General features: G+C 38.9%; 1 protein-coding gene across 2 annotated transcripts; it reads right to left on the reverse strand.

Annotated features, from left to right (window-relative positions):
• Positions 1–12,887: 12,887 nt before the first annotated feature.
• LOC120772363 lies at positions 12,888–21,706 on the reverse strand. Of its 2 annotated transcripts, none has more exons than XM_040100929.1 (4): positions 21,219–21,706; positions 13,481–13,651; positions 13,151–13,421; positions 12,888–13,092 (listed from the first exon to the last, which is right to left on the reverse strand). In XM_040100929.1, exons 1-4 carry the CDS (start codon positions 21,301–21,303, stop codon positions 12,900–12,902), a joined length of 720 nt encoding a protein of 239 aa, XP_039956863.1. In that variant the 5' UTR covers positions 21,304–21,706; the 3' UTR covers positions 12,888–12,899. The 2 variants fall into 2 exon arrangements, with proteins under 2 accessions (XP_039956863.1, XP_039956862.1); XM_040100928.1 differs by having other exon boundaries at positions 13,481–13,684; positions 21,216–21,706.
• Positions 21,707–72,089: the final 50,383 nt, after the last annotated feature.

Here is a 72,089-nt window from a genome sequence, read left to right on the forward strand (position 1 = left end):
TATCATGTTTGTGGCAAGATAAGAAGAAGGTGTAAGCACTCATATTACATACATACATACATCTATGTATTTGCATATAAATAAATATACATTTTCCTCGTTATACATACATATATGTATGTTTCCAAATACATAAGGATCTATGCATGTAGACATATCGCGGACTATATCCTTGAAATATATTAAAGCAACATTGCCTGCTTTTAACATTCTAAGAAGACTGTTTGTACATATCTACTTATCTACACATATACACATACACTTATTTATGTACATGTATATACATATGTATTCAGCCAAATGCTTTTGTCTCGCCAGATATAAATGACTTCTGCTCCTGAAATTGATTAAAATTGATTAGACCGAATTTTCGTAAGAGTTAATTACAAAGTCATTATGCTTAGGTGGTAACATGAAACAGGGTGCTCTGGTTTGTTTGGACCGTATTTAACTTTTGCGTATGAAAAATTTGTTCATTACTTAATCTTAAGATAAATTTCATGTTTGAAAACTGCATTTCGAATTGTTTTGTAATTAGAAAGGTCCTTCAAGTCCGAGCTCTAGTGTGATTTCCATCTTCAACCATCAACTAATAGCGCATGAGAGCTGTCGACTTGAAATTTTCACACAATCTTTTTTATACTCTCGCAGCAATGTTGCTAACGAGAGTATTATAGTTTTGTTCACATAACGGTTGTTTGTAAGTCCTAAAACTAAAAGAGTCAGATATAGGGTTATATATACCAAAGTGATCAGGGCGACGAGTAGAGTCGAAATCCGGATGTCTGTCTGTCCGTCCGTCTGTCCGTCCGTCCGTCTGTCCGTCCGTCCGTCCGTGCAAGCCGTAACTTGAGTAAAAATTGAGATATCATGATGAAACTTGGTACACGTATTCCTTGGCTCCATGCAAGAAGGCTAAGTCGAAGATGGCAAAATCGGCCCACTGCCACGCCCACAAAATGGCGGAAACCGAAAACCAATAAAGTCTGTCATAACTAAGCCATATAATAAAGATATTAAAGTGAAATTTTGGTAAATGCAAAGGATCGCATTAGGGAAGGGCATATTTGGACGCAATTGTTTTGGAAAAGTGGGCATGGCCCCGCCCCCTACTAAGTTTTTTATACATATCTCGGAAACTACTATAGCTATGTCAACCAAAGTCTACAGAGTCGTTTTCTTCAGGTATTTCCATATACAGTTCAAAAATGGAAGAAATCGGATAATAACCACGCCCACCTCCCATACAAAGGTTATGTTGAAAATCACTAAAAGTGCGTTAACCGACTAATAAAAAACGTCAGAAACACTATCCAATTGGCGCCAGGTAGCGAAAAAGAGAAACGAGGCTTTTTTCTGGCGCGCTGTTGTTAACTCGGCTATAATCGCGTAAGCGGTGTCTACGCCAATTAAGAAGAAGAAGATATATATTTGTCGTCTGTCGTGCGAATGTAAGTGAACACTCCAGCTTTGAAGAAGAAAACACTCCAGCTCTGAACGTATTCGACGCAGTTCCCGCCGGTGGAAGCAGAGACAGAAGAAGGCCAGATGGAGTAGGACCTGGCTTCGCTTAGAATCTCCAATTGGCGCCACCTTCCGAAAAGAGGAAACGACTGGCGCGTTGTTGTTAACTCGGCTATAACCGCATAAGTGGTTTCCACACCAGTAAAGAAGAATAAGAAGATATTCAAATAAGCTCCCCGCTAGAATTTGTCAAAATTGCAATTATTTCTGACGTCGTGGCAACTGGACCGTTAAACTTTAACGTAAAATTTTAAACGTTAAACTATATCTAAAGTTCTAATAAGCCGATTTACTTATGTAGTTGCGCAGAGTTGGTAATTCCAGCAACTTTGGATCGGTTTGGCGGTTCATTCTAGTAGGTAATACGCCGTACAGAATGCAACGAACACGCAATTGCTGCTGTAGAGCAGAATATCAAAGTAGAACCGACTGAGGACATCCGCCGTCAGTCGCACCAATTAGAGCAGCGCCCTTCCACCTTATTTAAGATTTTGCGGGCATCGCACGTTCGGTGAATGAACCCAAAACGTGATGGTCACTGAGTCCGATTTTTGCAAGAAAATTTTGTTCAGCGATGAAGCTCACTTTTTGTTGAATCTGTATGCTAATAAACAAAATGATCTCATTTGGAATGATGATATTCCACAAGCTAGTGTTGAGACGCCGACCATAATATTACAGTCAATGGGGTATGCTGTAAAGCCATGACTTATACTTTTTTGCCTGAATTTTAGAATATTGATGTGGACGTTATCAATGGCGCTACATGCGATGCAGCCAACGAAACAATCAATTTATTGAATACAACTTTTGATGAGCGCATTACCTTGCGTCGTAGGTCTGTGGCTTGATCACTGAAATCGTGCGATTTCCAACCGCTGGACTTTTTTGTGAGGTTATATGAAGTCACTTTTCTAGCCCTCATATGACTATTATCAGAATTTCCGAACATCCGCCTGACTTTGCTCCATATGATTGGTAATTGTGTGTGAGGTACTTTAATAAAACCCAGGGAATATTTTTTTAGTATGGGTCAGGCGAAAAGGTTAATAGATAAAATCTGATCGACACTACCGCAACTCTCATATACTACGTATCCGTATAATGATTTTCGTTTTTCTAATTTTTCTGACAAATCTTTTGCTGAATTTGTCGCTCAGTGTATTATAACTCATACAGAGAGTAGTGTAGAGTAGTAGAGTAATAGAGTATAATGAAATAAAATTGCTTAGATTCCGTTCCTCTGGTTGACGTTTTACATTACGAGGTATTCAAGTTATTGACTCTCACTGCTTGAAGTGATTTCATTTAAAAGTCATGAGGTAAACCTCCTAGTAAACTGGCTGTCACCCGGTTCTATATATATTATAGTAAGTAAAGCAGGCACCGAGCCTGACCGCACCGAGCCTGACCGGCCCGATATGATGTGATGTGGAAGTCGCAGGGTGACTTTAGGGAAAGTTAGCTGCCAGCTTGCCTATATAAGAAAAGCAGCCACCGTGCCTGACCAGTGCTCAGGGGTCTCTTACGGTTCAATGTGATGTGACCTCAAGGGAAACTGGCTGTCAGCTGACTCTATATAAGTAAAACCGGCACTGAGCCTGACCAGTGCTTAGAGTAGTCCCATGCCTAGATACGATTTGATGTGGAAAGCACAAGGTGACTTCAGGGGAAGTTGGCTGCCAGCTGGCTCTATATAAGTAAAACCGGCACTGAGCCTGACCAGTGCTTAGAGTAGTCTCATGCCTAGATACGATTTGATGTGGAAAGCACAAGGTGACTTCAGCGGAAGTTGGTTGCCAGCTGACTCTATAATAGAAAAGCAGATTCCATTACTAGCCAGTGCTTAGGTGACTCTCAGGCCACAATGTGATGTAATTTGAATCAACGCAATTCCTTCGATAATTGCATTACTTCCTTAGAAAATACCGCCAAATGCCGTGAATATATCTAAGTAAATGAGTGACCTCTGTAAAATGTAAAAAAGGTCAATGACCTCATAATGTAAATAAAGGGGTCATTGATACCATAAGGTGTAAAAAAAGGGTCAGTGACCTCAAATGTAAATGAAAGTTGTTGACTTGGCTAAATGTAAACAAAGGTTGTGGACTTAGCTTAATGTAAACAATAGGGTCTTTGACCTCACATAATGTAAAAATGGGGTCATTAACCGCATAAAATGTAAAAAAGGTTGTTGACTTAACTAAATGTAAAGGACGGTTGTGGACTTGGCTAAATGTAAACAAGACATATATACATTTCTAGTGTTAATTTTCTCAGAAAATTGGTAGTAAGAGAATTATTGATCCGATTTAACTGATCTTAAACACAAGGATGTATTGTTCTCAGTTAATGATTCTATCTGAATTTCTTTTCTATATCTCATAGATTGGAAAGTGAAGAAATTAGACGGAATATAAAATTAGAGTTTGTTTTTTTTGTTTTTTTACTACGCCTAAGATAAGCCAGAGACGATCGACACTTTGAAAAAGAATACTAGTCGCCTAATTGCTGACTTATGGCCCCAATTGCTACAAAAAGTGGTCGAAAATCGGGACTCACGGTTGGAATTTTTAAAAGATAATGGCAAATTCTTATTTTTATAATATAGCTCGATTCTTAATCAAAGCATTAAATTGTAAAAAGTGGGTCGCTTTCTTTTTCCCAATATGCTACATACTCCTATCATCAGCTTATTTTCTCCTACGGGCATACTCGTAATTAGTTCTATTTACGGTTTCAAATAATTACATACAAACATTTAAATCCACATTAATGCCATAAACAGCTATGAATAGACAATCAACAATATTATTTCAAACCGCCACAGCTAATTTGAATTTTAAATTTGCTCTCAAATCACAAACAAATTAACTGGCTTACATAAGTACTTGTAAATAATAGGTAAACAAGCCCGACTGACCATTGTCCAGGCGCACCCTCGGCTACACAAACCAGCGCACGACAAGCATTAAGGCATTAGGGGTGGCGACGACCACCAAGGCTATCATCATTCAAGTGCTCATTCCACGAAGTCAAGTTCTGATTACTCAAACTCGATTGGCTGCCGAGGCTGTCACGGCTGGTCAGCGATTCGGTGCAACAACTGTAATGCAGCGCGACGACTTATTGTTATTATTGCATTAATGGCTTTACTTGTTGCACCTCATACATTGTTGCCAGCATGCGCGCGGTCCGTGTGCTGTCGTGCCTGAATAAAGATAGCTACCTAAAAGTCACTTAGTGGTCATTTGGTCATCGAATGAGTCAATTCAATTCGCATGGCCAGTTTATGCGCGACCCTTCAATTCACCGACGTTGTCCTCTCGTTGTGTTGCTGTCTTCCCCTGAGGTCAATTTCATTATTTCCGGTTTTCATGACAACCCCAACATTCGCCGTGCAAGGATAAGTGGTCACTTCCGTGCGAAAATACATTCAGGGCAATCAAATTGACCCTTGCATTCTGGTTATAAAGATACATACTTACATGAATGTGTTCTTATGGGAAATATACACCAAATAGGCGTGTAATTGCTCAAGGGTCAAGCGTGCCACAAACTAACGTTTGGTATTTTTTTGCTCGTTTCCTCGTTGATACCCTTGTAGTATCTGTTTAGAGGCGGACAAGCGTGACAATAAGCCGATTGAGGGTGATTGGGATTTTGATTTATGGTTACGTAGTTACATATGTTAACTGTATTGCTATAAAATTACAGTTATTTATGTTATGATTTTTTGTAGCATTTCGGGAGTTTTTTGTGTGCTCGTGGCATTTTTATATGAGCTTCTTTATGCCTAACACACTCATTTGAATAAGAAAAAGTATCTCAAATTAAGTCTCTCACATACTCAGCAATATATATACATACATATATGTATATTTGTCTAAAAAAACGGCTCATTGTGTATTATGTATCAACGAACCCGTGATTAGGCAGTAGAACACAATAATTGAAATTAAATGCGTGTTCTCTATACATTTCCCCGACATATTTATGTGCGTCAGTCTCCAGACAAGCGAAGATACATACATGCCAAAAAAGTAATTAAGCAAAATGTTGTTGTCTGTGAATTAAAAAAAAAATATATCACCCGAATGCTTAGAAGAATATGCTCATCAAAAGCGAGACAAATACAAACATCCTCGGGGGATAATTTCATCTTCGGAGTAGAGTAATGAAAAGTTAGTGAAAAAAATCAACTCCAGGCGAAATGAAAAGTGAGAGGAAAATATATTTACATCTACATACTTACATACATATATGATTCAGCCAACGGTAATTAAAATTAAAGTCAAATATATTAAAGTGCGTTCATTGACTTAGGTTCTTTAAGAGCGCTTCATTTTTTTTGTCAAAAATTTATGAAGGTTTTACTAAACCACAAATTAGGTTAGGTTAGCTTATTGGCTGGCTGGCTATCAAGTCTTATATAGGCCTACAGGTTTCTGGTAATGCCAGATGGAGCTTCACTTAATCGACCTGCACTTTACGTCCTGCAGTATATCAACGCTTTTTCCGAAGTATAAGAGAGACTTTCAAGCTAATTCTGATACTTCAGCTAATCCCTTGAACTGCTTAGGTCTTAGATATCTAAACCGAGTTCAAGATAAGACTAGACTATTCAGTAACTTGGGGACCTATGACTAGGCCAACAAACGTCCTTCAGTCTTTTTGTGACTGTGCGAGTATAAAGCCTGTGTGTTTTTCTTTCACTGCCTTACATATGATCGAGGCGATCCTGCATGCCCTTAAGGCATTCCGTCTCACACTGAACCATCTGTCAGCCCTTTCAGAAATTCATTATGTGTCGTTTTTAGCGACTGATTGGTTCGGTAGCAAAGCGTATGGCACTTTTGGCAATATGATCAACTATTTCGTTTCTTGAGATGCATTTGTGGCCTGTATTCCGTATATATACAGCTGCTTTCCGGCAGTCACTATATCTACTACCTCCTGCTTCTAAGGGATCGTCAGGCATTTAGTTCGGCACGATAGATCCTGGCGTCCACTCCATCTATCACGTGCCTCAGCGCCATCTACCCTCTTATAGTGTAACTTTAAATCTTCTCTCCCAAATAAAGCGCGGGGGTATGTGGTCTATTTTAATCCTCGACCCTCTGCCTACCGAGCTATACCCCAATGTTTTTCGGGAAAATTCACCTAACGGCACCAATATTGCAGCTGATTTCACTGCCGAACTTTCCACTGCAATGTCAGTTGCTGGCTGGTTTAGTAACCTTTCAAGGGCAGCCATTGGAGTGTTTCCCGTATGAGGTTTTGCTGGCGGCAGTCCATCACACTAAACATCCTAAAGTAAAATTGGCTTGACTAGAGTGTAACACCAATACATAAGGACAGGTGATAGGCTCTATATTGACTCCAGCCTTTACTTACATGCTTAGAGACCATCACTGGCCTTTATTACCCTCTCTTCCGCATTGAGTTTCTACGTCAGATTGCTGTCAAAAATTACTACTAGGTACTTGGTACCTAAAATCAGAAGGACGAATAAAAGCTACTACTACTACTTTTATAGACATATTTATGTAATTCCGTATCTAGTTTGAGAAAGTCTGATTGGACTTTTCTGGACCTTCTTTGATACATTGGAGTTTTTTGAGGTCGCAAGCGTACTCTTATACCAATAAATCGCCGTCGGACCATCTGTACCAGCAAGCTCATTTGCTTTACATTTTCCTGAAATGCCACTTTTGGCACCCAATCATAAAATAACGAGATGCTAGAGATAAGAACACTATACATGCTTTTATAGTCTTGAGCGCACAGTCAGCAAACTGAAAGCTAGTATCGCTGCCCTATTATCGGAGTGGATAGTCTTCACTCTGAAGGAGGCTGCGTTCCGGAACAGTAGGTCTACTGCTACCTTTATGGCAGCCACCTGCGCTTGAAGACGCTGCAGTGTTCAGGAAGCCTAAAACTGAAGTTGGTGGAAAGTTGCCGACAGTATATACCGCAAGTTTTGAATCATTTTTAAAATGCTTCTCTTCTCCAGCGACTTCCTAGCTCAATTACCTGCCTCGTAGGTATGTGTGCAGAGCAACGACAGCCAGAGCTGAGCTTGGCGCGCTGATAATCCAAGTATGTTGGGAAGAAATCAAAGTATACAAAGATTTAAGAGTGCGCGGGTTCACAGTCATCTACTTATTTAATAATCAGGGTCTGAGGGCAACTGCCGCTATAGGCAATATTTAGTGTCATATTTGATGTATTCGTATTGCACCACAAATACTGATGAGAGCCGGATGTGGTTTTTCCAGCGCCTTCTACCATACAAGAATTACGTAGAACATTATAAGCCTAACTATAGTTTCATAGTGCCAAAGAACTATCTTTGGTGATAGTCCCCAACTTTTGTTAATGGCTCCCCTGCAGTAATATAGGGCAACCGATACCTTCGTTGATGTTTCCTCTTGAAACCGACGAATGAGTAGCATCTTTAAAAGAAAAGGACGTATGCAAAATTTTAGTTTGACATCTCAAAAGCCGAGGAATTAGTTGACGTATATACAGACAAACGGAGTCAGAGGGATAGAGCTAAATGCACAGAGCTTGTCGTGCTTTATAGGGTCTTTGACGTTCCCTTTTGGGTGTTCCACTTTCTAAATTAGTTATGTTTTGTCCTCGTTGATTTTTCCTCGATTTTGGGTTTCCACGAGAGCTTCCTGTCTAGTATGAGTTATACATAGGTGCTTAACTGTCTGGTACTTAACTTCAGCAGGGTGAACACGAAGATAGTACTTACCTCTAACCAGAATTGCTTGTCGGCCGTTAATTGCCTCCTTCTCTTCGTAACACCCTTCAGTAGAGGAATTTAATTAGCTTTTTTCTGTTTATATGTATCTATATCCACAGGTGTTGCGCGCAAAACATATGGTGCCACAAACGAAGTGTTTATTATACTTTATGTTAAACCGTTAGCTTACAACAACGCATAGCATCCCATACACCTCGCACGTTGCTTAAGTGTGAAAATATTCACCGCATAAGTGCAGTTGAAGAGTTAAGGCCTGCAGTGAGCAGCTGCAGGACGACAGCTTTTATCCCTAATAGTCCTTTATTACACGACAATAATGACAACAAACGGGCGAAGAAGCAGCCTTAAAAGGTCTTCACACACATACACACACATATCCATGCATGTATGTACCAAGTGTGTGGCAGGTACTGCAGTATCCTGCTAACATGCCGCTTTGTGAGCAAGGACTAAAGAAGCGTTGCATCCGCGTTGCATGCATCCTTTGCAGCATGCCAACAAATTGTTTTGTTGTGGTGATTGCTGTTGGGTATTTTTTGCATTTGCATATGCATTGCAGCGTGCCACACGTTACACATTTACCCACACATTCACCCATTCAACGCTTTGTGTGCTCTAATTTGCACTTCAATGTGTTGGCGTGGCGTGGCAGGATGCGTCAGCAACGGGCCGCAGCTGTGTGTGGAAATGGAGTGCGAAGCAGCGCATGAGTACTGCATGAATACGCCATGTAGTATACTTGCTGCGGCCGGGTGATGTGTTGCAAGCAGTGCAGTGGAAATTGCATGCCACACATCAAGGACCTTGCGAGTGTGCTAGGTCAGGCAGGCAGCCGAGTCGAGCGCTGCTGGTAAGCACATTTCATTCATTCAAACGGTGAAACATACATATACATATGTTGCACGTATCCTTGCTGCAACATGAGTTTTGTATGCAAGTGCATATTCATTATTTACGCTCGAGTGGCAGCACTTATGTGCTTGATTTTTGATTTAAAATTTTCCATGCCATTATTTTTGCTTTGTTTTGCCACTTTTGCACTGAAAATGTTCACACTTCAATGGCCTAGTGTAAGGGAGCAATCGCATGCTTAGTCACTTACCTCGTTGCATTGAGCGCATGCAACAGGCGGCGTTGCGCTTTTGTGTCGTTTTTTTAGCCTTTGTTGCCTGATCTTTTTACTGAGCGCTGCCGCGTATGAGAGAGATGAATGTTTATTGGCTTCTTGGTGGTTTGGTGATTACTTATGCTCAAGCATTTTATTTAATATTTATTTGCTTAAACTCGCTTAACACTTGGTAGAGCTAGGCGCTTATTACTAGACTTAGTTTAAAGAAGTTGTATGGAAAGAATTTAAATTATGATATATGGGCAGTTAGATATATACGCTTATGAGCATAAAATAGTATATAGTATACAAATAATATACAAATAACATACATATATAAATATATGTGTATATTAATTTAAATTAAATATAGTTTAAGGATATTATAAAGTTCAAAGCTGATAAAAAAGTGGCTTCAGTTCGATTAAAGCTTATACACAACACCACATTAGAACAAGAAAAAACGTGAATTACAGCTGCACCTAGAATTGAAGGTATAACACCCTTAACAGTTGCATTTATTACACCGTAAAAGGGTATAAATGCATGCTTAGCTTGATTTTGGGCGGTCAGTTTGTATGGCAGCTATATGCTATAGTGATCCGATTTAAACAATTTGTTCAGAGCTTGTAGCATTGTCTTTGGCAATAACGCAAGCCAAATTTCGTGAAAATATCTCGTCAAATAAACAAGTTTTCCGTACAAGAGTTTAGTTTTGATCGGACAGTTCGTATGACAGCTATATGCTATAGTGCTTCGATCTAAACGATTTTTACGCAGATTACATAATTGCTTTAAAAAATAATTTGTGACAAATTTCGTAAAGTTATCTTGTCAAATAAACAAGTTTTCCATACAAGAATCTGATTTGTATCGTTCAGTTTGTATGGCAGCTATATGCGCTGACGGACGGATGACTGGACGGATATCGCTGACTCCAACAAATGAGTAGCCTCTTAAAGAGAAAGAGACGTGCGCAAAATTTCATATCGATATGTCAATATGCCCACAACATAAACAGACCAACGGAGTCAATGGGGCAAAGCTAAGTTCGCGCAGCTTTTCACGCTTTATAGGGTCTCTGACGTTCCCTTTTGGGTGTTCCACTTTGTAAAGTGGTTACGCTTTGCTTGAAAACCTCAGTGATTTTAAAATATTAAACTTTTTATAAACGATGTCTTTATTTTTAAGTCCGTTATGTATTTGAACTTAAGCGTTTCAGTTGTTCTAACAAAGTCTTGCGAACAAACAGATGAATTGCTTGAAAACTTGGCATAAAATGTGTAAGAAATTTACACTGCTATCTTCTAAAAGTATATATTGCTTCAAACTAAGCCTTTCACCTCTTGCTGTCTCTAGAAAATGTAAATTTAGCGTATTCGTAGCATGCTTTTAGGATTGTTACTGTATTAATCGTAGCATACCTTTAGGGTTCCTACTATATTAATCTAATATCAATTAATACTTTCGTAGTTTCGTTTTTTTTTTCTTCAACGCGAACTTGTTTGAAGCGACTTTTTTCAACCTACTTAAGGGTTAACTTAGGTGAGAACATTGAACAATTGAGGCCTTGGATAAATATAACTTTGAAGTTGACGTTGTGTATTATAAAAATCTTTAAAATTTCAAATTTTTGCTGCTGATACTTCTTCAAGTGCTTGAATACCATCTTCGATCGGGTGGTCTTACTTTAACTATAGGTAGGATAGTCAGTAAGGCTACAGCCACCTCGAATTCAATTAACGCTAAATGCGCCATTTGGATATACAAGCTACCTTGATGAACTTGCTATCTCGTTTAATCCCTGCGCTCCAGCCATTTGGTGGATTCATTGCTTCTTGTGAATAGCCATTTGGTGCCTGATGGATTGTAAATTTTTTTCTGTCGAGTTTGTGATAGAGCTGAGTAACAAAGAGAAGGTGGGAAACTAAGAATGAACTGGGAATAATCCTTCTAGCTAAAACAAGTTATAAGGCAGACACATTTTTAACGTATGATTCCCAAAAGGCCTGTTTTCCGTTATGGTAGCTGTAAGTCTGTCTCAATTATTTCTAGAGCTGTTTAATAAGACCGTGGATCTAGTCCTGTCATTCATAGGGTATATCTCCTACGTTTTATTGCAGCCGGTTTGTGTATTATATATTTCCAGTTGATCTTAATTATTTGCTTAAAAGGCGTATAAGGCTCCCTCTTGATAATTCCTGGTATTAACACTGCCTCGGGTTCGTCCAAAATGGCTCCTGGCTTGACTACCTCGTCTGCTTTTTCGTTGAGGAAAATGCTGCAATGGGCACCCAAATTATGGACAAGTGTGGTTGACCTGTCAGTGAGTTTGAAATGATTCCTGCAATTCTTGACTACGCTGGAATTAATCTTTGGCGTCGAAAAGGTCAGCAATGTCGTCTAACTATCCGTATATATGGTTGCCTTCTGCATACGCCCGTAGTTATTCGATAGAACTCCAGGCTACCTCTATGCCTAGTACTTCCGCTTGGAAGTTGTTAGCTGAGTTTGGTAGACGGATAGAGAGCGAGAGATTTTTAATTGTATATCTTTAATTTTTAGTTGGAAGAATCTAGAAAGTAGACTTCTGCATAACGCAGAAATGTTTCTAAAAATTCATTTGAGAAATAATGTTTGGAAAAGCAAAATTCCTTGTCAACATGTTCATTGGACCTATCAGAGCAACTTGATATTCAAACCCTCGAACATAGACCAGATTTCATGTATAAAAGAATACGTAAGTTCAGAGTGGTTTCTGTCGGCAAAGAAAAAGCTATCCGTAAGTCGTCATATCTAAATCCTAGTACCCTTGGAATAGAGCTCTCTAAGAATTCAGACACAAAAGGAAATTAATACGATTTCGTCGTTTTCTTGTTTCTCGCACCTCTCTCTCTCTCTGCACCTCTTAACCTGCAATACATAGTGATTGGATACCTAGAATGTGATTCGCAATAGGAAAGGTTAAGAAAAGTGTCGGTGGCTTTCACGATAATGGATAATTATTATCTGGTCGTATGTTAACATGCCCGAAATGTGCTTTAACAAGTTGTGTTCCGAGTCTGTTACCAGAATTGAACCGTATTTTAATCGACCAACGATTTTTTCTGGGCAATCTTACTTTCTTCTCTGATGAGTTTTTACTGTAATGTGTGTTTCATGTTTAAAAATGGATAGTTCCGAAAGAAGTCTATTATTCGTTGAGGTCGATTCAGAATTCTACCAATGCAAGGTTAACTGGTTCATCTCATTCTTCTTTGGTTATAGAGAGAAAATAATGATCAACACAAACTTTTTTGAACTCCGTTCAAAGCTTTCGTTCTTATAGGCTCTCAATAGCTAACAGCATTGAAACACATGGAATTTATATGCATGGTGTTGTGATATAAAATAATTTAGATGTAAAACTAGCTAATTTAGATATAAAATAGAAAATAATTTAAGATAAGTTTATCAGTCATGAAGAATGGCATGAGGAATGTGTATAGATTAGGCTTCATCGCTCGAGCGCATAACTTTACTCAGACGACTGTGCCGTCTTCTGCGCACCACATTCTCATCATACTCCTCGATTTCATCATCACCATCATCGATATCCACGTCTGTGGGACGCACGGGATAGCCGTCCTCCGGTTTAACAATTTTCACGCCCTTATCGCCGAAGAGTAGACAATCGAAGTTGCTAAATAAAGGAAAAAATCTTACACTGTTTCAAAATTTTTCGCAACTTCCTCACTCACCGTTCGAAAAGTTCGTAGCCTTGAAAAGAGCCCGACAAATACATGCAGACATGCATATTTCGTCCCACAAACCAGATGTCATGAAACTGTATGCAGGCCCTCGCAAAGTTGAAACGTGGCGGACGGAAGCAGAATGGCGGCGGGTTCTGACCGGAGACCTTACGTTTGAACCACACATTATTATTGACGCGCATACGCAACTCGAAAGAGAATTCGTCGGGCCGATAGACGACCTCGGTGCAGCTATTTAAGCCGATTACGGAGAGAAATCCTAAGGAATGTTATTTGTAATGAATATTGCAACATAAATTTCCAATGTTTTCAACTCACCAGCACAGCATTTGCATATACCCTTGTCACAGGTGCAGGGTATGCGGCTCACTAGATTATTGATCGTGATATTTGGTAGAGATATTTGCCGGGATTGCTCCTCGAAAGCCAACTGGTTGAGACGATAGTTTAATTGGCCCAATTGCTTCGCTGCTTCATAGGCGATATCTTCTCCGGAGTCTTCATAGCGACGCTGATTGCGAGCTAAAGGTTTATATGTAGTTATGTTGTACATATGACTTTCTTCGTAATTTGAAGTTTTTAAACTTTGGATTATTTTTAGTTAAACACCCGAAAGTATTGAGTAATTAATTATTAGGTTTCCAGATTACCAATAAGTATATATACAACAAAACACATTTACATAAGTATTCGACAGGAAAAAACCGTAATATTTAGAAATATTATATAAGTTGTCAATACAAAAGGGGTTCGCAGTTTTTAGTTCTCAAATTATGGTTGGTTGAAAAGAGTTCAATGAACCCAGATCCCTTAAGAGGGGGATTCCACTCTCGGCAAGAAGCCATGAGTCGATACGGCACCGATGTACTATATAGCGAAATCAATAAACTTGCTTGCTCAGTGAAGCATGCAGTATACCGCCGTAGGTGGGGCATGGAACCAACTCCCATGAGGAATGAGCAGGTAGTGGCTGCCACTTCCGCTTTTTTATGAAGGTAGTCAGGGGAAACCTCGCGTCACAGCCTGGTTGTACAGTACCGGCAGGTGTAAAGAGGCGATAGCCAGGGTTTGGCAATATTAAAAGAAGCAAGACTAGAGGCGGTCGCCAAGTTTGATTTCCCGATGCGGTCTCGGACTCTTTTCAGGCTTCCAGCTGTATGCTCCTCCACGGTTGAAATCAAGCAGTTATTGAATTATGGCAAACATTTTCTTCCCAGCTAAGACTGGAGGGTGATTAGGCTGGAGAGAATATCGGCAATCGCTGAAATTCCTCAACAAAGAGTTCTCGCTCTGCTCAATGTCGCAAAGAGGGCCATAACCTATGACCTCCATGCGAGTGGTCCTCAGGGGACAGAAGAGAAGCTGGAGGAGATGCAATCAAAAATGGTGAACTACTCTAGTTTCCCGGACGCGGTGAGCGTGGTTGGTGGATCGTTAATTGGTGGAGCCGTCTTCAGTCTTGAGCGCTTGTTCAAGTTGAACGATGACGGTGCGGAGCTCGCACTGCTGCAGAAGAGTTTGGAGAATTGAGATTCTCCGCCGATCACTTGCTTCGACTAGGAAGGGACGAAACCGATGTTGTCCTAATGCAGGAGCCATTGAAAACCAGCAGCGGCATCTCTGGATTAACTATCAGTACAAGCTCTGGCAGTGGCCAAAAGAAAAAGATCCGGTAATTGAAATCAATCCATAACTTGCTCAACAAGAAGGGTGTTTCAGAGATGAGACAATAGGGTGAGCAGATTTTAGTCCCGCTGGTTTCATAATGGGCTTTCTAGGCCTAGACAATACTCACTAATTCTGCACAGTTGTAACTACTCCCGATTACACCTCCAGCCAAGAGTCAGTGATCAACTTATCGAAAAGTAATAGTAATAATCTTAAGGAATACTAAATTTAGAATGCTAAAACTACAGGGTGCTACATTCTTTTCATATATATGTATGTACTATGCGCTGTGCAGAGTCATTAAATTAGACACAAACAATTGTTCCACATCTACATCTGTACATACTATATATACTCGTACGTATCTTTCGGCTTGAACTCACTTTCTTTGGAAAACTTGTGACCGTAAAGACACTTGTCGCTTGTTTTATGATCCTCATTAACTGTCTATTATACTTAGAATTATTAATCGCCTTGTACCATATACATATGTATGTGTGTGTGTGGCTGTGCTTGGGTGTGGTGTAACAACCAGTGTAGTGTATGGAGACCAAAGCCACAGTCTAAGTTGACAAACGTGTTCAATTACATATTTACATTGTATAAAATCGGCAATTTCGCAAAAGAGCATTCTAACGACCGCTTTGAAACGGGTTCATAAGACTCTTACCGCCAGTAAACCAAACAACAGACATAAGTCCATATGCATATGAGTATTCAAGTGGCGAAAGCACTTTTGCGTGTTGCAGGCTTTCTAAAAATGATTGTCGCAAATTCTTCAGCAAGTCGCTGAAAATATCAACAGCGAGCTCTTTTTGAACATACTTCGTCTTTTAGTTATTTCATATGAGGTTATGGTTTTTTAGGATAGTTAAATTGTTTGTGCCGTCCAATTGAACCTTTTGTCTTATCGAAGTACACTGAAATTCAATTGAAAGTTCGCTTAAAGGTTGTCATTTTTTCGCTAAAGAAAGATGAAGAAGAAAGAAGAATAACTACTTACATATATGTGCCTCGTTACGACAGCTAGTATCAGAAATGCTTGAGAGACTTGGACCTTTACTTTCTTTGTTCAAATTAATCCTTCCATCAAATTAATAGACGTATATTACCGTATAAGAAACATTCTTGAATACTTGAAACATTTTGATTAGTGGAACCGAGTCCATAGTAAGTCTATTGAGATTAGCAGGGAATCATCTATTATGAAGGTAAGTCTAAACTCTTAATTCGGACCCATGCTATCAACAATTGTATTGTCTGAAGGAAGCAAATGACCGGAAGCGGAAAGAATTGTGTCCCATTAGGACAACGCCAAGCCAAACACACTGATATTGACTCGCCAAAAACTCCCACATCCTGGTTTTGTGGTGCCTATACATCCCGTTTTTAATTGAGACCTGGCACCGTTTGGCAAGTATTCACTACTAGCTGCTGTCTATGGCGAATGAATTTGCTAGTGCAAATTTTGTCTCAAGAGAAGTTTATGAAAATCGGGGGTTCTAGTTTTTCGCATATAGGGGAAGGCGTTTCTATTAGACTGCATTATGAAATTATCTTCGAAAAGGCAAAATGGGTGCATATTTGACCCAAATCGGACCATTTTAATTATGCTAACTAAGATCTGCAATTTAAAGCAAAAAATTGGTTTTATTTTCGCTAGAAATATATGCATATACATATATTTGTAAGCTTTAAAAAATGGTTTATTTTCACCAGACCTACATATTGTAAGCTTGATTTAAATCATATTTGATTTTATCTAATTACGTAGAAAATAATTTTGTGAATTTAATTTCTTTTTAAAGTTGTCGGAATAATGTTAATTAATAATAAATTTGACATTACATACAAAAAAGTTAAATATTTTGAATGTTTTTCTTTTTTGAATTTGTGAAATTTCAAAAAAATAAATTTTTTTCTTGATTTTATATAGCCTTTTTTTATTATATTTATATTTTGAATAATATTATGGATTTTTTTTATTATATGAAGAAACGTTTTGAAAATTTAATTTTTTTATTCCAATTTTTGAAATAATATTAAATTATTATTTTTTTGTTTGTATATACTTTTTCTCATTATATAGAAAAAAACATTTCGATTATTTTTTAAATATTGAATGAATATGAAATAGTTGTTTGATTTTATATAAGTTTCGTTTAAATTAATAGAAAAATGTTTTGACAATGTTTTTTTTTAATTTATGTATGTTTTTTTCTAATTATGTGGACAACTATTTGCTTGAATTAGTGAATTACTGAAATAATATTTTTTTTTTTGATTCTATATAATTTAAAAGTTTATTTTAATTTTTTTGAATTATTGAAATAATTATAAACAATATTTCTTATTGTTTTTTTTTTTTGATTTTCCATATTATTATAGTTTTTCTTGATTTTATATCATTTTTTTAATTCACATGGAAAAATATTTCTAAAAGTTTTTTTTTTTTGAATTATTGTAATAATTATAAATAATATTTTTTGTTGTTGTTTTTTAATTTTTCATAAATGTTTGTGATTATATGGACAAATATTTTGAAAGTTTTTTTTAATTATTGTAACAATAATAAATTAGTATTGTTTTTTTTTTTTGATTATATAAACATACTTTTTTTCTATCATATTGAAAAATGTTTTGAAAATTTAATTTTTTTTAATTGTATAGTAAAATATTAAGAAAATGATTTTTCGAATTGGTAAAATAATATTATACAATATTTTTTGAATTTTTTTTTTCAAATTATTGAAATAATATATTTTTGTGATTTTGTACATTTTTTTTTAATTAAAAAAATGTTTTAAAATGTTAATACTTTATTCAAATTTTTAAAAAAATATTAAGTTATATAAATATTAAAAATATATTTTTGGAATTTACGCATTTTTTTTGAATTTGTAAAAAATAGTAAAAATTTATTGTTCTTTAGGGAATCTTTTTTTTATTATATAAAAAATATTTTAGAAATTATATTTTGCAGATTTTATATAATTATTTTTATTATATAGAAAATATTTTGGAAATTAAATTTTTGTGATTTTATATAATTATTTTTATTATATAGAAAAATATTTTGGAAATTATATTTTTTGTGATTTTATATAATTATTTGATTATATAGATAAATATTTTGGAAATTTAAATTTTTTTAAATATGCAATTAATATGTAATAATTTTCTGATTTTATACAAAATTTTTTTTTTTAATATATTGAAATATGATGTAAAGTCTTTTTTTTATATAATTTTTTGTCAAATATATAAAATATTTTGAAATTCTTATCATATTTTTCGAATTATTGAAATAATTATAAGCAATATGTAGAGAAATTTTTATTCAACTTTTTTTTGAAGCCTCGAAATAATATTATATTATTTTTTTTTTGTATTTTATATACATACATATTTTTTTGAAATCATTAGAAAAATATTTTGAAAATTTAATTAGTTTATTCGAAGTTTGGGAAAAATATTAAATAATATATTTTTTTGATTTTGAATACATTTTTTTTGAATAATATAAAAAATAGAACTATTTTTTCGAAATATTATGTTATATATAAATATATAATATTGTTATATATAAATATATAATATTTTTTTGATGTTTTGTAGTAATATTTAAATAATCTTTAAAAAAAAATTTTGTAATTTATTTTAAGTTTTTTTTGAAAATGTTAAAAAAATATTTTTTTTAGATTTTGTAATTAATTCAGAAGAACAACAATATTTTATTTTTTTATTAATATTAAAGTTATTTATTAATATTAATATTAAACAAATTTTATTATTATTTTTTTTTTTTTGAAGTTATAGGAATTAAATTTAGATATAGAAAAATATTTTAAAAACTTAATCGAAAAACAAATTTTATTATTATTTTTTTTTTGAAGTTATAGGAATTAAATTTATGTTACATATTAGAAAAATTAAAAAAATAAAAATTAATATTTATATATTATTTGTTATTTTTTTAATATGGAATTTTTAATTGTTAAAAACATTTTTTGTTTTATTTTTATTGATTTTTTGTTGTTAATTTATGTAAGTAAACTATATTCATTTTAATATATGATCGGTTTTTGTTTGTATGCTTTTGTGATTGATCTGTGGAAGAAAAATGGTTTGTTTCCGCAGTTTTTGCTGCTTATTTAATTTTTGCTTAGTTGTCTTAATACATTATTTATTTATTTTGTTCAATTTTATTTTAATTTTTTTTATTTTTTTTTTATTTTGGTTTTTTCAATTGTTTTAGTTTTTTATCTTTTTTGTTGTTGTTTTTTTTTTGGGGTTTTTCAATTGTTGTGGTTTTTTATATTTTTTTCGCGTTTTCCGTGTTTATTTTGTTTTCTTTAATTTTTAAATATTTTTTCACAATGTACATATTTATTTATTTATTTATTTATTTATTGTATGATTTTTATGTTTTTTTAGATATTTTTTCAAGATCGCCCATAAAAATATAAGGATAATTAACTGGAAAAATATATAAATTTTCTTTGTAAGGAAACTCAAGGGCCTGATGTGGAATTTTGCTATAAACTATATCGTTAAAATAAGTATTACCATTTTTTTAATATAAACAAAATTTTATTAACAAAAAGTGTATAAAAGTAATATATTTACAATTACAAAAAGGTGGTTATAGATGAAGGCAAAAACAAAATAAATATTTACAGTGACTACAATAATACACATTAGTGTACACTAAAGATACAAATAAGGAGTTAAATAAAAATAATAATTAAAAAATTAGAAAATACAAATTAAACACATAATTAAAAAGCATTTAAAACAAATTATTAACTAATAATTAGGACAAAATATTACACAAAACAAGTATATAAGTTATAAACAAGAAAATATTAAAATTAAAATTATAAATAAAAATAAAAAAATAAAATTATAAATAAAAATAAAAAATAAAATTATAAATAAAAATAAAAATATTAAAAATAAAAAAATATATAAGTAAAAATAAAAAAAAAATAAAAAAATAAAATAAAAAAAAAAACAAAAATAAAAACTAAAAATAAAATGTAATAAATTAAACGTAATTAAATATAAATTAAAAACAAAATTATTAATTAAAAACTAGAAAAATGATATAACACAATAAAAAATAATTATTTAAAAAAATATATTGACCCTTATGCCTTTATGAAAAGGTTATTTTCAACAACAATCGTTGAACAGCTTAACCTCTAAAGCTTAAGCACTTACTAAGTTTATCACAAACAACTTATTTACAGTTATGAAATTCGAAAATATGTATACAGAGTGAAATTCCCCATTACGGGCAGTCCTTATAGCCAGACATCTCCCATAAACGGACAAATTTCATGAACACAACGTTTTCATTAATATTTACAGTGACTACAGTAACCGATTCTTTGGCAATTTTAGCTATATATAACACCTTAATGTAGTCATACAAACCGATTGCTTGACAATTTTAGCTACATATAACCGCTTAATGTTTTCATATAAAACCGATTTCTATAACCAGACATGAAAACATTCCAATAACCGCACACGGTCACTTTTTGGTCATATTTCGTACAAATTATATCTGATAACCGGACGAGATTTCATCAAATGTGTAGAGGCAACTGTGTCCAATTTTTAAATTCCGTTTTGTTTCTTAATTCTTATTAATATCTGGAGTACTGCGACAGTTTCTTTAAGAACATTACGCAAAATGATCAGGGCTACCAAATTGACTTGAGCTGGCGCGGCTTGGTTCGCTGTGGCTCAGAGGAAACTAATTGAAAAATAATTGTCATTGGCTCGCAGTTATTCGTTCAATTGAAATATAGTTCGGATTTGCAGCTTCTAACTCTAAGAATAAATTTTAAATGCAAGTGAACCGCTCTCAAAGCCGGACACTGCGAAGGTGAGTGTCCATTTATGAGGAAATTCACTGTATTTCTACATAAATTTATAAGAAAGTAACAATAAAATTGCGTTATTTTTAGTTCAACGTATAAGCTAATAACTTTGTTAAGTATTCGGGAGATCTAACATGGAAAATTAATTAGTTAAAGATAAAAAAAATTAATTAAGAAAAGAGAAAAAGAAATATAATACAAGTCTTATACCAACAAATCTACAAAAAATCATTAAACACAGCTTTACCGCTATAAAAATTTACTGAAAGTGTTGCATAAATGTAAAATACCGTTAGCAAACAAGAACCCCACACTTTTTAACACAAATAAAAAACCAATAAAATAACGCTTAACCAGTAAAATTGAAAGTTAGTCGGCGACTTAAGTTAGATAAATATTTACAAAGCGATAATAGAGCGGCATCGCATAGGGATTGACGAAATTCATTAGTAAATAGTAGAAATAAGACATGAGGTATGAGTGTGTCTTACTGCCGGTGGGATCGGAGCGTGCCACGGCGAGCAGCGAGGCGGCGCAGAGCAGATAGAAGATGAAGCGAGGATGCGCGGTCGAAGGCATTTTGGCGCACAATTTTGCTTTTAGTTTTTGAAAATTTTTTCCGCTTAACGATTAACGGTAAATTTCACTTTTACGCTTTTAGTGTACACTTGGTTTTGTTTTTGTTTTTTAGCGCACAATTTGCGAATGAATTTCACGCACTACACAGACTACGCAGACCAAACGGGCGCAAACGAAGCTGTTTTTGGCAATAAACACAGTTCAAGGTAATTAAATTGCGAGCAAATTTCACAAAAAAAAGACACAAGTGAGATAAAAAAATCAAGAGTGACCAGCGCCCACTTGTTGAACCAGAGTAAACTTTCGCTTTCGATAAGCGATCGATGTTTTGGCCAGTGATTGACGGCTTTTATGCGCTGCGCATGCGCAAATCAGTCAGCGAAAGGTTGCTAATTAAAAGTGCCGCGAGTAGTGGTGCACGTTTCGCAAATAAACGGCAGCCAAAAGCGAATTTTGTTGAGCGTTGTATATAGACAGCAACTGCCGCAAGGCTCCAGGCTGCAATAAAAATGTTGAAGGTGCTTCCGCGCTACACTTTCCTTCACAGCGTTGGTCTAAAGTTGAACTAAACACTGTGTCGAGCTGAGTTTTGCTGTGTGTATGACTTTTCAACTTGTACGCGTTCACTATAACCGTTCGTGCTAATGGCCAAAAGCCAACTGAGCTGTGTGAGCTCACGCACAAAACGGTAGCACCTCTTAACGATCGCGCGCGAAAGCAAATGAGTCAATATAAAAGCAAAACAAGCCACAATCACAGCCGTCGCCGCAAACCAGCTATGCGCCGACAACACGAACTAGCAATTACAACAATATCACTCAGTTTTAATTTCTTCGCAGCTCGCCTCTTACTTTTACGCTTGTCTGCACGCTATCGCCGAGCCGCTGCCGACACTTGTAGATCAATGCAGCCGGTCAATGGTCCACCACGTTGAACACGCATATTTGCCCTGGCCGCCGGCTATTGCTCGCCCGTTGTTTGGCGACAGTTTACAACGCGCTTTGTTGCCGCTCACCCCGCGCACTCATTCTCACTGCTTTGACTAAGGTTTCGGCATTGCTTATCACGAAGGCAGTTTTGGCATAAAAACCAGTATTTTGGTAACAAAATAAAATGACTCGACTTTACAACAACTCGCTTACAAAGTTGCGTGTTAGCATATGAATTTCTCTTAAATGTTTGTTTTCATTTTCTCTGCAGTTCTCACTTTTTTGCTCGATCATTCGGCACCTCTCCACAGTCCATTGATCATTATGTCGCGCTAGTTTACGAAGTCTATCAGTTGTGTTTGTTGTTTTACTCTAATTAACTATCAAGTCAAGTGGGTAGAAGTGTATACTCACAGTGTTGAGTAAATAAATGGCGTCAAGATAGATATTTTTAAGCCAGTAGCTGTACTGGATATGTTAATATGGTATACATATCACATGGAAATTCGACTATCATAATCATTCCCCAATTTTAACTTGGAACGGCCATTGCCGGAACAAACTTTTTTGGCAAAATTCGTTTTTTACATTCAACATAGTTCCCTTCAAGGGTGATACATTGATTATACCGAGCCTCCAACCTTTCGTACGAATTGTTCTTCACTTCAAAATAGGCCTCAGTTTCGGTGATCACGTCTTCTTTCAACGAAAATTTCTTCTTAGCGAGCAATCTTTTGAGATCTGATAACAGGAAATCGCCCCTAGATGCCAGCTCTGGAGGTCTCAGAACGCGGATGATGACAATCTGGTCCAATTTGATCACGAATTGGTTCATTCAAATCGATAAAAAAAATTTCCAAGTTTGGTACAAGTTCTTTATACACGTGTGAAAGTCTCCATGTCACTTGGTGTCTCTTTGAGAGCCACTTGTTTACGACGCGAAAGTTTTGTGTGTTGATCTTTACAATTGAGAAAACCTTGAACATCGAGTTTGCTCGAAGTTTTGTATTTTCAATAGAATCACGGCTTCGGAATCGTTAAAAATGTTACAGAAGTGTTTTGGAGAGTCTACTTTATCACAAACATAAGTATTTGGGTGACAGAAAGCATGCCTTGAAGGTCGTGAAGTCCTCGAAAGCATTGCCAATAGGAATCGTCCCTCTGTTCATGGATATAACAGGAGAGGACTTGAAGAAACGATGCTTGAAAATCGGCGTAATGACATCAGAGAGTTAGCGTAATATCTGATCTCTTAGCAATCGACTTAACACATTTTGTTCAATGTTTTGGGTATGAAGTCAATGCTAGACTTGAACCGAAAAACATGAATCTTATGCAAAAACAAAGTCGAATTATAGTCGCAAAAGGAGATGCTTGACAACATAGCTGAGAACTCCACTTTCATAAAACGCACCATGGTGTCGAAAAACCAGATAATGTATATGACGTTGAAACTGTTCAACAATCTAGCGAATGACGCTTCGAAAAAGTGCCGAAACCAAAAAAAAAAAAAATAAATGCGCTGAAAGCACTGAAGGCTATACCAGCCTATCGTACTTATAACAAGTGTATGGAAGATTGGATTAAGTTTGATTCAATAGCCAATTTTGAAGATGAATAAAAAGATTTGTGGAAAAATATGTGAAAACGTGGTGCTTTTTGGCAGTCCGGATAATTTTTGATCAGAAGTTATGTTAGCATCTAGGAGGCATTAAAACCAAAATATTTTATTCTCAAATCATTATTAAATAGCCTAAGCTTGTACCAAGAGTTTTGCAGATTGCTTACCTGAAATTATCATTGAGAATATAGTACGAATTGCTGAAGTAAATACTGAAAATTACTGGTTAGTTATAAGTAGTTCTACTCTGAACTTGTCCATGCGACTTAATTTTTTGTATGGTTCTGAACTAATCACTTTTGCACGCATATTATTAAATGAAGCTTTAAATTCAATATACATATACTATATATTCAGCGATTTTATTATCTGCCTTAGTAAAAGCTTTTACTTAGTATATCACAAATACATTTGGACTGAAGAAATAATAATTTCAAATATACATTATTTTACACAACACTGTACACTGAACTATAGCCTTTCTAGGTTATTGATTTAGATATTTATACTTATATGATATGTTCTGCTCTTAGTCATTGTGTGTTTGTAGTTATGAAAATGCAGACCCTGCCGGAAATTTCAGCCAACTTGGCAAGCATCCTAGATACTTCTTTTTCTTTATTGGCGTAGACAACGCTTACGAGGTTGTAGCCGAGTTCACAACAGTGCGCCAGTCGTTCTTTCTTTTCGTTATTTGGCGCCAATTCGAGATGCCAAGTGTAGCCGGATGCTTTTTCTAGTCTTTCCAACGGAGTGAAGGCCTTCTTCTTCCTCTGCTTACCCCGACGGGTACTGTGTCGAATACTCTCAGAGCTGGAGAAATATATTTTCATCCGTTCGGACGATATGACCTAGCCAGCGTAGCCGCTGTCTTTTAATTCGCTGAACTATGTCAATATCATCGTAAATCTCGTACAACTCATCGTTCCTGCGGTACTCGCCGTTGCCAATGCGCCGAATACCATAAGTCTTATGCAGAACCTTTCTCTCGAAAGGCTTAAAATCACACTGATAAGATCCAATCAGTTTTTTGATTATATCCATATATTATAGCCCATTTCTTTACTTACTTTGTCTCAAGCAGCTCACGACCTCCGATCTTAGACCACGTATTCTCTGGGTAGCCAAAATCTGATCAGAACGGATTTGTGCGCGAGCAATACTTGGAACAAACAAATGGTGTTTCTAGAAAACACCTTTAACACTATACCGATGGAGTTGATAGTGCTGAGGGGTTTTTGTTTTAATTCTGATTAGGTGTATCGATCAATAAACACACTTGAAAGTTCCTCATGAGTAATTTCCTGCAGGGTCTGTATGTAATCTGTAAATAGTAGTTGACAGAAATGTCGACGTTTTGGTTACTTATTGTTTCGAAACTGGGCCAATTGGTAAGGACTTTTATTGTGTGTGAACTATATTTATATAAAATCTAATGATTCCATCGAGTTACTATATTTCTAAACTTATTTATAGTATAAGTATGTATATAATTTTTTGGTCATGTTTTTTCGTGGCACTATTTTGATAGCAAAGCCGGACCGGAAGTTAGAACAAGTGAAATTATATCAAACTAAAAAGTTATGATACTTCGTTTCTATTACTAACCACTGCTACGAAAATAAAGTGCCACAACATATAATAAATCAAAATGCAACAATATTTCAAAGCTTTCCTCTACGCTTCTCAGCATCTAACTTCATTGCTTCACTAATGCATTTGTCACACTTTCCGTGTTCCGAAAACCAATCAAATGACATATTCAGACACAAATATTCCAGAACAAATGCACTCGGTTGCAGTAATCTCGCAGCGTAGAAAGCTCGTGGGTTTCAACTGCAATGACAATGACAGCATGATGTCTGCATTATCTTTGTCTCAGATATCGTAAATATAATAAGAACTTTCCATTGCTTTTTCTGAGTAACTAAATCAAATGATTTTTTGTCATCTTAATTGTTGAATTTGTAGAAAGTGAATATTATTGAACAATAAAGTAGGTCAATTACTTTCATTGACAGATAAATTTGATTTATCGGAAACTTGACTTCGATTTTTTACGCTGCAGTTATGTTATGAATTTATACAGTTAGTTTTGATAATATATTCTTTTTAATTGTTAAAGTATACGGGAAGAATATTTCCTTAAAAATGTTTTTAATTTTTGTTTCGAACTTTTTAAATTCAATATTCAAATTTGAATAAAGCTTTCTGTATTTCAACTCAATCATTAGAAATATATTGGAATCCCATTTTCTATTTTTAAATAGTTCTTGTACTTTACGAAGTTTGTCTGGCTTTAAATTGTATATACATATAAAGAGTGATCCATTTTGAGGTTCCATATTTTTTTTTAAGAAAAACACCGAAATTTCAAATTTAATGTATCATTCGAAAGAACATGCTTCGCAATTTATTTTTTTAGGTTATTTCTTTCAAATATTGGTCGCGGCTACGTCTCAGATATATATCTAAGCGTTTAGTTCAATTTTCGATGACTCCTTCAAGCATTTCGACTGGTAACTGGCAAAATACGAAGCCTTCAAAGACCGTCGAGAGCTCGTTGAGGACATGCCTCGTTCTGGACGACCTTTGACATCTTCAACTGATTAAAATATTAAAAAAGTGAAAGATAGGATGCTTGAAAATCGTCAGACAAGTCTTACAGAGATGGCAAGAGAGCTCCACATCTCGTCCAGTTGAATGATTTTGGTGGATATTTTAGGTATGAAACGGGTTCTTAATCGACTTGTTCCAATAAAGCTTAGTTTTTCAAAACGAGCACTGTGAAAAGCTCTCTTTGGACATGCTATCATGCGAATTTAGTCCGATATTTATGGAGAGCTTTGTAAGTGGCGATGAGGCATGGGTTAATGAGTTTGACACGCAAACAAGTCAAAAATCATCGGAATGGAGGGAAAAAACGAGCCGAAACAAAAAAACCACGCCAAAGCTGTTCAAAACTCAAGGTGATGCTCATTATTTTTTCCGATATTCGTGATTTGGTGCAACATGACTTTGTTCCGGAGGGACAAAAGAAGGGACAAAGAGTTTTATTTGGCATTTGCGCCTCACCTTTCGCTTTCCTTCGAAAACGGCTAGAATTGTGTAAGAACAATGCATGGATTATACATGATGATAATGCAGCATCGCATTGAGCCGGGATTGTGACCGAATTTAAAGCCAAAAACGCTATGAATACCATCGATGAACCACCGTGTTCACCAGATTTGGCTCCGTGTGATTTTTTCTTGTTCCTCAAACTGAATTTGCCTCTCTGTGTAATCCGTTTTCAGTCGATCGAATAGATAAAACCATATTCGCTGAAGGAGCTGAAAGTCATCCAAAAAAGTTCTTATCAAAGTGTTTCGAGGACTGGAAAAGGAAAATCCGTTGGCAAAGTGTATTATATCTGGTGGGGATAACTTTGAAGGCAAGAAAATAAATATTGATGAATAGTTAAATGTTTGTGTATATATAATATAAGTAATGATGTTCTGTGGCCGAGTTAGTGGTTCCAACTAAAATGTGTATGAAGTTTCATCAAGATAGCTCAATTTTTACACTCCCAACTTTTTTTTGTAAAAAATATATTGAAATATTTTGAATTTATTAGAGGTAATGATCTACCTGCATTTAATAGAGCATAATAATTCGTGTCTAGAACTAGTTACATAAACCTAATCACATAAATGCAACATTGGCTGATGTACTTAATCGATACATTAGGGTCAATATCATATTAAAGGTGCTTAAAACAGTGTAATTAAACTGCCTAGGGTTCACAGCAACTATCAATTGATCACTCTTCATTGTTTATTCCATGTTTTTTGTTTTCCTAAATACATAACCACCTTCAATTCATAGTTAAATTAAGTATATAATAACACTAACACACTTATAAATATCGCATTAGTGCACAATAAATGACGCATGATCGATGAAAACGTGTTTTAAAATTGTCGTTTTATTATTTACTATTACCTATGGCATTATTAAACGCGCAAACATATTTGTATATAGATGAATGCATATGTTATCGAATTGCTGTTTGGCATAGTTCCGCCGTGACTTTGAAGTTGGCACACTTTGATTGCTAATGTATTGCATGGTTTGAATAATTATCAACCCACACGCACACATACCATATTTTGGCAACTTCGAAAACATACTAAGTTGCTATGATATTTTTTTGACGCTCTTCAACTAAGCACTACTTCAAGAAAACATCGCTGGTGGTCAGAGTGGAAGGGCACAGTGGAGGACTCGACTCGAGCATCTTCATTTCGCGAAAATTGTCTGCTTTTAACAGCAATATTTTGATATAATCGATTTCAGAACTCATATGGTTGGCTAGTTGGTTGAAAAGAGTGTTCGTACTTAGGCCATCATTAGGCAGATTGTGCTCCCGGTTGGTACTCAAAATTAAGCCTTAACCAGCTACATAGTGGATTTGGTAAAACTACTGCTTTTTTTCACCTTAACTGACCAATGTCTCGGCCTTCGAAGCCATAGAATATACACCGTTTCACCCGTCTGAAGACTGGGTATTCGCAATGTTCCATCGTTTCATTATATTCCGCGCGTGCTCTGTATACCACCGTAACCAAGTTTTCAATTTTTTATGGTAGAATTCTAACGGAAAACACCCTGTAATGACCCCTACAATATTACTTAGTTCCCTTGTGCCTAGAAATAGCAGCTTTTTAGTGTGACCACCATCTATACTTCCCCAAAGTAAACTTGTGTTATGCGCTGTTTTGCTAGTGTATCAAGGCTTGAGGTCTTTTCATAAGGTCCATTGCTTCAAACAGCCCTTGAGGGAGCTGCATGGTAAGGCCATAAGCGGACAAACTGTCAGGTTTGCGTTTTCGAGTTACCTACTGATATTCTAATTATTGCACGCTTGCATAAAAACAGTGAGACCTAGTAATGGCACTCCGGATAGCCTTATCTGTCGCTTGGCTGTCCACTAGATGGTTTACAGCAGAAACCCACCTAAATAGTACCTTCTGTTATGGCAACAATTTCGTTCCAAAAAACTGAAGTGTAGTCATTTAATTTGAAATGACATATGTACTTTCTACGTTTAGGACGACTAAAGTAGGAGTCCCCTTCCTAATTAACTTATGGACCGTCGGTAGATATGTCGATCACAGACGAATTGGTCTATTGTTCACTATTGAGAGAATGAAAGTGTGTTTAGTGCCGTAGTGACGCTGGGTCTAGCTATACTTCACTTGATTATGAATCATATTTGCCGGATATCGAGGATAACCTACAGATCCTTTGTTGTTTCTTTAGCATTTATGAGACCTGGCAAACCACTTTCGTACGGTTGATTTGCTTAGCGCAGACCTCAAATTTGAATCCTCGAGTCATTGTTTTAATCTCCTGTATTTTTTCTGTAATATTTGCTCTCTGATGGAACTCACTTTTGACCAAAAATAGCGACGATTTGATGATTTTGAGCAGTGTTTCGAGATGTTCAAGCGTAATAAAATCGAGTTTTTGTGTCGATGTGTGACAATGAATGAATCATGACTACTTTCGTATCACTCCAAAACTCAATCGATAGTAATCTGAGTGAAGTGCACACGAAGAATCCCCTCCAAAGCGTGGAAAAACACAACAGTCGGCTGGGGAGGTTATGGCTTCTGTATTTAGGGATGCGCGTGGAATAATTTTTATTGACTATCTTAAACAAGGAAGGATCATTAACAGCGATTATACATAGGGTTATTGGACCGTTTAAAGAACGAAGTCGCCGAAAAACGGCCGCATTTGAAAAAGTAAGTGCTGTTTCACCAAGTTAATGCGCAGTGTTCCAAGTCAGTGAAAACGATGGCAAGAATCCATGGATTCGGCTTCGAATTGCTTCCGCATCTACCGTGTTCTTCAGATATGGTCCCCAGCGACCACTTATTTCTTGCGCTCAGTTTTTAAAAGATTGTTCGCTGGAAAGAAATTTTCGTCGAATGAAGACGTGATCGCCGAAATTGAGGCCTATTTTGAAGCAAAGGATAATTCGTACTACAAAAATGACAACAAAAAGTTGGAGGGTCGCTATAATCAGTGGAACTTCCTTGAAGGGAACTATGTTTAGGAAAAGTAGCTTTTGAAATAGATAGCTGTGGCATAGTGAGTTAAGAAATCGCAAATTTGTTTTTATGACATGTTTTTAGTTGTCACAAATATTTAACATTTTTGAGTTGAGTCTTTTTTTAAAATACGCTTAAACAAAAACTATATTTTTCGTGCATTTAATATGTTTTTTGTGCATTGTTTGCCCAGATGTTGAGCGAAAAGTCGAACAGTATTTATTATAAACAATTTTGAATGCCGAATTAAAGTTGCTGATTGTTAATTATGAATATTTCCGAAGAGCATTGTTGTATTTATCGCCACAAAAAAGCGGAAGACGTCTGCGCTTATAGTTATTTTGATTTATTATACTTCATTAATAGTTTTTCTTCATCAAAAGGGGTTCATAAATATGAAGCTACTACCGTATAGAAATATAAAGGGTGATCCGTATCGAGGTATCCTATTATTTTAAAGAAAAAACCCAGACACTTCAAATTTAATGGCAAATGTTTATTACTATTCGAAAGAAAATGTTTTGCCATTTATTTTTTGAAGATTATCTCTTTTAATTGTTGGCCACGTCTACGTCTCAGATGGTTCATTGGTTAAATCCAATTGTGGATGATTCGTTCGAGCATTTTGTAACTGCCGAATGACACGCGTGATGTTTTGCTTCAAGATTTTAGACTCTTTACATATACCCTCAAGAAAAAGTCAACGGTGTGATATCACATGTTCTTGGTGGACATTCGACCGGCCCAAAATACAAAATTACCGAAGTGTTCTCTCAATAAATTCGTTGATTGTTGCGATGTGTGAAAAGTGGCGTCCTCTTGTTGAAACCAAATGTCGCCGAGATCTCGAACTTCAATTTCAGTCATCAAATAAGCGGTTATCATGACGATCGCCATTGACGGTTCCGTTCCCACCGCCATCATTTTTGAAGAAATATAGACCGATGATTCCAGCGGGCCACAAACCACGCCAAGCCGTGGATTTTTCTGAATGAAAAAGGAGCTCTTGAATCTCTTAAGGTTGCTCTTGAACCTAATGCAGGAAGCTTGCTTGTTTACATACATATTGAGGCAGAAATGAGCCTCAGTGATGAACAAAATTTGGCAGGAAAACATCGGATCTTCTGGGAACTTTTCAAGAATCCACAGAGCGAATCAATGTCGCGTGGAAAGGTCGAGCGGCTTCAGCTCTTGCATAAGCTGTATTTTTTATGCCTTCAATACAAGAAATGCGCCTAGTCATTACATCCTTCAGTCCGAGTTGCTGCGAACGGCTCCAAGCGAATCAACTCTGTATGGTCTTCGTGTACACTCGTACCTATATTTTCTTCACTGCGTGCTGGACGTGGTCCATTCGATCGAATATAATCCAATAATGAATGCTTGATCTCAAGATGGGTAATGGTACAGCAAATAGGCTGCTCAATAGTTCGTTTAAGTTGAGCTTAGTTAAGCGAAACTCGCGAAACTTTCTTTATAGAACAGAACGTGAATTTTCATAATAAAGTAGAACGATTTGTAAACGTTATTCAAGCGTGAGTCTTTCCATGATAAAATCGATACTGATCTGTCGTCGTAATCTGTCAAAAAAAGGCTTTTGAAAAAAGTACCGCTATTTGGATCACCCGTTATGTCAAGCATTTCTTTAGTCGCATTAAAAAGCTTTAAGCTTCAATTTGTTGTTCATATGTTTTTTTTTATTATTAATTCACCAGCTTTTTTCCTCCAAGCCTTCTCGCATCTCCTTGTCTTCTTACTTGTTCTTATTTTCTATAATTTTTTACATTTTCATTGAAGTACAAGTCAATAATTACAGCATCGCAACAGGAATGTCTAACGAAATTGGACAAGAATTTTAATAACAGCTTGCGAACGCCACGATTTCCAGCGTAATGCCAGAAAAACATTGAAAGAAAAGTCCAAAAACTGCTGGAAATGTTTCTGCGCGCAAAAAAAAAAAAGAAAAAATAAAACAAAAAAAAATAGTGAACAAATTGTATGCTGTAGTTTGTGATAACTTTCTGGTAGCCAATGAGTTAGTATAAACATACATACACACATTCCATGCCGTATATTTCTCCCAAAAAAAGTACAAAACGTCAAACAGTCAGTCAGCCAGTCGCTCGGCTGGGTCAAGCGGGTCGGTATGCGAATAAATTATGCTAATGTACTCTGGCGAATCGATCAGCTGCTACCGTTTGCTTTGAGATAGCTGGCACAGCTACAAATTGGCTGCAACGCTTACGATTATGTGCGCGCATGCGTCGGCTCAGCTGGTAAGAGCTCGCGCTTGCTAATACTGCATAGATATTAACAACAATTTCACACTCACTCATATGTTTGTTGCTGTTTAAGCTGCGAATTTTTAAGTCAAGCAGTTCAGCTTCTCCCATCGACAGCTTATTTACTCGTATTTGCTCGCAGTTCTTCGTTTTTTTCGCTTTTCGCGCAGCACTTTGCTTTCAATAACTATGCAATCATTGTTATTGTTGTTGTAACTTGGCGCTTAGATGATTATAAGCATGTATTGTTGACCAGCGCCGTGACACTACGAATTATTTTTATAGCCAAACTATTTTTTCCATAATTGAAAAGTTTAAATGGCGCGGTCTAAGTAAACAATGTGTTGCTGCTGGAGTTGTACATATGTACATACGTATACTTGTCTCGGGTAGTTACTTATATGAGGCGTGTACAGGGTGCATCTTCTTCTAACGGTTTTAGTTGGTTTTGACTTCATGACCAGTACGATGCCACCATTAGTCGCTTGGAAGCTAGACAACTTGACGAAATAGTGACGTTTTACACTGGAAATGGAGTTTGAGTTGTGTTAGCTTTCAAAGTTGCAAATGTTGTTGATAATTTCACTCGGTATGTCCACTTTAATAACTAAAACATAACTATGTGAATAAGTCTTTGTGCCAAAACCCGCTTTGGGATATAATGGGTTGTCAAAAAAGTCTTGCGGTATTTTTTATTGATTTTTTTTTTTTTTATTGAAATTGAAATGAATTTTTGCTGACTCATGCCCAGCTCTTGACCGATGTTACGGCTGCTACTATGCCGGTCTCTTTCGACCAATTTAGCGATTTTATCGCAATTTTCGACGACAGGCCTTCCGGAGCGTGGCGCATCTTAGACCACCTCTACACCAGAACGAAAACGTTGAAACCATCGTTGTGCGGTGGAAATGGAAACTGTATCGGGCCCATAAACTGCACAAATTTTATTGGCGGCTTGAGATGCATTTTTGCCTTTATCGTAGTAGTACTGTAAAATATGCCGTATTTTCTCTTTATTTTGCGCCATGTTTGCGACGCTATAACTCACGAACGACTTAAAAGAAACGACAATCGATCAAACACGTGTTAGCGCGTGAAATGAGCTTTCCAAAAAGCTATAGCATGACCCGATGCGACAAATAAAACTAGAACTACGCGCTTACAGCGCCAACTAGCGAAAATACCGTAAGACTTTTTTGACAACTTATTATTTTTGCAAAGAAGTTGAAACAAAAAGGAGGAGTTGATGGTTTTTTACTAATAATGGACTGTGGCTCCTTATATCTTTCAGAAAATGCGCGAAAAAGAACTTGACATTTGACCATTGTCACACTGTAAATACCAATGTTTTTGCTTTATGCTTTACTCTCCAGATTTCTATTTGCTAAAGGGTATGGCATTGTTAAGTAGATCGCCGGAGTCGACTTTCTTTGATTTTCAGCATCTATGCACTATGAGAAAATGAGAAATTTATATGTGTCCTTTTTGTCAGGTTATATGAAAAGCGATGCCAACAATTCTAGGACCTTAATTAGTAGGACAACATTTTTTTTTGGATTTTTCAAAGCGCTAGCTTAGCAGTAGCCACACCCTGTACATGCTCGAAAATTCGATTATTTCAGGCTTGTATGAAGTTATAATAAATCTTTATGGAAAATTACTGCACAATAATTTTCTATATTAAAAATGCTTACATTGAAATAAAGCGATTATATTCGATTCATTATTTGAGACATTATTAACCTGTTAATCAAAATGTGCTCTGATAAATACTAGAATTTGTTAAATAGTACTTATTATTTGGTTCGTGGAAAGTACACCAAAACCTGTACTTGGAGAATTCAGTTTGGAATTAAAAAGTCAACGCGTTTGCTTCGAACTTTTAAGTGATAATTTGTAGATTTATGACACATGAGTAAGAAGAACTTTGCAGAAGATATAAAGATTTCTTCTAACAAGGATTGTAAGTTAGATGGAACCCTAATGGATTGTAGGTTAACAGCAACCCTCAACCCAAAGCATTCTCATTAAATATATCAGCTATGTATGTAAGTATTTCAGTTAATGTTTTGGCTACGAAGCGAGCCAATTGTAGACACATACCAAAACACACGGATCTTTTGCAAAAACAACGTCTAGTAGTGGTCCCAAAAGATAAGCTTGACAATGTGGCTGTGGCGAGGATTCAAGTGGGATGAAGTTTGGGGAAGAACTGATCAGAATGGGAGTCATGCTGCCTGTTTGAGCCCCTATGGACCGAAGGGGTGTGGTGGTGCAGATTGCACAGCCGTAGAGTCTAAGGTCACAGTAGTGCGTTGACAGCATGGGGCCACGTAACTCGCGATCCACTCCCGGAGTGTCTTAAGGCATGAGCAGGTCTTGAGATAGTTACAACCATTGTATGTATTCAAGTTAACAGAGGGGAAGTTTAGATGAAGCTTTTTGACGCAGGCGCAGCAAAAAGATTCCTCCGGCTCGGATAGGATTCAATGCTAGCACGATTCAGTGGGATAAGGAGGAACCCTGCTGCAAGGCGTTGCTTCAGTTCTTAATCTAAAACTTACCGACCCAAACGAGATTAGACCAGCGAAAGTACAGCCCTTGGCCGTGTAAATCCGGGTCAATTCCTGTAACATAGAACCGGCTGTTGTAGGAATTGCGCAGCTTCATTCTGGAAAATATAGCATGTTAAACTCTTACTTATCTAGAATCGACTCTGACATATCAAGTATATGTTCAACGCTCAACGAATCCCGCATGACACTAACCACCTCTTTCCATGCCCTGCTAACCCAACACATATGACACCCGTCCGCTTATGGTCCGATTCCGTCCAAACAACACATTTCCTGAAGCTATCGTTGGACAAACTCAATGACAACATATCTGAACTTTACCATTCTAACGCGGACTAGATAAGCGTTGCAACAACAATGGAAGAGTTTATGTATATGACGTCGGAATAGCCCAACACTGAAGGTCATTCCAGCCAAAGCTTATAAAATGTGTATGGAAATTGGAATAAAGATGAGCATTTAAGAGCATTCCCAAGTTTCTACAAAGGGTTTGTAAGACTCATATTCGTAATCAGATCAATAATGACAGAAGTAATGATAACCAAATAATCTATTAATGATCATTCTTGATGGCTTCATATACTGAAGATAATGACTGTGTTGGACTTGAGACTACTTTCGACACTCGAAGCATCAGAAAGAAGCTGCTATAACAACCAGCCTGTAAACAATATCACCTATTTTCTCTTATTCATTATTCCTGCAACGATAATGCTTCTTTGGTAGTTTACTTAAAATATTGTGAACTAATACACCATACATACAACCATAGCAGCTTGAGAGTCTCAACAATCATACAATTGTGTGTAAAGTATAAAGAAAATATAATCTCTTAGAATATAAATATCTTACATATAGCTTATGTAATAATTACAGTTGTAAAACACATATACGCAGACCTGTGTGCATATAAGAACTAATAGTTATCAGCACAAAGTAAATAACGAATCTCCAACGCTCTGACAACACACGACGAAAAACGAAAGCATAGCACAGCGCCCCATGTGACCTAAGCTCATAATTCGTGTGCGCCAAACAGTCTCAGCAATCAAAATGCCGATCAAGCAAAAACTAGCCAAAACGGTCGCGTCAATCAGCTGACAAGGCAGCGCGAGTTATTCCCAATTGAGTAACTGTATTAAGAAGAGCAACCAACAAATTGCATTCCAAAAAGAACAACCGAAGCTTTGTTGCTCCACTGACTCCACTGGCAGTGTGGCAATAAAAACAAAAAGCAACGACAACATAATTATAGTGTGTCCATCACGTCTAATGCAAACAGAGAAGATTTTATGTGCTGAATTTTTTTGCTAGCTTGCAATCCTTTTTTTGTCTTTAATTTTTAGTTTTATTTTATTTTTAATTTTTTGTGTTGTCTTATGTAGGCTTATTACATATTGGGTGGTGAGTTGTTGGAACGATTTGATTTACTAGAACATGATTAAGAGTTTTCAAACCTTTCAGGCTTCAATATATGTATGTAAGCTGTGATGGCTATATTTAAGAAGGGAATAGTCAGAGAGATGGTTTAATATTCAATTAGGATACAAATAATTTATTTTAGCTTTCTTAATTTAAAGAAGAAATACAGAAAATTCAAATTAATTGGGGAGTGTTTATTATCATTCGATAGAACATGCATAATTTTTTGATGATGATCTCTTTCCAATGTTGGTCGTGGCTACTTCTCAGATGGTCCAACTGTTGAGTCCAATTTCCGATGACTTGTTCGAGCATTTCGTTTGGTAACTGGCGAATGACACGCTTGATGTTTTGCTCCAAGACCTAATTTGAAGCGGGTTTGTCCTCATAGACTTAAGGCTTAACATATTCCCACGAAAAGAAGTCTTACGGTGTGTTGTCACATGATGTTGGTGGCCAATGGACCGGTGCTAAACGTGAAATTATCTACTCACTGAAGTATTCTCTCAATAAATCCATTAATTGATGCTATGCGGGGGAATGCTTGTTAGAACCAAAAACCGACAAGATCACGAGCTTCAAGTTCAGGCATCAAATAGTCAGTTACCATGGTGCGATAACGGTCGCCTTTGACGGCGTTCAGACCGGCCTCATTTTTGAAGAAATATAGACCGATGATTATACCGGCCCACAAACTACACCCTTCGTCCCAAATGCGGCAATTTTGCTTGTTTACATATTCATTAAGCCAGAAGTTGGCCTCAGCTGAACAAAGTTTGACTCGAAAATATCGGACTTTCTTGAAACTTTTCAAAAGCCCATAAAGCGAAGCGATATCACTGTGTTTTGTAAGCTTTAATTCTTGTAAGCTTCAATTTAAGATCTCGACGTAAAATACGCCAAGTCGTTCCACGGCCTTCATGTATACTCTCAGCTACGGCTGCTATTTTTTCTTCACTGGGTGCTGGAATTGGTCTATTCAGACGAATATTATCCAATAGTGAAAGCTGGGTCTCAAGATGAGTGGTGGTGTTGTCCGGATGAAAGAGAACGCTCCAGCCTGGAAGGTTTTGATTCAGTATCCTCCGGTGGAAGCAGATGAAGAGCAATTGACAGGAATTTTCCTTGTTGACTAAGTATTGCCTTTCGAGAGGAAAAATATAATTGAAGCAAAAACTTGGCATTATGACGAGTTTCCGAACACTACCCAAGAAAATCAAACATCAAGGATTGGTATGCTAAGTTTAGACTCGGTGAAATGAGCAGCGAAGAAAACATCAATTGAGTCCACAAGATAATTTTGGATGACCGTAAAGTGAACTTGTTTGAGATAGACTCTAAAGTTATCAACGAATGTGTATGTCATATCATACAGGAATATTTGGGTACGAGAAAGCTCGGTGCAAAATGGGTATCGCGCGAGCTCACATTTGACCAAAAATAACAACGAGTTGATGATTCGGAACAGAGTTTGGAAATGTCCAATACGGGAGTTTGCGAACAATGCTCCATCATTTCACTGCGAAGTCCAATTGACAGTTGACCCAGTTGACTGCACGCGATGAACCAGCTCCGAAGCGTGGAAAATGACGTTGTGTATTTAGGGACGGACATGAAATAATTTTTATCGACTATCTTGAAAAAGGAAGAAGCATCAACAGCGACTATTACATAGCAATATTGGACCACTTGAAAGCGGGATCCAGACAATGCACGGTGTGACAAGTCAGAGAAAACGAGGTCAAAAATCGATGACTTGGTTTTCGAATTGCTTCCGCATCCACCATGTTCTCCAAATAAGGTCCCCAGCAAATAGTTTCTGTTCTCTGATCGCAAAAGTATGTTCGCTGAGAAAACATTTTCGTCGAATGAAGAGGTGATCGCCGAAACTGAGTTCTATTTTGATGCAAAGAACAAATCATACTACAAAAATGGTATCGAAAAGTTGAAGCGTGGCTATAACCAATGGAACACGCTTGCAGGGAACTATGTTGAATAAAAAAAAATTGGCAAAAAATGTGTTTTGCTATGGTAGGCCGCGGACTTTTCAACTGACCTGTTATAGTCACTTCTCAGATGATCAGCCCACATTTTTTCTTGAAGAATTTTATCATCAAACATTTAAATCGGTGAATATCGCCATGGATTAAGACATTGTGAGGAAAGAGACATATTTTAGGATGATTGCACTTAGTATGCGCCATATTATTGAAATAGAGTAGATCTTTATGGACACCATAGTAGTGCTTTTTATTGAGATATCTATTATTGGTATATCCGATTGAAGGGTATACAAGTGGCATTCAGTCAAAAGAAGTATACTCTCTGAAACGTGAATGTGCTACTTAGAAATTGACAAATCTTCAATGACCTGTGAGATGAGCGTTCCAGTAAGCAAGTCACTAGTGATTTACTTGTATTTGTTTGACTTTTACTGCTCCACTACGAGCATATTTGATGACTCTGTTTGCTCTTCATAACGACATTTGAGGGCAACTGTATTAATGCAATGCGGCTTTACTCAGCTTTTGCCAAAAAAAAAAAAAAAAAATCAGCACAGATTTATGATTTTATCTCACGCTACATTGCGAAATTGTTTTGAACCTTTGGCGAGACCTCTTCGCAAAGATCAGCGTGTCTACGCGACCGAGCGAAGATGATAGCCAATGATCAGTTGATCAGACGATCTGTCGAACAGATTGCCAATCGCGTGGCCTACGAGCTCATCCGTTGCAACAATCGTTGCCAATTTGATTTGCTCTTAATTTCGGGCTTCCAGTCAACGCAGCGCGCTACTGTGGCAACCGCTACAACAACCACACGCACCTAAATGCCAGTGTGGATTTCGCTATTTGTTTTTGCATAAACTATGCTGCACTACTTGCCGATTGACGGCTGAGCTACCGCGCCACTTTCGTCATCGTCTAATCGCGCTTGCGGTGCGAAGGTGGTTGTGTCGGCCCAGCTGCGGATTGCGGCTGTGGCAGGATGCGTACGCGTTTCGTTTGCCCATCACATTCGCGACGAATTGATTAGCTGCGCTTCATTTACGTTTTGTGGCACAACACGGCCACCGATATGTGCTATTAATCTGATTTCATTTAATTCGACTACGCCTGACACTGGCACTGCTACCGCTACCGCCACAGCCACAGTCGGCGACCGGCAGCCGCATGTAAAGTCTTTCTGCCACCGTTTGTGCCACTGCCATGGCCTTTGCCGCACGACAGTGCTGCAGTTAGTACGGTTAGTGTTGAATAGTTCGGCTGTCGCATAGTTCAGGTGCCACACTTGCCGCATGCAACACTTTCGGTAGTCTATCGTTTCCATGGGAATTACATACGTGCCGGATTGGTGTATGCCTTTGATTGCTATTGATTTGTGTGGCTTCCAATTGCCGGCATTCGCAGTCGAGAGTGGGCGCTGTGCTGACTCTCCGCTCTCAATATAAATACGATATATGTATGCCTTGGCAATTTTCATATGTTACGTGTGTTACGTGACTGCTTAGAATTTGTATTAGGCGTGCTGCCTTAAGTTGGCTGTGGCTGCAGTATAGAGAAATGACTTGAGTAGAATTTAAGCGGAAATTATATCATATGGTTATTCTTTTGGTTGGGGTTCTTCTAGGTGCCGAGTTATTTCGATTTGAAATTAATATCTGTACTTCATATCATATAGTTAAAGAAATATGGAAAATTTAGGCTTTAGCCATCGGTATCTCAATCTGTTTGTTGGAAATATCACACTGGTTCTGGGAACAACCTTACTAAGAACTGGAAAGAGTGAAAATGTTTCTGTCAAGAGAACCGCTGGAGAGGCATCTTTTGCTCGATTCTGAAACTCAATTCAAATCGAAAGTTTTAAAGAAAATGCGGTTTTGTCTCATTTCTAAAACTGTATTCAGAATTTTGATTTTTTTTTTGGTTTTTCGGAAAGTATTGGAGGGTCACTGTGTAAGAGATTAAAGTCAACAGTGTGATGTGAGTACTACAAAAAAGTTTGGTTCACTGTATATCATTCGAAAGACAAGATCTCAATCATCTTGGACAGTTTTGTGAAGCTTGACGCGGTATTGTTTGAGTACGAGTCACGGGTGGACACCAACAAAGAGAAAATACTGAAGCGTTTTGCTATACGCTATGTGCTAGTTTCTTATGCATCCATCTTATAGTTCGTACCTGACACCAGGTGATTACTATCTGTTCCTCTTTATGGCGTGCGATTTTGCCGGAGATAAATTCGTCTCTTCATCAGACTTAGATTAGGAAAAATGCTGACAAGTCATTCGTCAGTGCCTATCTGACCTTAACCGTATCCCCCTGCGGGTAGGGGGGACCCCCTTGGGTAGGGGATTGCCTGTCGTAAGAGGCGACCAAAAGCCACATGCACTGCGTATGACATTTATCTGGTCTTGTCTCGAATGTCAGCGTGGTCATTAGTCAGAAAAGTGCTATAATATTAGCTTGAAATGATATTATAGTTTTTATATATGTAAGTTTACAATTATATAATAAGCATTTGTGGTTCAAGCGACAAATATTACCAGTCATGAGTTGGGATTTATGAACAAAGTAAGTAGCAAATAGTTACAAAAGTCAAACCAAAGACTTTAACCTGGTACCACGGGGAGCAGTAGCCCCTGGAGTTCGCTCCAGTCTGCTCATTGGGTTTGGCCCTTTGGGGAGATTCGTGGGGGATGTGGTTTGTACCTAAATGCAGGAAGGGCATTTGTCCAATGTGGAGTCGCACTGCGGCCGGGTGTCGGACCCAGAGTACGGCAGAGGTTGTAAATGGGCTTCGAACCTGACCATGGTGGAAAGGGAGTCCCACCCTACCAATTGGAACCAAAGTGTAAGTGTGTGTGCCAGCACTCATGCTTTGGTTCTCCGCTGATTCATATGTATTCATGTAAGCCGTATCATGCTATGGGAAATCTATAAACGCTCATTAATCAAGGGGCTTGGAGACTGCAGGAAATACCCGGAGCAAGAGTACGCCAGTCAGCTTGTCAAGCTCTTCATACCGCGACACGCCACTCCTCATCGTACGAACTGTTCTTCGGCATTTTCCGAGAACCCATGGTCTCGTCTGCAGCTGTACGCAAGAAATGTAAAATGCCTTCTCACAATTCCCTTATATCGAGTTGCTGATGAGTGCTTTCAGAGAGCAGGAGTGCAAAACGTGTAGGAAATCGTTCGGCTGTCTGTTGTGATTGCAGCTTTCCGACGTCGAATCTTCCATGTGTTTGTTGACGCTGCACAGAGGCGCGTGCTTAACTTGACTGCAACAAGACAGTGGTCCGAGTCAATGTTAGGATCTCGGAGCGTACGTATGTACGTCTAAAAAACCGGAGACGTGTCTTTCGTCTATCGCAACATTATTGATCTGGTTGGTGGCTTTTGGATTCGTAGACAGCCAGGTAGCTACAGATAACCATATTTCGGGTCCCGGCGAGGTCGATCAGCCACAACCCATTTGGAGATGTTCATCGTGAAGACTGAACTTACCGTTCGTTGTGCCAAAGATAACTTCCTTGCCCACCCTGCCGTTAAAGTCGCACGATTTTGAAATCGTGACAAGGGCAGCTCTCATAGGTGCTCTCCAAGCGCTCATTGAAGAACTTTGATGCGGAGTGTGGCTAGACGTTCCGTTCCACCGGGGTGAATAACAGTTCTCGACGATGAAGTCACTCTCCCTTCACGAATGTCACACCGAATTTACGTTCCTTTATGTGGCCACTGTAGTGATTGCCACAAGGGCTTACTCGCCTCAAAACTTGTCGCGTCCATCGCATTTCTTGGACGGCGGTGATGTCAACCTTAAATACGTTTGCAGGGGTCGTCATAAAAAGAGCGGTCACTTATACTTCTGACTTTAGCTCGCCTTCAAACGGATGTTGTTTGGCTACCCAGAGGATACTTGGTCTAAGTCCGGAAGTCGTAAATTGCATGAGCTATATGTAAAAGGATCATTTCTGTTCACTTCCAAGTGAATGGCGCTCAGAGAACTTTCCTGACTTGCATGAACTTCTACACATGGCTCCATCCTCCTGGGCGATTAGTCGAACGAATATAGGAAAAAGACCAATTCCGTAAAAAGTACTGCCGCATCAAAAACCACACACCTAAAAGAGCAACCGTTACTTCATGGACTTCAAGATCTACATAGTAAAGAAAGACCGTTGAGTTATGTATCATCGAACACTTGCGTTCTGAATTTGGTTTTTAGTATTCCTTATAAATCTTTTCCTTAATTAGTATAGCTGCTTAAGAAACGTGCGCTTTAGGGTAGACTAAAATATCTCGCGAATCGGCAGTCTTCATTGACAGCGTTGATTTCTGAAGACACAAAAAGCATTTTTGTAAGTCTAAAATCTGCTTTCGGGAAGGCATCTTCGCGTCCACTTTGCTCTATATGCTAGAAAAGTGGCCCAAAAGCATTTTTAATATGATTTTCTTAATTGATTTTTCGCTATCAACCTGCTCAGTGAGCTACTTAAAGCCTTTCCATTTACTCAACATTAAAATTCCGCGTCTTTGCAACTCATGCCAACCTGAAATTTCGTTTCGAATTACTTCAATATCATTACAATCACTATGCGCTCGCATGCCGTACTCCACTTGGCAGCTGGCAGCAACGGTGCATGGCAAATGTGAAGTGCCTATTTTTAGGCGCTCCTCCCTCAGTGCTGCACTCGACACTAATGCTGTGCGGTGTGCGGGTGTTGCGCCGTGTTCCACCTGAATTTCAGCTTTGTATTTCCGCACTCAAAATTAATGAAAAGCTTTCATTACAGTCATTGTTGTTTTTTTTTTGCCTTCCTTTTGCCCATTTTCGGGTATTTCTTCTTTTATGCGCCTCTTATGCTTGTTGCTACTTTCTTATTCTATTTCTATGCAGCCTCTTATGAGCATCCCCTGCTAGGCTGCTGCGGACGTCTTGCTTCTTTTACACTTATTTTCGTTGGAGTCTTTCAAGGTGCAGCATTTCACTTTCAAATCAGTTGCAATCAACACGCCTAAGTCGGGCGCTTCACACCGCACTCCACCCCCCCACAAAGAGTGTGAGCCGCATGAAGCGCATGAGTGTGTGGCGTGTGTAATGAGTACAAGAGCGGTGGCCGCACATATTCTTATTGTACTCTAGTACTATTAAAATTTTTTATATAATTTTGTTGTTCATTTGTTTTTGGCAGGAGATTGCCAAAAAATATGCGAAATCATTTTTGTAGTGTGTGGGTGTGTGTGTGAAAGGGTGTGGAGTGCCAAAGAAAATATTACTTGGCATGTGGTTGGGGGCGCAGCCGCCACTGAAGTGGGTTGCAGCGCCGAAAAATAGGCAAAAGCAGCTGGAAATGCAAGATTACTACGCAGTGCCTTTGCTGTTTGCGCCAAAAGGTAGGCAAAGCCTAGGCGGCAGCTGGTAAGGTGCTAGCACAGGCACTGGGGTCTCCTCGTCGGCATGTATGCGTTCATTTGCAAAGCATAATTTTTGGTTGCCGTAGTCTGTTGGTAACATAAGAAGCTCTGCTGCCTTGCTCTATTTAAATTTGGAGCTAGATTTCATTCCATTTGTATTACTTATTATATTTTCTTTGTTACTTTTGTGTGCACACTTCAATAATTTCTATTTGCCACACTTGGCGTGTGTGAGCGCGTATTCTACTTTTTCATTTTTCTCCCTCGTCGTCTTTCGCATGGTTTCTTTTTGCCACAGCTTTGTTGTGTTAATTAAGCAAAAATGTTGATATTGTACATACTTCAAATGCGAAAGAGTTGAAGTGAAATAGAAAGAAAGGTGATCTGAGCAGTTTCGTGGCGAAATTTAAAGCTCAACTCGAGGTGCTTTAATAAGGTTCGTGAAGATTTTCGTTAGTTTATGAAATTATTGGTTTCGGAAGAGTTAAGAAAGCTGAAGTTGAGAGAATTGGTTAGTTAGTAGGCTTCACTAAAATAGATCTAAGTAAATTTCTGTGAAGTAATCGGCTTCTAGTGTTTTTAAGCTCAATAGAAAGAGGGAGTGCCACATTTAAGGGACAATGCTTAATGTGCCGAACGAACTAAAACCATCGCACGTTCGGTGAAGGGATCCAAAATAAGAAGGTCCTAATTTTCATAAGAAAAATTTTCAGCGATGGTGCTCACTTCTGGTTGATCTGGTATGTTAATATACGAACTTGTTGCATTTGAAGTGGCGATAAGACACAAGCCATTGTTAAGACGCCGTTACATCCTCAAAAAGTCACTGAAGTCACTGCTTGGTGTGCTCTTTGAGAAGAGGGAATCATTGGCATTAATGTTATTAATGAAGCCGATCATAATGTTACAGTCAATGGGGAATGTTATAGAACCATTATTATTGACTTTCGAGCCTGAATTGAAGTATGTTGATGATGAAAAGACGTCTAGATGCCATCTAGTCAACGAAACAATCAATTTACCAAAGAAAGCTTTGACTTGTGCCTTCGCCAAAATCCAGCGATTAAACACTACTGGACTATTTTATTTTTGTGGGTTATGTGAGGTCGCTTATCTATGCATATAAGGCTGACACGATTGACGACTTGAAAGATAATATTCAGCGCATTATTACTAACGAGGGGTCCCATTGCTGCAAAAGTGGCCGAAAATTCGACTGGAATTTGCTCCAGCCAACTAAATTATAGGCATTTCATTTCTTTTTATAAGACTGATGTCTAAAAAAGTGGGGTTTCTAGTTCTTTCTCAAGTAATTGCTTGCCTAGTTGGTTGGTAGGATGTAAAGGCAGACATGCTGAGGCGATTTAGCCATGCCCTGTCTATCCGTCTGTCTATCCGAGTGTCTATCCATCTGTATTACGCGCAGTAGTCCTTCTGTTTTTGGGTTTGAGATTTCACAGGTCTTGCAGAACTACTACAGACCGTTGACTTTGAGATTTCACAAGTCTTGCAGAACTCCTGACTTTGTCCAGACCTATATTGACCAGGCTTGTGAGGACATAATAGAATTTGGTGGAATTTTAGGTATTATTGTCTGTTGAGTTAATGCCAAAGCTGCCTACGTCCCGTTAAATAACCTGTCAGGCCTGAGAGCACATTCCCTCTGTCATCATTAAGTTGGTTTGTTATGACAGTGAAATTTCCCTTCAAAAATGATTAGCAAATTTGAAAGATCTCGTACTATCTTAACCGATTTCTATATTATATACTATGTATTTTATTTACTTTTTGTACTAAAAGCCATATACATATATGAAGACTTAAAACAAGTAATATAGCTGTAGGGAAGGGGTTTTCATATTCAATTAAAGGTAGCCAGAGAACATTTAAGGAATGACATGTGACTTATGAGTACAGTGTTTGATACTCTATACCTATACTAAAGACTTTTCGGGCTGAGATATCCTTAAATTGGGCAGATTGGTACGTCTCACTTCGAGACCATTTTGATACAACTTTTGTCGTACCAGCTCTACAGATTAGATCATGATAAAGCAATTTTCAAGTAAAGAGGTCTCTGTAGCTAGTTTATATTAGACAAATAGGAGGGAGAAGAAACGCAATATGCAATTTTGGGCTCATTAGAAATAATTAATAAGCCGTAAGGTAGACTCATATTTCATTGAACTCACTGAAATACCCCTGAAATTCCGTAAAAGAATCATTTTGTTGGAAATTGTATCCATACATTCATATATATTCTACTTTTCCTCCCACCTTTGCATGTAAAATCAAATTCGTTGCCAATTATTAAATTACCACACCCACTCAAAGGGCGCCAACCCTACAAAGGCTGCACTCGACGTACATAGCTTCCTTGCATTTCGTTTTTTCTGCTTTCTGCAACTGTAAATTCGCTAAAAATGCCGAAGTTGGCAGAAAAACAAAGACATATATCAAACGAAGGAGTGGAATGCAATGAGACTCGCGTGCATATCGGCAAGGCTCCGAAACTCTCTAAGGACACTTCAATTGTTTTCTCGCTTTCGGCATAAATTCGGTTACATGCAGACACACAGGAATTATACACGTGAATCCACACATGCCTGTCTATATATGTATACATATACATATGTATGTCTAGTCTATACCCCACACATATTGGTAATGCCACAAATGTCAACTCGCAACAGTCGTCAGTCAACAACAGCGAAGCGGAGACATTTGCACAGCAATTAATTAACCGAAATAATAGCGGATACTAATGCCGCTAGGCGCTTAAAAGTCAATATGGCTTGGGTTGGAAGGAGGGCTTCATACATTTGTTCACTTGGTAAGAGACCGTTTTTGATTTCATATAGCCAGTTTCTTATTAGAAATTTCTTTGAAAGCAAAGCATATATTTTTCTCGATTCTTTTCAAATCTTAAAACAAAGTGTCTTTTGCAGTCCTTTCTTTGCCGTCCAAGAAGCAATGAGTGCTTGCGACTGGCGCCCACTTTTTCGTTATTTGCTTAAGTTTAAGATGGCAAGCGATTTTTCTTTTATTTACTTACCACCTGTGGCTATTTGTGATTACCGACAACATGCCCATAAAGTACGGGTACATAGGTTTGTAACTAGCAACAGATCTTCAAAGGCGGGTGTATGGCTTGTGGTCAATATGCAATGAGTTTTAGTGGGAAAAAACAGTGGCGCTGGAGCAAGTGAAAAGATTTTTGGTTTGGCTTCAATTGTATAAACTTATTCTAGCAAAAAACTGGTTATATTCTGGGTAGTTACAGCTGCAACTTATACGGGTTATGCGGAATGGCTTTGAGCACAACCATCAACCCGGTCAAAATCGGTAAAGATCTCTCCGAACCGTTCGATACCAGAGTATGTTTTAGACAAGGCGATTCTCTCTCGCGCGTCTTCTTCAATGCAATGATGGAAAAAATGAGAAATGCCGCTACTTTTAAGAACAGTTACACTATCTACTCTTAATGCGCCATGATACTAGGGAACGCAGATGATATTGATATCGTCGTAAGCCGTCAGCAAAATTTACCCATAAAAAAAGCGATCAAATTGGTCTTTTAGTGAACAAAGGCAAGGCAAAGTCCCTGGAGGCTCACACAGATCCCTTCTGCCTTTGTTGTATAGTAGGGGGAAACATTGAAAGCTGAAGTGCGGTCTTTAATCCGCTAAACCTAACCTACTTCCAACATAAGACTCTACCACGGAACCACCGGCTAATTATTATTTCGTGGGAATTTCATCGAGTCTTGGGAACTAGCGTTGGGGCATTGGCGCCTATAGATTTGGATAGGATAGTTAAGGATCTCTAAATGAGCATAAATTCCACATTTAATCTAAGCTTGCAGATCAAGTGGAGAATAACACTTTCCAACAGGTTCTACTTTGGGATGGGTAGGCAATTGAGAAGCAAGCACCTCTCTCGATGAACAAAAATTACGCATATATAAGTATTTCATTAGCCATCGACGACGACGAACAGGCATTAAAAATTTCTTGAGGCATTCGAGAGATTGGTTTTCCACAAGGTTTTGGAAGCCGTTTGCGTGAGCGCTGAATATAGGTGAAGATGGAACAACGAATCGTATGAGCCCAACGGAGACATGCATATAGTTAGGAACTTACAAATCGAACAAATATGCTGGTTACGGCTTGTCGTTCTGATGGAAGATAAAGCTCATAAAAGATCCTTCAAGACCACTGTGTGGACAGCGGAAGCAAGAGCGCCCAACAAGTAATGGAAGAACCAAATGAAAGGCCTGACCTCGCAAAGGATAAAGGAAACTATCGAAGTTTTGTGTTCTTGGAATAAACCGACCCACGGTTGTAGTGCGAACGAAGACGAAAAAGCTACAGCTGTGGAACAAGACTTCTCTCGACTTCAGTGCAATGTGAAATTTAGTAAGTTCACTCATCATAACATTTGGGCTATAACCGCTTAAGCGGGTTCTACGTCAATAAAGAAGAATAAGACTCTAACAAAGATCATAGTTACATCTCGATTTGAGTAACAATATTGCCAGCGTCTGGTGAGTCTCCGTTCTAAGCGTTTTTAGGAGCTATTTGTTGGTTTTGATGTTACTTATGGCCTCGCAATCTTACATAAATTCACGGAGCACAAACTTGTACTCATTTGTGCTCCCCATAGTATATTTATAAGATCTCTTTCTCAATTTTCGATGACATATATGAAGTAATTGAGTACCAAAGCTTCGTTAGAGATGAGTTCGGTAGAAGGTTATTCTGTGATTAAAGATTTTTCTGAATGAAAAAATGCCCGAGAAAAGGATTATTGTACTATATAATTTGACAGTATGCACGACAAAGAGAGAGAGAAAGGGAGAGAAAGAGAGCTATAGAGAGAAAGAAAGAGAGAGAGAGAGAGAAAGATAAAAAATGCTGTATTTCAAGTTAAAGAGGGAATGAGTGCTGTACTGTAGCTTATCAATGCTGTTTGGTGACGTCGTCATCCATATCTAGAAGTCTTTCTTATCAATTCGGACAAATATTTTCAATATGAAGATTTTACCGTTACTGCCTGGCTAGAGAAGAGAGCAGATTCACATATAAGAAGACGAAAAATAATTTCATATGAACATGAATTCTTCTTCCGCTATTCGTACTAATTTTTTTTCGTCCGAAGCCCCTTTTCAAAGCGCCACCACTGTGCCAGTTCTAGAAATCACTTCCGTCTACAAAAGACACAGCTCAGCATACGGAGCAAAACAAACATAACAACAATAGAGGAAAAATGCATTAAGGGCTAAGAATCAATATTGGATTGCACTCAACGAAATCAGTGTTCACCGGCGCCGCGCAACTTGTTTATGACACATGACCAGGGCGATGATACAATGAGGCCCATGAAATAAAACCAAAGCAAGACAGCGCGCTATAATGATGCTGATTCTACACCGTATGTATGTATGTGTGGGTGTGTATGTAGATATATTGGACAATGCGAGCATTGCAGGAAGTTAGAGGAGAGAGAGAAGCTCAAATTCGGCCGGTGCTTAATTCAGATTAAGCGTTTTACTGTAAACAATTTATTGGCATGAAATTTAATTGACTAGTCTTGCATAGACAACAACAACAATAACAACAGAGCGCTAAGCTTGCGTATAGCTGGCAAATAAGCAAACAACTTGTAGGTGGTCAAATAGCAGGACTACGAATGAGAAGGGCTTCCTGATTGCAGGGTCCCGCATGCAGCCACGAGTGCGTTCGCAACGAGAGCGCTAGTTGGCGCAAGTGAGCGGAGCGTGCCGACCGATCACGACTTTATTAACTGACAATTGCTCATCTCCGTTGCCGAACGGTGAGATCGGGACGTGGTGGCGGTGTTTAGTGGGTGTACTGCTGCTGCATGCGGGAGGATTATTGACGTAGCGTACAGTGCGCCAATAAAATATATACATACGAACAAACATACGAGTCAGCTACAGTTTTTATACCCTGAACAGGGTATTTTAACTTTAAGCTTTAAATATCTATAAAGTGTATATAAGATATACAGCGGGCCAAGTGGACTCTCTCTAACCATATTTGTCGGTCCGTCTGTCTCTAAGTTTATGAGATCTCAGTTTGAAATTTTGCACACATTCTTTTCTCACCAAGAAGCAGCTTATTTGCCGGAACCGTTGATATCGGACTACTATAGCATATAGCTGTCATATAAACTGAACGATCAGAATGAAGTATTTGTATGGAAAAATTTTTCATTTCTCAAGATATCTTCACAAATTTTGGCAGAGCTTATTATCTAAGCCATCTCTTTAATCTCCGTAGAAGTTGTGCAGATCGGACTACTATAGCATATAGCTGCTATACAAACTGCACAACAGGAATCATGTTCTTGTATGGAAAAATGTTTCATTTTTCAAGGCATCTTCATGAAATTTGGCAGAGCTTATTATCTAAGCCATCTCTACAATCTACGTAGAAATTTCTCAGGTCGGACAACTATAGCATATAGCTGCCATATAAACTGCACAACAGGAATCAAGTTCCTGTATGGAAAAATTTTTCATTTGTCGAGATATATTCATGAAATTTGGCGGAGCTTACAACCTAAGCCATCTCTACAATCTACGTAAAAATTTCTCAGATCGGAGAACTATAGCATATAGCTGCCATACAAACTGCACAACAGGAATCAAGTTCTTGTATGGAAAAATTTTTCATTTGCCGAGATATTTTCATGAAATTTGGCGAATCTTATAAGCCAAGCTATTACAACAATATCCGAAGAAATTTTTCGGATCGAGCCACTATAGCATATAGCTGCCATACAAACCGACTGATGAAGATCTTTTTATACCCTCTTATGCTATAAAAATTCATCTGTTAAGGGTATTTTGCCTTCGTTTCTGCTATGAGAAATTCACCTGTTAAGGGTATTAAAGCTTCGTTTTTCGTCGGTTTTCTTATGCTTTGCAACTTCTGCCAATCGGCTCGTGTGTTTTTTTGTCGCTTTGGTCAATAGATCCTTTGGAAGCGGCTTTTCGGTATCTGCGCCCGCTTTGACAGTGACGAGTGACTTCTATTAACGAAATTTTAATAGAATTCTATGTGCTTTTGTTTGCCACTAAAAACCGCTGTTTGATCTGTGCCGATTTTTGGTAGCACAAGGCATTTGAAGCTGGTCCAAATGGCGCTGTAATTATTTTCAAGTATTACTTTTGAGTTCTCTTGTACGCTAAATGCTCTTATTTCTCATCTCAGCCTTATATTTTTTCCTTTTTCTGCATTTGCTTAGAGCCGATGCAGCCTACATGCATGTTGCATATTAATGTTGCAACATGTGCTCGGCCTTGTTGCGCTTGCCACTAATGTAATGCATGTGCTTGTAGCCTTAATCCCACTCATGAACTTGTCGCCAGCCAGCAACTTGGTCTGTTCGCGCTATTTAGGCGTTGCTCCAGTTGAGTTGTGCCACTTTTTTCTTTTTTGTTGCAAGCGTGTAGGCATGCATATCGGCTTGCACCACCTGCAGTTTTCGGTAATCGTTGCAAATTTCAGGTCATGTTCGATTCATATTCACTTCCATAAGGCGCCAGGCGGCTCATATTGTGCGCGTTTGCTGTGTGTTTGTTGCAAGCTACGTGTTCTTATAACCTACGTACATGCAACGTAATTGCCTAGATTTGGTGTGGCTCCTTCGATAATGAGGTGGCATCAATTATTGTCCAGCAGGAAGGCAAACTGTTGCATTTTATTCGTCGAGTTGTTATTTGTACGCCACTGATGGATGAGTGACATGGTGAGTATTTGTAACGGTCTATTATTTGAGGTTATGTTATGTAAGAAAAGGTTAAGGTTATGTTCTATAAGAAAATTTATTTCGACATAAGACAGTATAGAAGCAAATGACTTAGAAATTGTGAAATTCTGAGTTCTAGATGTCTTTTGTGCAAAGGGTCCATATAGTAATTACTTTTCCTGCGGAACGGAACAGAAACGATAAGTTTGAAAAAATTGTTTATGTATTCCTTAGCTTATACTTGAACCAGCATCATTAAACCGTCCTAAAAATACGTTTCAAGAGTTCTTCAAAGGTCCTCGGCGATAACCCGGCTGATCGACTCAGCTTTCTCAATTTAAGGAGTGACTATCTCAAGTCTGGAAACAAAAATAAGTAACACGGAACCAAATCTGGGGAAGACCATGGCTGGGGCATCACACATCGACCAAATTGTTAGCGGCGATTGCAGAGTTGTAAGCATATATACACAGCATGCAAGCGCTCTTCGATATCACTTTGTGATTCCTTTTCCAAAAAAACAAATATCGAATCACCGACCGAGCTCACTTTTCTAAAATCCGCGAACACGTCGCTTCTACAGGGGTCAAAGCAAAACTAAAAGCCCGAACCGTTTAAAGTTTTGACAGTAGGCGCTTAGTAGGAGGGGTTTATAGTCATAGTGGCAGCAATTGGAAACGGCGGAGAGAAATCTTACCAAAAATATGTATAAACGGAGGGATTTGCTGCATCCACTATTACAAAAATGCAAAACAATGAAAATTAAATAAATTTGTGAAATTTAGGTTGATGAAATGTTTTTAATTTGAAACATCATGCATTATGTGAAAATTATTAAAAACTTTTAATAATTGAGAGCTAACAACCTAAATCCTATTATTGGGTATTGAAAGGACAAAAGTCAGTTGTTATAATATTCAGTCCGGTGTAAACTTTGCCTTCTGGCTACGCCTATATGAATTTCGTTATAAGTTTGTCTTGAAACTGCATTTTGGACTCGATCCCAAAGTTTAAAGAAAAAGCTACCCAGCTCAAGAATCTTCCATGACCAAAATTGGGTTTTAATCAAGATTACTTTCTTGCTTTAAAATTATAACGAAAGTAGCGAAAACCATGCGGATAGCTCATATCCTCATGGGATCAGGTCTTTTAGTGTGGAGAAATCGTAGTCATCGTAAAAGAAATCCTCGGCACAGAGGAACTGAGAGAACTTCGCATCTAAGGAAAACCCGAGAGGAAGCATACTGGCAATCTGAAATAAGCGGAAGAATTGGTGCGGGGCCCGTGTGACTGAAAAAAAAACAGGCCGAATACATCCTAAGCGGAGATCTTTGCAGCAAGTAAGTATATTGATATTATGTTGCATCGGAACTATCCCGAAGAAGCTATTATCATATTCAGTGTTAGTCAGCAGCACTGTAGACATTATAGTCGCATGATTTCTAATCGTCAGTGGTATCAGAGAGCGTGGAAAAGATTAAAACATAGCAATAATTAACAGCGAAACTTTTCTCTGGTCATAAGGGCTTAGAGAACGCCTAGTTGACCTGGTTATAAAAGCTATACGACTGAAGACAATCTTTGCAGTGCGTTTATTCAGTGAGAGGTCTCACTAACCATGCGTTCAAGACTAGTTAAGAAATGCAGACTTCGCTATCTATCGGATCACTTCGTGATAAGAGTAGTATGGGTGCCAGGCCACAACGAAATCATAAGTAACTGGAAAATAGACGAGCTCGCAAGAAAAGCTCCTTAGCTCTCCTATGAGTATAGTGGGAACATGTCCGAGCTCCGCTCTTTTCATGCGTTCTACTGGATAGCTGGGCTATCTTTAGTTCTTGCACTGTTGCAAGATCTTGTTGGCCCAAAACGGATTGCAAGTGGTCTAGTGAACCTTCGGCCTTAGTAATTCTAACTTTTCGATAGAGACTTACTGTTATCTTATCGATGGATGTCAGTTGGAGAAGATGAGATCATTTAGAGAATAACGAGGAAGAAACAGCTCACACTTCCTTTTTGATTTTCCCGCCTTTACGAAATCAAGGTTTAGACTCCTGAGAGCTTAAACTATCAGACATCTCGGTGAGCTTTTGAGAATAGAAATAAAACGCCTAAGCGGATTTGTCTTGGCTTCAAGGAGCTCTGTTGAGGAGTTATTTTTTCTAGCTTCCAAAAGAAGTGTGTATACTAGTCCAATAGGGATACCCATCTTGCGGATGTCCCATTGAACCTCACCTAAGCATACAACAAAGAGGAGTTCGAAAAGTTATAAAAAATGTAAACAGTTCAGTACTATACTGTTCCTCTTCCTCCGCTTCCCACGGCGGGTACTGAATCGAAAACTTTCAAAGCTGGAGTGTTCTATTCCATACGGACAACATACCTGCCAGTGCAGCTGCTGTCTCTTGATTCGCTGAACTATGTCAATGTCGCCGTATAACTCGTACAGCTCATCGTTCCATCGACTGCGGTACTCGCCGTTGCCAATGCGCAAAGGACCATAAATCTTCGGCAAAACTTTTCTCACGAACACTCCTAAGACCGAATCATAGGATGTTGTCATCGTCCTTGCCTCCGCACCATATAGCAGGATGGGAATGATGAGCGACTGGTAGAGTTTGGACTTTGTTTCTCAGAGGAGGAATTTTATTTTCAATTGCCTGCTGAGTCCAAAGTAGCACTTGCTGGCAAGAATGATTCTGCGTTTCATTTAGAGGCTGTCATTGTGGTTGGTGTCGATACTGATTCCAAGATAGACAAAATTATCTACGGCTTCACAGTTATGACTTTCAGCAGTGACGTGGGAACCAAGTCACAAGTGCGTCGACTGTCTCTTTGATGACAGGAGCTTTTTTACCTTGACCCATTTGTTTCGATTTCTTATTCAGTCTGAACAAAGCAGTACTAACGGCGCGGTTGTTAAAGCCAATTATATCAATATCATCGGCGTACGCCAACAGCTGTACACTCTCAAAGAAGATTCTACCTTCTCGATTCGGTTTTGAGTTGGAATTATTTTCTCCAGCAGTAGATTGAAAAAGTCGCTAGGAATCTGAAACCTCGTTTGATAACGAACGGTTCGAAGAGATCCTTCTCCATCCTGACGGAGCTTTTGGTATCGCTCAATGTCCGTATTTGAATAGCCTTCGGCCCCGCCGCCTTGTTGTTCTTCAGAGTGGTAATTACTGTTTGAACTTCTGCATGGTCAAACAATGGAACGTCCACTCCATCATCATCTATTGGGGAATCTGGTTTGCCTTCTCCTGATGGTATGTCATTCGCTGTCATTCAGGCTGGATAAGTGTTCCCTTCATAATTTTAGTATGGCCATACCTCACTAGATCTGTCTGTATATTCAAATTATCTAAACTGACTTTAAGGCTTCGTAAAATTTTGTTCTTGGTGCATTCAATACTTTTCTATTAAACATTTTCGGTTGCTATCTTTTCACAGGATTTAAAAAGTCATAAACCGCTCCATCTCCCACCCACATTTCTGCCACAATAAAAATTAACTGTATAAAACACATGTGCTGTGCGAAAACAACAAAAATCGAAATGTACATTTCACACATCACAGCACGCGTAACGAGTTGCCGCAAAAAAACACGCATATCCTTTTTCGCAAATTAAGCGGCTGCTGCCAAAAGGAAAGCATATTAAATATGCATGTTGTAGAACAAAAAAACGGCAGGCTCCTGGTGCTGCGGCAATCACCTGCCAAATCGCGAAAACCGCGAAAAACACGCCGGCACCGCCGCCGATGACGTCGTTTAAAATTAACACTTCAGCAAACATACTAAATTATGCCAGGATACCCACTCACGGCTAAAGCATCCTTATTACGCGCTGCTGCCACACTGCCGCGCCACCAGAACGGTGCATGTGTGCGGTATTGTGCGGCGTGGCGTGTGCGCTTAATGAGTTGCGCAAAAAAGCAGCCAAGCCGCACTGCAGAAATCATAAAAAAATTAACACGCAAATTATGTTGCAAGCACGCAATGCGCCGCGTAAAAAGGATATCCTTGTTGCGGGTGTGTGGCATCTGCAAGCAACACGGCGGATGGCTGGTGTATGTGGCATGTGTGGCAACATGTGTGCATATATAGCTATATATTCTGTAGGTTGGGGAGTTGGACGCCCTCACACACGCTCTTAATGCTATTCTCCCTGCCTCTCCCTCTCTCCTCGTGCAAATTATTCGCAGCAATCCTTGTGAATTATGCACATTTTTGGCGTTGTGATAAATGGGCTGGCAGCTACATGTGTTTTCGAAAGAGCTCTTGCCTTTTCCGTGATACTTCATAGTAAAACAAAATGTTGTCTATATAAAGACACTCGCACTTGAGATTTTTTGGCAAGTCGCGTGTCGTCTGCGTAATTGTATTGTTTTTCTGGCGCTCTATATTTTTTCTATGGCGGCACTTAGTACAAGATGCTAACCGTTACATACTCTTGTTTGTATATTTTTTCTGGTTTTACTCATTCTTTCTTAACCACGGTATCCACAGGCCGGATTTTCGGAAAGCTATAGCTCGTGGCGCCCTTAGACTCCTGCAGAATACCGAGCGATTCCGCATTGAAGAGAGATCGGCAAGCGCTGATAAGTTGCCTTGGATCTCTCGAGCCGTATATCACGCCAATCGTGCGTGGGCAGCGATGGATTACAATATCTTCTCAATTTCTTCTGCTCCTCCAGAGTTAGTTTCGCCTGGCAGTCAGACCCGAGCTCGCGGGCGCAGTGGAAGATCGATTTTGTCCACGACCTCCAATCTGTCACCTTTACCACAAGATGCACTGCTTTTTTGTGGAGATTTGTCGATCGTTCATCAGCACACCGTATGAGGTTGTGAAGCCCATGATGCCAATGGACAGTTTCTCACCTTGAAGTTGGCGCAGGGCTCTCTCTGAAATCCTTCATAAGAACCGCTGAAATGGTCGCGCTACCTTTATGCAGTCTTAATGGGAGATGACACCCACGGTGCTCATACGACAAGTTTAATGGAATACGCGGGCTTGGCGATTTCGCTAAAAATTAGCGCTATACCCGCATGCAACCTATTATAGGAAGAGGCTTTTCCCTCAAGTGATCTTTGGCGCTGGACTAACGATCGAAACAAGTTCTGTTCAGTTGTCTCACCGCCACTTTCTAGGCTCGCGCCCTGCGGGCTAACACTAGCGTTCTGGCATATTAAACAGATACCTGCCTATCAGCCCATCCTTCACCGTAGCGCTCCATAATTTTGGCTGCCTAACGTCGGTCCGACTTCTGTTTCTTGTTATAGGACGAGTTTCTTAAAGTCTTGTTTCCATATTCCCTAAGGCTAACAATGAAAATCTTAATGGAAGAAAGACCATTTAATAGATTTCCCATAACAGCCAGCATAAAGCGCATTCAGTATTGTTTAGTTGAATCTAGTTTATCAGCATCGTCTGACGCACCTTCCGTAAAACGGTATCTGACCAAGCCTTCAGTTTATCGGTAGATCAATTCAATTACTGAAAGTTCGTCCAATTTTACGATACTAAAAGTTGTATTGTATCAGATAGTTAGATTTCACCAAGTTCCAGGTTCGATGAGAGAGAGATCTGCCGCCTGAACATTCCATAGTTAAGCCCATTATGTTCCATTTAATCTTTATGTGGTGGAGGGCTTTAGAACAGAACACACTTGCAAAGAAACTCGAGTGCGTTCAACAAGCGGCGCTCATCAGCATGTGTGCGGCACTTAACGCCATCTTGTAGATATTACCAGTAGACATCGTCGGAAGGTGTATGGCCGCGAAAGTTGTTATCAGACTCAAAGAATCTTTATTCCTAAAAGAACACGTGTCTGAATACTCGGAGATCATCACACACTTTGACTTCATACCGGAGCATTTGGTGTATGGAGTCGCCAAACCGAACTCTGGCGGCTGCTTCTCTGCTTATATACCGGCGAGAGAGTTGTGGTTGGGAAGAAAACGTTGGGGGAGAGGGGCATTGACTTGCTTTACGGATGGATCAAAGTTTGGCGGGAAGGTTGATGAAGGGGCTTACTGTCAGAAGCTCTCTATCAATTTTAGCTTCAGTCTTCCTGACTATTGCAGTGTTTTCCGAGCCGAGATTGTAGCCATTAAGGTAGAAGTAGATTTATTGCTGCACAATGCAGCCTCCTTCAGAGAAGTGTCCATCAACTGGGATAGCAGAGTGGCGATACTAGTCTTGAACTCATTAACAGTGCGTTCCGGGTTGGTCAATGAGTACCTAACTGCGCTAACAATAGCATCGAGTGGCTTTGTGATAAGACTGGTATGAATGTCAGGCAACAGAGGAATCGCAGGAAATTGCAAAGTTGATGAGCTAGCTGGGGAATGGGAGAATGGGAGAGGGTCGGTGCTCTCATATTCTCTGGTGTTCTAGTAACAGATAGTCGTCTAAGGTTGGCTCTTATCAATATTAAGTATTATGAAAACCAGTTACCTCTAACCACCTTCATTTTATTTTTATAATCAATTTCCTGCGAATCGCAATATAATTTAGTTATTTTACAATATTAAATGAGTTAGCGATTGCAAATACTCACCGGAGCATTGGAACCATTATGTGCTCCACCTCAAAAGTTTAGTTGCAGCGACGTTCGGCGCAACCAAAGTTGCCAAACCAATTGAGACAGTCAGTCAATCAGATGGTGAGTCAGCGTAGTTCCACTCAATGGTAAAATAATTTAAAATCTCCTAGGAGATAATTTCCTACATATTACACACGCTTAGCACAGCGTGTTCCAAGCGAGCAGTTGGTTGTGCGCTAACAAGCAGGTTGCCTAAGTACATACATACAAGGGCTACATCTACATATACTCCAAGCGGCGACCAGCAACTCGCTGCCGTGGGCCGAGGTAAGCTTGATGAAGTTCGCGCTCGGCTTGTAGGGATTCATTGATGACGCTGAAGTATTAAAAGTTTTATCCTGCCTCTCATCATGCGAGAGCAACTGCCGCAATTGCAATGTGTCGGTTTGCGAGCTGGTGCTTTTGTTGTTGCTGTTGCTGTTGCTGTAGTAATTGTTGTTGTTGTATAGGATGACGATTATATGCGAAAATCGAATTTAAATTAAGTATTTCTCATTTCCAGTGCAGCGCATTGATGGAAATGAATTTGCTACTATTCAAGTTTCCGCAGCCTCCGTCTTCGTCTTCGCCTCCGCACACGCTCTCGTTTTGTTTCAGGAAGCAGGCAGGAAAATGAAAAAAAATACAACAAAATAGTAGATTAACATGAAATCGAAATGAATTTACAAAATTCCTTGGAGATGCGTGTCGTCGACGAAGCAATAATATTGGCGGAGTTGGCGTTGTAGGGGAGCGCATGTCCTGCCGCAGTCGCTGATTTGCAAATTTTTATTTTTTCGCTACGCTGCTCGCCCACCAGCACATTGACTCAACAGATAATTCGCTTTTAATGGCAATTCATTAGGCGACCGTGTGCTGTGGCAAAAAAGTGCAGAAAAAGTTTTGGGGGTTGGGCTTACGTAAGTAATGAACACCCAACTCAACCGAATGCCATCGACATGTTCGACAGCTTCCTTCCGCAATTCATGTTTCGTACACAATCCTGAATTCAATTTAATTTCAAGCAATACTCAGCCACACTCATCAACTCATCCGCGTCAGTTCGGGCGTGAAGAAGTTTTTCTTAATTTCTGCCTTCAGCAGCCTCCACTCTCTCACCACCCAGGTGTATCATGCAAAACATATTCGTTTCATAGCGCCGTTTTCAACTTCCACACATTGCATACGCTTTCTTGTTTTCCATTAAGTCATGCAATGACAACACTCGATTGCCATGCAGACTGCGTTGGAGGCGAGAAAGCACTGCGTAAGGTTAGGACATGAAGGTGAGCTTTCATAGTTGGTCGCCCGTTTTGAAGCCGGTTAGTTGGTGCGTTGTCGATTTGAGTTGTCAGTCTAAATCAGATTTAATTATATTTTTACACGCAGACAGTACGGCGAGGACGACTGAACTCCATGCGCACCGACTTCACTGATTATGTGAGGAAATGATCCAGAGGGAATGTAAAAACTAGAAACGTTCTAGCTTTGGAAACCCGTCAGGTAGTAATTTTGAGGATTTTTTCCGAACTGCCATTCCATCGTCGGATAATTATCCGGGTGCTGCTACATAGACCCAATTGTCGTGAGAAGAGGTCGGAATTTCCTTTGTGAAATCTGTATCTTAACGACTGAGAGCAATATAATTTAACAGCTCGATATGAAGAGCTTTTCGTGCCTCTACAGAACAATCGAATTTAAGGGAGCCTCGAAAATTATTTGAGAACAATAACTTATGCTGTTTGACTTGCGGACTTGTTAGCGTATATTCAGATAGACGAACTGACCATATTGACGGGCATGGTTAAATCGACTCAACTCAACATATCGACAAACGCTGATGCTCCTAAAGAATGAGTTTCTCAGTTCTTTTAGCGACACCAAGGTGTCCATAAACCATATCTTTCAAATGGTTCTGCGGAACCTCCAAAACAACGCCAGAGCGGAGTCACTTCTCGAGAAGTGACGGGGCGTAAGGATGCCATGTCCAAACGAACATGGAAATCGACATCATCCCTTCAGGCTTGGTAAAAGCTGCAGACGGATCAGCGACCGACGGATCTGTCTTTAGTTTAAACTTTAAAGCATCTGTTCAAAAAGGACAGTGCTCATATTGATGTTGTTGCGGAACACACACTACTGGAGAAGTGAAGTGGTACTGTAGAACACCTCTTAAAGAACGCCAGAGCGGATAAACCACAGTCTCCAGAAGTGACGTTCAAGCGAACATGGAAATGCGATGTCCAAACGAACATGGAAATCGACCTCATCACTTCGGGCTTTGTAAAAGCTGAAGGCGGATCTTCAACCGACAGATCTGTTTTTAGTCTAGAGCAGCTGTTCTAAGAGGACAGCGGAGATATTGATGGTGTTGCGGAACTCCTACTTCTGAAGCAGATACTGGAGAATGAACAAGAATGAGTAGTAGCCGATGCTGTCTTTATACTGGAGCAGTGCATAAGTAGGAACGACATCCCTAGACGCGGAGTCTACTCCTAGTGGCATTATTTCCGGAGCCTTCTATGGAGAGCTCTCAATACACTCTCGTTTCGTATTTAATACACCTTGTTTGGGTTGCATCTGTTGTGAAGCAAGTAGGACAACTGAACTCAATTGTTCAGCCAATCTTTCTATGCTTTCCGAAGTTGTCAGTTCTGAACTGATCTCTTCTTTCGGCGAACAAGAATTACACTTCCCTAGTCTGTAGATTTTGTTTTAGAAACGATGAAATGCTATTGATGACTTTGGTCCAGAAAAGTCACTGGTATCCAAATCCGGTAGTCAAGGACGCTGTTTGCAATAGAAAAACAATTTGCAATACAAGCAATGCCATTGCTTTGGCATTCTTTGCATTGAGTTTTTGGGGATCTACTGATACCATCTTCCTTAGAGCTCATATGGCCGTCAGTATGTATGGAAAAAAACCCCTTAGTTTGTGAGAGAACGGCATGAAATTCTGCATACTTCTTTTTCTCACCAAGAACCTGCTCAACTGTCGGAACCGCCGGTGTCAGACAACTATAGCATATAGCTGTCATACAAACTGAATAACACGGTATCCAGTCTTAGCATGGGAAACTTTTTTATTTGAAGACATATCTTCACAAAATCTGGCATGGTTTACTGACCAAAGAAACGGTATAATCTCTGAAAAAACTGTTGAGATAGAATCACTATTGACAAATTGGAAGCACCCGGAAATTGGTAATTAAAATGAGTAGTGAGTAAATAATCTGTCTCTCTTTGACGATCTTCGACCTCTTTAATATGATGAAAATATAAAAAAGTGAAAGATATGTTGCTCGAAAATCGTCAGGGAAGTGTTACAGAGATGGCAATAGAGCTCGACATCTCTTGTAGGTCCGTTTGATTGATTTTGGTAGATATTTTGGGTATGAAACGCGGTTTTGCTTGACTCGGCCCCATAAAAATGATTTTTTTTTTCAAAAACCGTGCTGGGAACCAATCTCCTTGGACAAGCTTGATTGTGGGAATCCGATCCCACATTCATGGAGAGCATTAAAACTGCCGATGAGACATGGTTTTATGTTTTTGACATGCAAACTTGTCAACAATCATCGGAATGGAATCAGTTTTCAGTCGACCGAAGAAATAAAACAGAGTTCGCCGAAGGAGCTAAAGGCTATCTCTAGAACCGAACTGGAACCGAATTTAACGTTTTTTCTTGTTCTAATTGTCACTTTGAGTTTACTTACTTTTCTCGTTTGCATTTCTAAACTGAAGAGAGAGAGTAATCTCTTAAAGTAAGTGAACTCAAAATGACATATTTTAAAATGGCATAAATTCCAACATAACATATTTAACTTCCTCTTCATCTGCTATATATCAAAATAATAAATTTATTAAGTTTAAATTATTTTCCATGGCAAACAAAAATTCTTGTTGCTAGAATTAAAACCACAAAATTTCTTTATCTCAAGAGCGTGCACCGAGTCAAGCCACTGGCCAGCCAACAAACCAGCCAGCAACCAACCAAGGCATCTACAAACCACTCAACGAAGAAAAGAAGTTAAGAATTTATTCTAAAACAAAACTAATTCCGAAGAAAATAATTTCCTATATTTGATTTACAGTCTAACGGCTAAGATGCAAAGGCCAAGAATAGATTTGAGATGACTAGCGGTGGGGCATAAAAAGGATAATACGACCAGTAGTGGAAAATGAACCTAAAAGACACTGCCAAGCTGAGCTAAGAAATGCCATGCAAGACGACAGCGGCGGCAAGAGAATTCTTGATAGAGCAATAATATTCATAATATAAAAGAAAATTTGCAGAATTTTTGTTTACCAGCAGTAAAGAGCAGCATAATTGTGCAAAATTAACGAGTGGTTCGAGTGGAGTGCATAAACCGCAAGTTGCGATGAGGAAATAAATGAACGAAAGGACACTCGTGCAAAGTAAGAAACAAACAACGAAGTGAGCAGTCACTTGAAGGCGCTGCAACCGAGTGAGTAGATTTGTGTCCGCATAAATATTTTTCATAACCGAGGAGTTTTAACGAGTGGTGTAGGTACGAGTATATTGCATGGGAAACGGGCCAAGCATAAAGCGGTCAACGGGCACAACCATTGACCAACAATACAACAATCGGTTAGGAAGCAAAGAGCCGGACAGCAAAGCATTCATTTAATTCGTAGTAATGTCCTGGCTATGGCATAATAACGAGGAATCTAAAATAAATTCAAAACAAAAGCGAACAAAAATTTATTTATTATGAAAATGGTAAGCAAATTAAAAGTTGAAATTAAAGGAATGAGTTGGAAATCTTTCGCATTGAGCTGTGCATTGCTTTGCTAGTTAATGGAATGCTGATGAAACTTAGGTTAGGCTAGGTCAATTTTAGAAATGTTAAAGCTGATTGGCATTTTGTAGATAAGCAAAGTTTATAACTCAAAAGAAATGTCGCTGAAAGAAAATCGATGAGACGGATTCGCTATAGTGGATATACGGTCGCCGGAAATCCTCTTAGTTGAATCCTCGTCGACGATGTCGACTACATGCGTCAATGGACGAAGCTGCCAACACCGTTACGGCTTGGAACCTGAGATAGTTTCTACAGCAAGTCTGTACGGTGCGGTCAGTCGGCGTATAGCTAAGGCGGGATATATGTATGTATATCCATCGTTCTTCTGCTGATAACCTCGCATTTGACACTGTCGGAGGGGGATATAGAGTTACCCCTGTCATTGCCAATGCTGTATCTAGTGGTAGGTATTAAATGCTATTGGTAGAGATTCCATTAAAATAAAACTCAATATGGAGGAAAATCAAAGAAAAAAGTGACCCGAACGTCGGTGGAAGAAGTGATTGGTACGATACGTACCTGCAGGCACCGTAAGTCTACTTGCGGTGTCGTCAGCGGTCATATCTCTGCTGTGAAGGAAGCAGTTCACAGCGGTGGCAATGCTACTGCCAAAAACGCTTTAGACCGCAGAGATGCCACAATTCTTGAAGACACGGACCTCGAAAGCGTTGGAAGCGTGAAGAAGATCGACGAGGAAGCTTTGTTCGGATCTCCGGGGGATGCCAAGATTGTTGGTTCAGTAAAAAAAAAGTCTAGGCCACTCATGGAAAAAGCCAGTAAGGGGGGTGAAAGCAAAAATTACTACTTACAAAACGTCGGTCAAAGTCCATGAAAGACTTAGCTGCAAATCCAATCAAACCCAACCGACTGAAGAAGGGGGATTTTGACTTAGGCCAAGAGAAAAATGAAGAAAGACTGACTACGGCTGCGCAACCGCAACTCTCAGATTAAGAAGGGAAGTGCTGCCAAAAGACAGCTGTCCGATGAAAGCGAAACTGCGGGTGGACTAAACACCGAAGCCAAAGGACGAAGCTGAACAGCTAAATGTCAGGCTTGATCAAGAAACACTCCACTTCAAGCGTATCAACAACGGCCCGCAAGATAGCTAAACAGAACTTTATTGTGGAGCTGATTGTCTGGAGCAACCCCTTGTGGCAGATCATACAGGAGCAGTGGAACTGAAGCTACTAAATACGTTCTTCGCGAAATTGGATAGAAGCCCGATCATGCCTATATCAACTGTTAGTGGTACGGAATAACTGAATGCAGTCAAAATTCTTAAACGTAAGCACGATCTCCCGCTGCTATTGTGGTGAAGCTTCAAGGTCTAGAGGATGATCTTGGAGATCGGATCGGACCGGAGCTGCATTCCGACCATTCCCAAAATGAAGTTGCTTCTAACTCGCTCGGTAAGATTTAGCGACGCGCTACGACTCCTTAAAAAGCAGAATACTGATGTGCCGACAGTACATTGGAGGATGTAGTAGGTCAGCAATTCGGGCAAGGAGGACGGCAGCCAGAGCTACATCCTCCAAATAAGTAAATCAGTCGATGATATTTTTGTCCTCTAGGGTCCAAAAAACTGGCATGGGTACGTGTACCGGAGGATGCACTGCGACTCCTTAAAAGGCGGAATACTGATGTGCCGACAGAAGATTGGAGCATGTTGAAGATCACAAACTAGGTCAAGTAGGATGGTAGCCAGAACTATATTCTCCAAATAAACAAGCCGGGCGCGGACATTTTGTACCGTAGGTTCGTAAAACTGGTATGGGTACGTGTACCTTTGACTCAAAATGTGCAACTCGGCCGATAATAACGTAAGGTCGATAAGGATTTAAAAGAGTTCTTGGAGGCCACCTTCCCGCCAAATGTTTTCCACCTCAACTTCTTATGCAGAATATTATCCAAGCGGTGTTTGGTGCTTGTTGCCTTCTCTTCTCTTCCAGTAGTAGTAGGCAGAGCACTTTCTCAATTTATTTGAAGGAATCACTGGTCGTCTAACTCGAGTCTTTTGTTTTGGGTAATATTGGCTAGCACATTTCAGCGTCTTAGATGGACTGCCAACTCTGCAGAGATCAAGAGGCTGAAAAACAGGAAGCTTGTTTGAAAAAATAGCGTTACTTTATAAATTTCCGGGTTTCATTCTAGTTCTAGCAACAGGCAAATAGACGTCTGCAACATGCTACTGACTGCTTTACTTTAAGGCGCGAGAGAGTTTCAAATATATTTTTTTAATTTCGTACGCATTGTTTCAACTCACCACACCACATTACAACAACAAATGCAGTTAGGAAGCAATGCATAATTCCTCCTAGCTGCCACCAGCGAGTGCTAAAGGTGAAGCGGAAGCCTTGCAACAATCCGCATAAGGATACACCGAAAAAATGAAAGAAATAAAAGAAAAAAAGGCATTACATTTGCTTGAGTGCACCTTTTTAAGTAGCAAGCAACAACAGCAGCAACAACGGTGAGCAGCAGCAGCAGCGTCAGCGCCAGACCAACGGACCGAGCGACCCACTGCTTTGCTGACAGCGGAAAATAAAATCAGCATCTTTACCTATGTCTTTTTGACTATTTTCCATGTGTTGTTCTCACTCCTCTCTATATTACGATATTTGCTCAGCTATTTGTGAATTTCGGCTATGGCAAAAATATTTCAGCAGATTAATTTATATGTATGGTAGGTAGGTAGGTACTCAGTGAGTCGGCGCTGGCGGCAAGTGAGATTTACAAAGTGAAAATTAGCCTACCTTCCAGACATAGCCGAAGGAATACTAAGCCTATGCTGGCAATAGTATGCTGTAGGGAACATATATTTATAAGCAAAGGTTTGAGGTTATGCCCAAAAATTTGCCGACTGCCGACTCAAGTATTTGTTCTGAGCTTTCACCAGCTGGTGTGTGTGGATATCGCAAACTCAAGGCTCGATAGCCATGCTGGCGTGAAAGAGCGTGTAGACGTCTGCCGAGTCCCGGCAAGGCAGTAGTTATACCTTGGTTGTATATATGTATGTATGCAGAATTGAGTTGCTTATGCTGTCTTGCAATCGTAAGCGGTCACATCCTTGCGCAGTGGCAATAGCAACTTTCTTTCGCCGTCGCTGAAGCGGTTTGTCTGCGAAGGCGATTTAGCAAATTAAAAGGTTTTTAATGCATGGTGAGCCGATTTCATTACTTTTGGTGTGTGTTTATTTCATAATTTTCACCGTTTTTTTGGTTGCCAGCTACAGCGCTTGACTCCACTTTCCTCCTCCCTAAAACTCCTTCTTCTTAAAAAGCAAAGCCAAAGTCGCCTGTGCGTTGTGTTCGAGGCGGTGTTGCATGCAGCAACGATTATTCGCCGAATTGTTGGTGTGGTGCAACCGAGCTGCCGTTGAAGGTGAGAAATTTATGAGCTACACCGGATATGAAAAATATATTAATTGTGCGATAAATTGAGAAATATTTTTCATGCCGTTATTTATGGAATGCTGCATGTTTACTCGGTTGCTTCGGCTCGAGCCAAGATGCTGCAATGTTTGCTGTTGAAATTCGTAGACATGTAAAGTGAATTGGTCTGGATTGTTTTTAATGGATTTCAGTGGGGTTGATAAAGTGTTGAGCAAATATTTAATTGAAGGAGAAAAGTAAAAATTTAATTTAAATTAATTGTTTTCAATTCTTTTAAAGGACTAATATATTTGTAAGTGTGGGTACTGCTTCAAAATTTTGTGGGAACGGAGTAGATTTAAGTTTTTTTAAATCATACTCGAAGGTTGGTTGGTAGAAGTCGTAGGTAGACTAGATTCCACCATAATGTCCAATACCTTTTAAGTTGGAATGTTGGGAGCTGTGGAGCATAAGCCGTTTCAATTGACTGAGTGATGAGCATTCGCAAAGGTAATGTTTTAGCATCTCATATTTCCACGCACGTGCTCTGCATTCAGCAGATTCCAGGGCAAGTGTAGGTAACATATCTCTGAAGGCCAGACCTTAAAGATAGATGCCTTGCGTTAATGCCTATAATGTTACTTGGTTTCCTCTTACCTGAAAGTGGAAGACTTTTCATTTGTGCAACATGAACTCTGTCCTAAAATACTTAGCTTTCTAATGTTATGGTCCTGATTTATGGTCCTTTTCGCTTTGGCAAAGGTGAATACCGCAGTCGATTTAATTATAAGTTATACGAGATGTACGACGACATTGACGTAGTTCAGCGATTTAAAAGTCAGCGCTTACAGTGGCTAGGTCATGTCGTTCGAGTGAATGAAAACACTCCAACTCTGACAATATTCGACACAGCACGCATCTGAGGAAACATTGGAAGAAGAAGACCTCCACTCCATTGGAAAGACCAGGTGAAGAGGGACCTGGCTACACTTGGAATCACCGATTCGCGCCAAACAGCTATAAGGAAGAACGACTAGTGTGCTGTTCTAAGCGGTGTCGATCCCAATGAAGAGGAAGTTATAATATATGTTTCCCCAGTTTCACCCGTTTGGAAGCGAGTCGGTTTTACCATGTCCTCTTGTGTTTTTACGTTGGACCTTTGTATCTCTAGTGAGCTCAGCAAGTGCTGGCTAACAACTAGAATCAGTAGGACTGCGGTAACTTGGTCCATAGCGAATCGTAAAAGACCTTTCGAACTACTTGCTCTTGGAAAAGGCAATCTCGCCGCAGTGGTAGCTGTTCTTACTGGACGCTGTTCTTACTGGACGCCGTTCAATACGTTCACATGATACGGCTAATACTTTGTCGGACGACCTTTGCCAAAGCTATATGAAGAAGAGAGGTGGAATCATCTCGTCACTTTATCTTCTTTCATCTGCCTTTTGCCAGACAGAGTATGAAATACTTCGGTACAAACCTTTGGCAAACCTAGTGAAGTGGCTGATTGATATTAACTGGCTTAATAAATTTACTTCGTCGATCTATGAAGATCTGGAGATAAACTTTTTGAAGTTTATGGTGGAGGAATATCTATCCAAGTGGTGTCCATTGACTTTTTGATCAACCCTACGACCGAACCCAACCTAACTTGACGTTATTACTTTGGTTGGATGAAATTTTCAAGCTCTCTTGGAATCGGAGATGCATTATTTTGCATTGATAACAAACTTGTGCGAGATTGTCATTTATGTGAGGGGTTGCCAACTGAATGCAGATCTTGCTATGTTATGTGTGGTCTTTTCAAACTGCAAAGTAGTCGGACATTCTTCTTCTTCTTCTAGATATTTCGACTTGTCCTCGCTTACATACAGATCTATACGCTTCGCTCCTTAACCAGTCTGGAGTCGGACATTCGCTCTGTGTAAAGTGAGTTCCACTAGGGTGTAAAATCCACAACTTGAGTATCTTCACATGCAAAGAATAGCCAGAGACCACAGTTACTAAGTTATGGTAGCTATAATAATTTGCAACAGGTCTCTTGAAAAGGAAAATCCCTCCACAGCGCCTTTTATATAGGGTCTTGGTAAATTTGTTAGAACTAAAATTGCATTCACATGCACCAAACTCTTCGTATCTGTAACTTAAGGATTTTCACTTGTTCTTGAACCTCAAACGAATACTTGCTGGAAATAGATTTAGAGACAATGAAGATGTGATCCCCGAGACTAAGTTTTATATTAAAGCCGAAAGCTATAAGGCCAAAAGCAATCGTTCTATACAAACATTTTCGAAACTAACAATTAGGCTCCTTTTTGGTGATTACATATTCCTAAGATTTTAACATGAAGTCGTAAGAACTTAAAATTCCTGCATTTCATAGCTGGCGTGGGGTTTCTTAGTAAGTTATTTCCGCAGTATATTGCGGAAAATGCGATCAGTTCAAATAATTAGAAGCAATGCTAAGGATTTGCTTAGGTTAGATGTTTGATCACTGGCTAAAGCGGGAAATTTGAGGAGGAAGTGTGAAGATGATTCTATCTCAACTACTTCCAAATAGCTGTTTCAGTAAAAACGTCTAGGCCGCCAATGACAAAACTCAGTACGGCGAGATGAAGGCGAAAGCTACTTACAAAGCGGCGGTCAATGTCCATAAAAGACTTAGCTGCAAGTCCAACCAAACGAAGCAAAATGAAGAAAGGTTGATTTGGGCTCATTCTCTGAACGAGAAGAGAATCGTGGCCAAATGACAGCTGTCTGTTGAAAGCGAAACAGCGGGACGAATTGAGAGGATAAAGCTTTAAAGCTAAATTTCAGATTTGATTAAGAAAAGCTCCATTCCCAGCCTACCAACAACTGCCAGCAACATAGCTAAGAGGAACCGCAGCAAACCCCTGTTACTTCTTCTCTTCCAAACAGCTCACACAACTGGCATACTGTAAAATTTTAAACTTTACTGCATGAATTCCGAACGGACAGTGTCCAGTAAGAACTTCTAAAACTACTGAAAGATGTACTTTGCTGAAAGCGAAGAGTTCCCTGGCCTTTCTACGATTTCTTCTTCTTTACTGGCGCAGACACCGCTTACGCGATTATAACGGAGTTAACAACAGTGCGCCTGTCGTTTTTACTTTTCGCTACGTGGCACCAATTGGATATTCCAAGCGAAGCCTTCTCCACTTGGTCCTTCCAATGGAGTAGATGTCTTCCTCTTCCTCTGCTTCCCCCGGCGGGTACTGCGTTGAACACTTTCAGAGCTGGAGTGTTTTCGTCCATTCGGACAACATAACTTCCTACGATTTACGCGGGATTACTAGGAGTTTGCCACTGCTCAGCTTGGTCTGAGACTCAACAGTCCAGTAACGAAGCACAGGAAGCCGAAGGAGCTCCTACCGGTTCCCATACCGTAGTTATTGAGATGGAAGTTACTCGAGTTAAAGCCATTGGACTTTCCACATAAGTACGCGGTAAGCATCCACAAATCTAAATATTTCATTATTCCACTTGTCACAAATTTACATGGCAAATGCCTTTAATGGCCTAATTTAAAATGTAATTCATACCAGAAATCACCCATACGACTGCTGTTAAAGTCAGTTGTAACTAATAATTCATGAAACTTGTCGTAGAAAATTACAGTCATAATTGTTAAGTGTCACGTGTCAGCCGCGAAGACTCACACCACCACCGGCGCTCGCATTGTCATCGATGCGGGTGTGGGCGATTGGTGAAATTTTGCATATCACACAGCGGCAATCATACGCCGATTTGCGCATTGCCGGTCGCCGAGTGAAAGTCGTGGAAAGCGTAGCGTTAAAGGAAATTTCGCCTGTGCAAATTTAATTTTGCCACTTTCCGTCGATGTCGTTGATTGTTGCGCGGATTGCCTGCGAGCGAGCGCAAGACCCAAAGGTGCGGCGGATAAGTGCGTGAGCGGCGCGAGCGGCAGGGCCGCGGCACAAATTCGGTTAGAAGTGGCTTGGCGTCGGCTGTCTTGACTCACCCACTGTCTGGCTGCGTGCCGCGGCGGAGGGGGTGTTGCTGCTGTTTGCCATTTTTTTCCTGCGTTCGCCTGTCTCTTCGTCCTTCTGCATGCGTACGCCCACCCGCGCGCCGTTCGGCCGCTGATTGTATTTGGGTTTTAGGTTATTAGGTTAGGTTGCTGTTAAATTTCAACGAACGCAAGCGAGTTGGTGCGTGCAAAAAAAAAAGCTGGAAACAAAAATTGCAACCGTAAATTTGCGGGTGTGTTGCTTGTTGTTGTTTGTTTTTCGCGCTACTTTCTCGTGCAATGAGCTTGTTATTGTGCGTCGAACTGTTCATATTTGCCATTGTTGTTGGCGTCGGCAGTCAAACGCGTGCTTTAAATAAATTTAAATAAAATTTTCACTCGCCGACACACATTTAGCGCGGTTTGGCTGCTTCGTATGTATTTATTTAATTGTATTTGTGTGCGTGTGTATGTGTGCGTTCGGCATTTGACAGCTGACAATGCTTGTGGTGTATTTGTAAATGTCAACGCATGTTTTGCATTGAACTTCTTGAAGTGTTTTTGTGCGGTTTTTTCGCAAATCATTCTTGCCAAAGCTTAGGGGAGCACTGGCGGGGGTGTTTAGTGCCTCATTTGGCAATCTGCGCTGTGAAGAGATTACATTACATAACATTACAGTGAGCATGCGGCACATACAAGGCTTATAATGAATGTGACATTAATGCTGTCATGTGATTGTTGGAATTTCGCACTCGACATAATCAGCGTGTTTTTGACGTTTATGGGCGTTGAAGTGTAAGCGGCGGATTTGCACACATACTTACAGGTATTAAAGGTAACACCGTGAACCGTGTGGAGGTATCACTGAATCATGGCATTGCTGCAACGTAGTGGTTGAGAAAACACGTGGACTTTATAAGACCAAAATGTGAAATGAAATTTTTCAGTCATATCCACATGTGGCAAGGCCGTAGAATTCCACGATTTAAATATTTTGTTCAGCGATAAGGTCCATTTCTGGTTCAATGGGAATGTTCCTGTGGAGATATGTAAAGTCTAAAGTCTATGCGGACAATCCCGCTTCGATTCAGGCCTTGGAGCAAAACATCACGCGTGTTTACAGTCGAAATGCTCGAACAAGTCATCGAAAATTTTACTCAAGGGTTGAATCATCTGAGACGTAACCGCGGTTAACATTTAAAAGAGATAATCCTTAAAAAAAAAAACCAAAATATGTCCTTTCGAATGATAATCAACATTCCGCATTAAATTTGTGTGCCTTTTCTTAAAAAAAATTCAACAGTACAAGCGGCACCGAAACTTCAAGATGACTTTTACTGCCTTCAGGGTTCTGACAAAATGAAGCACTGCCCGAAATCTCTGTAGGCTGTTGTTGTTATATCTACGGAAAGCTTTCCCGAAGTAATTTCGAGTAATGTTGCCAAGTTGACAGTCCTTAACTGGATAAAAATCGTGGTCCGTTCCGGTTATATAGACTTGACTGTCGGGAGTACTCTGGAGACTCTTAGCCCATACCTACCGTGAATGTCGGTGCCATGGACGGTGAATAGTATTCTTAATAGGCTACTGATTGGAATCTGGGTCTGTAAATGTTTCAAGTTCAAAAGAACTAACTAAGCAAAAACTCCACACATGTTAATTGCCTTGAAATTCCTGATAAGTATGCTACCAAAAGATATAGACCTTTCGTAAGATTCGATAACGTTGAGAATTGCAACTGCATCTTCGATAGTGACTTTAAATAACATCGAAAGAGGAACTTTTTCCTTCGAAGCATTTCTCACTTTTTCTCTCTCTTCCTTTGTCCTTCTTTATTTATGTCCCAAGTAAGTCCTGTACCTCGAAAATTGCGGGGATGATG

The sequence above is a fragment of the Bactrocera tryoni genome, chromosome 3, assembly GCF_016617805.1.
Source record: "Bactrocera tryoni isolate S06 chromosome 3, CSIRO_BtryS06_freeze2, whole genome shotgun sequence".
Classification (NCBI taxonomy): domain Eukaryota; kingdom Metazoa; phylum Arthropoda; class Insecta; order Diptera; family Tephritidae; genus Bactrocera; species Bactrocera tryoni.

Excerpts from the sequence above, each read along its gene's own strand:
- LOC120772363 (XM_040100928.1), bottom strand. The coding sequence starts at position 21,303 with ATGCCTTCGACCGCGCATCCTCGCTTCATCTTCTATCTGCTCTGCGCC. Across the intron at positions 13,685-21,215 it reads ACGCTCCGATCCCACCGGCA|CTCGCAATCAGCGTCGCTAT; the intron begins GTAAGACACACT and ends ATAAACCTTTAG. Across the intron at positions 13,422-13,480 it reads TATATGCAAATGCTGTGCTG|GATTTCTCTCCGTAATCGGC; the intron begins GTGAGTTGAAAA and ends AACATTCCTTAG.